The 72,089-nt window shown below is 43.7% G+C and overlaps 1 protein-coding gene and 2 long non-coding RNA genes across 5 annotated transcripts; 2 read left to right on the top strand and 1 right to left on the bottom strand.

Moving 5' to 3' along the window:
• Window positions 1–13,617: 13,617 nt before the first annotated feature.
• GATA6 (GATA binding protein 6) lies at window positions 13,618–45,846 on the bottom strand. Of its 2 annotated transcripts, XR_006293960.1 has the most exons (8): window positions 45,605–45,846; window positions 43,041–44,206; window positions 38,319–38,485; window positions 34,591–34,716; window positions 33,642–33,729; window positions 33,445–33,548; window positions 15,563–15,698; window positions 14,872–14,980 (listed from the first exon to the last, which is right to left on the bottom strand). XR_006293960.1 is itself a non-coding variant. In XM_043558443.1 (7 exons), exons 2-7 carry the CDS (start codon window positions 44,167–44,169, stop codon window positions 14,813–14,815), a joined length of 1,782 nt encoding a protein of 593 aa, XP_043414378.1. In that variant the 5' UTR covers window positions 44,170–44,206; window positions 45,605–45,846; the 3' UTR covers window positions 13,618–14,812. The 2 variants fall into 2 exon arrangements, 1 of the variants encoding a protein (XP_043414378.1); XM_043558443.1 differs by lacking the exon at window positions 15,563–15,698 and having other exon boundaries at window positions 13,618–14,980.
• Window positions 45,847–45,949: 103 nt separating this feature from the next.
• On the top strand, window positions 45,950–61,755 carry LOC122470634. Of its 2 annotated transcripts, none has more exons than XR_006293963.1 (3): window positions 45,950–46,722; window positions 60,841–61,019; window positions 61,318–61,755. It is a non-coding gene; the product is annotated as an uncharacterized LOC122470634 (long non-coding RNA). The 2 variants fall into 2 exon arrangements; XR_006293962.1 differs by having other exon boundaries at window positions 46,110–46,722; window positions 61,408–61,755.
• Window positions 47,117–52,382, top strand: LOC122470633. The gene is made up of 2 exons (XR_006293961.1): window positions 47,117–49,915; window positions 50,043–52,382. It is a non-coding gene; the product is annotated as an uncharacterized LOC122470633 (long non-coding RNA).
• Window positions 61,756–72,089: the final 10,334 nt, after the last annotated feature.

Genomic DNA, 72,089 nt, shown 5'->3' with positions numbered 1-72,089 from the left:
GGGAACAAGTGGCTGGCCATGTAGGCCAGCCCAAAGAAGCCATGAGCCTAAGGTCACACGGGACACTAATTCCCAACTGCAGCCATTTGGGGAATGTCAACTAAAATCACATTCATAATGTATTAAAATGACCCCCAGCCACAATTAGAGGAAAGAATAATTTAGAACCTATCTTCTTTGAAGAGCAGAACAATTGAAAGAAACTGGTTAATGGTAACTACCGGCAAGCTAGAGCTTGAATGAAACCAGGTGGAAATAGAGGGTGAGACATCTCAGTCCAGCACAAATGATGCTATAAAGAAAATGGTCAGACCCCTGTGCTCACAGGGTTGGCCTTGTGCTGACCAAGCCGGCCTTGGGCTCCAGATGCACTGTGCCTTCCCCATTTTTTGCAGATGGAAAAGAGGCTAATTTTTAGTTAGTTAGTTATCATTACTTACCATTATTCTTATAGCTGACGGTATTCTAAGTCTTTAGCTATAAAGTAGCATTAAAAAACCTTTTTTGTATTTCAAAGAATTTGAAGCCTTTTGTGGCCTTGGAGAGATCATATCAGGGATGAAAACCATGACAGGATTAAATAATTTGAAGATGTCAACTTCAATCCTGGGATGCCCATCTCCATCCAGACTTCTCCCAAAATTGTTCTCAACTGAAGTTTCTAGTTTTAATTACTTTCATTGCTAAGGTACTTGAGAAAAACAAAGCAAATCAAAACTATTTCCTGTAATGATTAATCACTTCTTCCTAGAATGGAAGAATTGCTAATTCCTACAGTACAGATTGTCTGCTTTACAAGTAAAGCAAAGCACTACTTGGCCTAACCTCCCCTTTCTCATCTGACACACCTAGATGGTAGCCACACCCTGATGTGGGATTTTGGTTTCTTTGTGTGGGGTTTTTTTGGGGGAGGGGGAGGCGTTTAAAGCAGATAAATTCTTTCACACCTCTGAAAGTAAGCCTCTTGCCTCAGACTTACTAATGGCACATAGGGCCCCAGAACTTCAGAAACAATCAAAGGGAAGAGAAAGGAGCTCATCTCTACTTCAAGTTCAGTCTGTGTCAAGTATTATGCTTGGCAGTGCACATACAGCATTTCATTTACTTTCACAACAACCCTAGAAGATACCCCATTACTCTCATTTTACAGATGAGTCAACTGAGGCTCAGGGAAGTTAAATAGCATGACCAACGTCGCACAGCTGGTAGGTGGAAAAGCCAGGGTTTAAGTCTCAATCTCAGTCCAAAGCCTTGCTTCTTCCCAATATACTATTCCCTACATGTCAAGAAAGCTAATACAGAGCATGAATCTACCTAGAGCTTGGCTGTGAACATGTCTTTTTTTTTTTTTAATGTTTATTTATTTTGGGGAGAGAAAGAGAGACAGAACATGAGTGGAGGGAGAGACAGAGAGAGTGGACACAGAATCCGAAGCAGGTTCCAGGCTCTGAACTGTCAGCACAGAGCCCAACGTGGGGCTCAAACCTACAAACTGCAAGATCATGACCTGAGCTGAGGTCGGATACTTAACCGACTGAGCCACCCAGGTGCCCCAACATGTCTTTTTTAATGAGACATATTTTTTAAAAATATTTTTTAACTTATGTTTTTAAGTTTATTTATTCATTTTGAGAGAGAGTGTGTGTGGGAGAGGTAGAAGAGAGAGAGAGAATCCCAAGTAGGCTCTGCACCATCAGTGTGGAGCCTGATGCGGGGCTCAAACTCACAAACCGTGAGATCATGACCTGAGCTGAAATCAAGAGTTGGCCACTTAACCAACTGAGCCACCCAGGTGCCCCTAAAAATATTTTTAAATCTAAAAACACCTCTCAGGGCACCTGGGTGGCTCAGTCGGTTAAGTGTCCAACTCTTAGTTTCAGCTCAGGTCACGATCTCATGGTTTGTGAGATTGAGCCCGAGACATGATCAGGGCTGACAGCACGGAGGCTGCTTAGGATTCTCTCTCTCCCTCTTTTCCTCTGTCCCTTCTCTGCTACCACTCTCTCTCTCTCTCAAAATAAATAAAAAAACTTCAAAAAATAAAATAAATAAATAAATAAATGTACCTCTCAAGTACTGATTAGATGAATGACATCATCACATCATAGTGATAGTGATAAAAAGACATCCCTTTTATGGTTAATAAACATGAGATGTCAATTTTTAATACTGACTGAAAACATGGAGCCATATCCAAAAAAAGTGAAGCAATCGCAAGCTGTGAATTCCTAACAAGTCTCTGCAAATCTTGTACCAACACAAGAGGAGCAGAGAAACTCAGTGTTAAAAAGGGAGAAGAAAACTTCAAGTACACCAAGGCTACATGTCCCCCTTTACAGACAAGTTAGCTGAAGCCCAGAAGAGCCCAGTGACTTGCCCAGAGTTGCACAGTAGACCATGGCAAGCTGAGTTCAGAACTCAGCAGATGAGTGTGGACAGCTCCTTCACTTCAGGATAGCACCCCTTCTACAAAACTTTCCCCACCCAGGAAGAAACCTAAGAGAGTTCCCAGGATCAATCTAGATGTTGCTCTGAAGGTATTTTTTAGATGTCGTTAACATATAAGCAGGAGATGCAGTAAAACAGATTACCTTCCCTAATGTGGGTGGGCCTGATCCAATCAAGGGAAGACCTTACAAGCAAATACGGAGGTTTTCCAAGGAAAAAACCTTCTTCAGGAATACAACATAGAAATGCCCGAGTTTCTAGATTACTGCCCTGCCAAATTGAGACTCAAGACTCCAACATCATCTCTTTTTCTTTTTATCATCATTCATTTCTCCCACCTCCCACTCCCTGCCTCTGGCAACCACCAATCTATTCTCTGTATCTATTAGGTTTTAGGGGAGGGCTTTGTTTTTGTTTTTGTTTTAGATTCCGTATATAAGAGAGATTATATAGTATTTGTCTTTCTCTGCCTAACTTATTCCACTTAGAATAAGGTCTTCAAGGTCCATCCATTCCATCCATGTTGTCACAAATGGCAAGACTTCCTTCTTTTTTATGGCTGAATATTCCATCATATATATGTGTGTGTGTGTATATGTATATATATATGTGTGTATATGTATGTATATATATATATATATATATATATATATATATGGATGGATGTATCTAGATGTATAGATATATCTTCTTAATCCATTCATCCCTCAATGGGACACATGTTGCCTCCATATCTTGGCTATTGTAAATAATGCTGCAATGAACATGGGATTGCATGTATCTTTTAATGTTTTTGTTTTCTCCAGATAAATACCCAGAAATGGAATTGCCAGATCACATAGTAGTTCTATTTTTTAATTTTTTGAGGAATCTCCATCCCGTTTTCCATATTGGCTGCACCAATTTACATTCCTACCAACACCATGCAAGGATTCCCTTTTCTTCACAGCCTTACCAACACTCGTTATTTCTTATCTTTTTGATAATAGCCATACTAACAGACGGGAGATGATATCTCATTGTGGTTTTGATTTGCATTTTACTCATGATTAGTGATGTTGAGCACCTTTTCATGTACATGTTGGCCATCTGTATATCTTCTTTAGAAAAATGTCTCTTTAGATCTGCCCAAATTTTAATTGGATTTTTTGTTTTATTGCTGCTGAGTTGTATGAGTTCTTTATATATTTTGGATATCAGCCCATATCATAAATACAATTAGCAAATATTTTCTCCCACTCAGTAAATTGCTTTTTCATTTTGTTTGATAGTTTCAGTTGCTATACAGAAGCTTCTTAGTTTGATGGATCTTTGCTTTAGTTGTCTGCTTTTGGTGTTTGATTCAAAAAAATTATCACCAAGACCTATGTTAAGGAGCTTATCACCTATGTTTTAGGAGTTTTATGGTTTCAGGTTTTACATTCAAGTCTTTAAATTCATTTCAATTTTAATTTTGAGTTAATTTGTGTGTATGGTGTCAGATAGTGGTCCAGTTTTCCCAATATCATTTATTGAAGAGACTGACCTTTTCCCATTATATGTTCTTGGATCCTCTGTTGTAAATTAATTGACAATTTATACATGGGCTTATTTCTGGGCTCTCTATTCTGTTCCATTGATCTATGTGTTTTTATGCCAATACCATACTGTTTTAATTGCTATAGCTTTGTTGAAATCAGAAAACATGATGCTTCCAACTTTGTCCTTCTTTCTCAAGATTGCTTTGGCTATCTGGGGTCTTTCCATGGTTCCATGCAATTTTTAGGATTGTATGTTTTATTTCTATGAAAATACCATTGGAATTTTGATGGAGATTGCATTGAATCTGTATATTGCTTTGGGTAGTATAGACATTGTAACAACATTGATTCTTCCACTCCATGAGTACAGAGTGTCTTTCATTTGTGTCTTTTTAAATTTCATTAATGTCTTGTAGTTTTCAATATACCTGTACAGGTCTTTCACCTCCTTGAGTAAATTTATTTCTAGGTATTTGATTCTTTTTGATGCAATTATAAATGAGATTGTTTTCCTAATTTCTATTCCTGATAGTTTCTTATTAGTGTATAAAAACACAACAGATTTTTATGTATTGATTTTTGTATCCTGCAACTTCATTGAATTCATTTATTAGTTTTTTTGATGGAGTCATTAGGGTTTTCTACATATATATGTATATATATATATATCATGTCATCTGCATATAGTGACAGTTTTACTTCTTCCTTTCCAATCTGGATGGTTTTTATTTCTTTTTCTTACATTATTGCTCTGGCTATGACTTCCAATACTATGGTGAATAAAAGTGGTAAGAGTGGGCATCTTTGTCTTGTTCCTGATCTTAGAGGAAAAGCTTTCAGCTTTCCACTATTGAGTATGATGTTAGCTGAGGGCTTGTCATACAAGGCCTTTAGTTTGTTGAGGTACATTCCTTCTATACCTCCTTTGTTGAGAGTTTTTATCATGAATGGGTGTTGATTCAACATCAACTCTTTTTTTTTTTTTAAGTTTATTTGAGAAAGAGATAAAGCATGTGTGCACATAAGTGGGGGAGGGGTAGAGAGAGAAGGAGAGAGAGAATCTCAAGCAGGCTCCACACCTTCAGCCACAGCCTCACACGGGGCTCCATCTCACGAACCAAAGTGTGAGATCATGACCTGATCTGAAATCTGAAATCAAGAGTCGGATGCTTAACCAACTGAACCACCCAGGTGTCCCAATCCCACATCAACTCTTAAACTGAGTTATCAAATTGCTGGTCTGCTGTATGGATTTCAGACTTGTTATCCCCCACAATCACTGCATGCCAATTTCTTAAAGAAAGAGTGAAGATATATACACACATAAATATATATATACATACACATACACATATACATACACATAACACGGTTCTGTTTCTTTGGAGAACCTTAATAGATGGAGAATGAATGAATGATGTTCTTCTAGGCTGCATATGGGAAATAAAAAGCAACTAAATTAGTTAGTGTCTATCTCATAACTACCACCATGCCCAGAGTTACAAAAGCTGCTCTTCCCTTCACAAAGCTGAAGCTGGTGAGGCTAAAGCTGATGAGAGGGCTATGAAGTGGTAATATTGCTCTCCTTTCTGAAAACTGAATACTGTAGCCTGGAGAGTTTAAGTAACTTGGTCAAGCCACAGAGTTGGTGTTTGTAGTCAGGATTCAAACCCATAATTGCATGACTCCAAAGTCCACAGTCTTTCTACTTCATTACACTCCTGATTTATTTATAACATCATGAAAAGTCAAAAGGGGAGGTCTCAGGAAAAATGGAGTAGGCCATGATGTCAAATGCTTCAAAGAGGTCAAGGAAGGAAGGTTGAACAGAAAAGCAGCTCCCTCCCCTGCCCCAATCCAAGATACAGCCACCAACCAAGGCTTTCTATGGTCAGTTCTAAAATAAAAGAATCTCTCACCCATTTGTAAAGGAAAGGAAGCACCTTCTGGAATTTCTTCTGGAAGGACTCAACTAGAAATTTCACCAATGAATCTAGAGGTATCAAAAAAATCAGAAATGTTTGTGTAGACTCAAGTATGAGACAAAATGTAAATGGAAGAATAGAATAAACAAAGAAGTCTTGGTAAAAGCATATAAGGAATAATACACGTGTAAGAAAGAGCAAAGGGATGATGAGTTATAGAAATGTTAAATATTATGTAATCTATGCCAGTGTGTTCCCCACAGACCAATTGGTATTCAGTATGGCTTTATAAATGATAGATAATATATAACTGGTGTTCCCAAGATGATTTTCCATGACTAGGACGGCTTGTGTTTTAAAAATACAGGGTGCTCTGAATTAAATATAGTGGGTTTACAAAGCTCATTTGACTGGAGTCATCACTCTCAGCCAGCCTAGCTACTGGTCATTGACCAGCTGATTGGAGTCAGAGATCTTCCCTTTGCCAGATTCAACAAGAAGGCAGCATAAAGAATGCAGTCTCTTATTTACAAGCTGTGAGGCCTACAAAAACTTTGCAGAGTGTATCTGTCCATTTGGTGATAAGTGATCTCCAGGGGCTAAGAAAGGGAAGCTGTTTGGGTTAGCAAGTGTAGGTGTTTGTCCTGATTTCCCGCTCTCACAATGCTTTCATTTATTCCAGCAAATGCAGCCTGATGATTCATTGGAGACCAGTGGTCATTTGTGCTATTCCCTGGAGGTAACTCAAAGTTGGTGTCTGGGGACATATGCAATCTTTGAAAAAACTTTACTGGCCTAAGTCTCAGTAGTTTGTTAATTCCTAAACTGATTAATGAAGCAATGCTCAGAGTAGTAGAAGTTACTAACCTCTGCCAAAAGTCAAACTTTTGCTCACAGTGTTTGGGTCTCGAGTTTCATTTAGTGACCTCTCAGCCTAGCCCAGCCAGAGCCAAGACCACTGAGTCAAGTCTGGAAACCCAGGGTCCACACTGGCGAGCAGGACTTAACCTCTTAAGATTCAATTTCCTCTACTGGACCTCAGCCAGGTCTCTTCCATCTCTAAAGTTAAATGAATCTACGGTTTAAGTGAAGAAGTACATTAGAAGGTATGTATTTCCTTATCCAAGTAATACCAAGAGCAGGGCTTCCCACCAACACCCAAGCCGCCAGCAATGCAAATAGAAACTGCATATCGCCCCAGAAGGCACAAGAGAATCAACCAAAAAAGATATGAAAATTCAGGATGATTCTTGGAAACAAGCTTAATATACACTTAGCAGATGTAACAACCAATTCGAAAAATTAGACTAACAGCAGAAAGTGTGAAACACCTGGGGATAAACTTAACTGGAAATATGCACAGGATCTAAATGAAAAGTTTAAAATGCGGAGGGACACAAAGAATATCTAAACAAATGAAAAGATACTTCATCTTGGACAGGAAGACTTAACAAAATTAAGATATTAATTCTCCCTAAATTAATTCAAAATTTTAATATTATTCCAATAGAAATACCAAAAGGATTTTTAAAAACTGAACAAGTCAATTCTAAAGTTTATATGGAAAATAAATAAGTGAAAATGTGATCAATTTCTCATTTCTTAAAAGATTAATGAGAAGGGGTTAGCCCTCTCTCTATATTGAATAGTCAAAGAAATTTGGTATCAAAGCATGAATAAACAGATCATTGGTACAAAATAGAAAAATCCAGAAATAGAGCCAAATATATATAAAAATTTATATTATATATATCCACATAAGAATTTATACAAGAATACATGTACATATGAGAATTTACATATTTTTTTAATTCCCATTTTGAATCAGTGGGAGGTAAATGGATTATTCGGGAAATGATGCTAGGACAATTTGGTTGCCATTTGGAAAAATATAAGGTTAAATATATACTCTACATGTTACAACCACCAAAAACAAAAATTCCAGATGGAAACAAAATGTAAACCTCAAAAGCAAAACCATGAAAGTACTAGAAGAAAACATAGGATTAAAAAAATAATCTTAACAGTGAGAAGGCTTTCCTAAATATTATACAAAATTCCAAAGCCATAAAAGAAAAGATTGATAAACTGAAATACCTTTACAAAAGAAAAGATCATCATAATTTTTTTAAAAGTATAAACAAAGTCAAATGAAAAACCAGGAATAAATATCTTTAAAGTATATTTCAGACAAAAGGCTAATGTCCTTCATATGCAAAGAGCTTCTCAAATCAATGAAACCAATAACCCAATAGAAAAAAAATAGGTAAAGAATATGAACAGAATCAGGCAGAGTTCACATAAATGGAACTACACAAGGCTCTTAATCATAGGAAAAGATGTTCAACCTCATTCACAACAAGATAAATGCAAAACAAAACTCAGATGCGAAAATGACAAAGATCAGAAGGATAACAAAATCATTTGGCTAAGGGAAAACACGCACTCTTGCACACTGCCTATGAGAGTGCAAATTGGACCAACCTCTGTAAGACCAATTTGGCAATATCTATCAAAATTAAAGGTAGAGATACCCCTTGACTCAGTAATACCACTTCTAGAAACTCACCTCATTGGTATATTTGCATATGAGTGTAATGACACAGATAAGGGATAATAATTGCAGCAGTACTCGAAAAGCAAAAGATTGGAAACAAATGTTCAATAGGGCATTGATTAAATAATGAACTACCCAGATATACTAAGTGCAAAAAGCAAAATGCAATGTGTGTAGTATGCTACCACATGTGTAAAAAACAAACAAAAAAACGAGTATATATATTTGCATATGCTTGTGTATGCACCGACAGTCAATATGTATAATCAATACAAGAAATAAGAAGTTACATCTGGGAGAAGAACAGAGTGGCCTGTTAGAGCAGGGGTTAGAAGGGCATTTTATAACTTTCAAATTTTGTACTATTCAAGAAATTTTAATTAATGCAAAGCCAAAAAAAAAAAAAAGCGTTTTTCAGCCTCACACAGAACCTGAAGAATCAGATTCTCTGGGGAAGGAGTCAAGGGCTCTGCAATTTTAACAAACACGATGCATGATTCTCAAGCAAACAGAAGTTTGAGAACCCCTGACAGAGAGCATCATTAGTAATGCACACTTATCAAAATAATAACAGCAACAATGACGTAAGCACCACGAACACTTATTTAAAAAGATAAAGCCTAAGACATCACCGCCAACATCTTGCACAAGTTTTTTTCCGAAAAAAATTCTTTGGCACAACCAAGCATAGAAAGATTTGACACCGCAATGAAGTATTCCTTGTTCTCTCATGTGCAGTTTCAACTACAATTAAGAATTTTGCCTTGTTATACTTTGCAAAATGGTTTACCTTAATCTTTCAAGCTAGGTAAGAGCATAAGAAGCCTCACCTGAAGTTCTGTGAAAAGAAGGCAAGCGAATTGCTCCTACACCGCACAACACCTCCAAACTCATGACATTACAGCTAACAACTACACACTACCTTCCACATTCTAAAGAAACCTGTAATAGGAACAAACAGACATTGACAAGGGGTCTTCCATCTAGGCTGGGCATACCTGTGCTGCGAATCACAACTATCTCTGAGATGCTAGGGGAGAGATGAAAAACCTAGCCTTAATTCTCAGGCAGTCCTGGCTTCCCTTCTGCATTCTTCAATTTCTTCTCCTTTAAATCAAGATGAAAAAACAATATGGCGGAGAGATTAAGAACATGTGCTCTGGAGCCGGACTGCCAGACTGCCGGGACTCAAATTCCAGTTGTGCCACCTTGTAACCTTAACGTCTCTGTGCCTCTGGAGACACTATCTGTAAAATGGGGACAGCACCACTTCATTCACCTGGTATGAGGATTACATAAATCGACATACGTGCAGCACTTTGTATAGAAACTGGTGCATCGCGCTAGATAAATATTTGCTATTACTGTTTTAGACTAGTCTTGGAGTGTTAAAGGAACTGAATTCACAAAAATAAGAGTAAAAGCCGGGGAAGGGGTGGAGAGACAGGGAGGAAAACTCCTAATGGCTAAAGAGAAGACACAGAAGGCAAACAACAATGAAAAGTTGGTTGTTTCCAAGAAATAAAAAACCAACTACAAGATATTGAAGCAATGGGCCAAGCAAAGCAAAGCTGTTTTTTCCTTGTTCTGTGGACTGCTCAGCTGCCAGACGTTTCCATTTTCCGGTCTGGGTCCGTATCGCTGTATAAGTTTTATATCAGGGGCCCCAGACCAAGCAGGTTTGGCATCGGGGGTGGGGCAGCACCTCTCACAAAGCCCCTAAGTTCACGAATACGACCAGGATTCTCCCCCTCTGCGGTCTGAGGCAACAGGAGGACGTGGCCTCCACAGATCAAGACTTGAGGTGGTGAGGGAACCAGAAGAGAGCTAGAAGGACATTCCAGGTCCACCAGCTTCCCACAAACCCACCATCACCCTTGCATGTAATCTACACAAGAGACCGTGGGCAGCGAATGCAGATGGAAGGAATCTGTGAGCAACCTTGCTGCCTGATTTCTCCATTTTATGGCTGATCCAGAGACTGAGGTCCAGAGAGAGGAAATGTCTTTGCCAAAGCGAACCGCTGATGACTGAAATATAAGCCTTTCCACTAATTAAACATTATTTCACCTTTAATTGCTATATTGTAGCCATTTTTTAAAAGTTGATTCTTTAAAAACAAGCAAAAACACAAAAAAAGGTTCCAAGCAAAATAAGTATCTCTTGAACTAAAAGAGTGACATCAGCTGTGGAACGCTCACTTCCCTGTGCCGACTACTGGGCAGGAAGAGCTGTGCAGACCCCCTCACCCACCAGTTCTCCAGGGCAGACGTGGGAGACGCCAGCGTCCTTGGTGGGGGCGTGGTCGCTTGCTCTAACGTCTAACTCAGAGGTTCGATGTGTATCTGCAACATCCTAACTTTTTCCTTTAGAAGCTATTTGTAAGTATCAACCATAATTTATCTTATCCAAAGTCCCTATGAATTTACTTAGGCTTTCAGCCTACTAATAGCTTACATTTGAACCAACTGAAGACACCATGTGATTCTTTTCCTCTGCAGGTCCTACAGGTGGCTACCACCTTCTCCCTGACCCCCCACCACCCCCCACCACCTCCAGGGACCACAGAAGAGTCTGCTTCAACTTCAGCTAAAGATTCAAGCAGCACAGGATCCATCTCGAAGCCTCAAGTGGCCAGAGCTGTAGGTACCAAATTTTTACCACAGACCCTGTTTTGAAAGATGTGGTCTAGCAAATTTATCAATATTTGTTTCTCATTTAAAATAATCAGATTCATACCTTACTGCCCATTAAAGCTTCCAAACAACAGAGGATAGATAAGGAGTCTTGCCAAGCTCACTTGACATTTCAGACCAGAAACAAAATGCATTTTAATCAGCAAGAGCTGCCTTACCCTGCGTGAATGTTTGATCCCTGCTCCCCCATCTTGCCTCGCTTATACACACACCTATTATCTCCTTCTCAGAGTCACAGGATCTGAAGACCCCATGGAAAATGCCAGTACATAGAACATAAGGCAGCAAAGCTACCACACTGCCCCCAATTAAAAGCAGCCTGGAATCTGGCATGGCCACCAGAGACATGCTGTATTGCCCTCCTAACAGTCAATTTATCTATGATCTGAAATTACATCAAATTTCCCAAGGACAGGGGAAAACACTCCCCATGAGCAACAAGTTAATTTATTTGCAGGGGGAAATGAATGGCTCCCTTTGCTTTCCTGACTCTCCCATAGGCACCAGGAAACAACACAAAGTGACCCCGAAGAGAGACCCCAGACAGAGCCTTCAGTTATGTAAGACGGACTAAAATCAGCCATGGTGACAGAGGACAGGAATTCTGCAACCCACAGAAATGTGTCTGAAGATTTTAAGCTGAAGTGCATCATCTATTTAAATGCACTCCCTTTTGAGGGGCCCCTGGGTGGCTCAGTCGGTTGAACGTCTGACCTCAGCTCGGGTCACGATCTCGTGGTTGGTGAGTTCCAGCCCCTCACCAGGCTCTGTGCTGACAGCTCAGAGCCTGGAGCCTGCTTCGGATTCTGTGTCTCCCTCTCTCTCTGCCCCTCTCCGACTCATGCTCTGTCTCTCAAAAATAAATAAAAATATTAAAAATTAAAAACAAAATTATCAAGCTTCTTTATGCAATCACAGGTGAGAAAGTTACGATTGAAAAGGCCCCAGATTAAGGGATTTTGTTGTGTTAGGACAAGAAGCCCCATTTCCCCTTGTTCTGACCCTTGTAATTTATTTCATGAAAGCCAGAACACAGAGGGGAAAGAATTATATTTAAAACAAAACAAAACAAAAAAACCAACAGAGCCTTAGGAACCCAATGTTGTCTTAGGTTTGGAAGGAGCAACATCTGAGACCACCCCCAGAAAAAAGATTATTTGGAAGCCCCAATAAGAAAAATTCATTTTCCAATCAGAGCATGTTAACTCTTAACAACTCCCAACCCACCAGAAAAGCACTCAAAGTAATGAGAACCGAGAACCATAAAAGGGAGGAGGGAAAAAAGGAGTCAGTCGGGATAATGATTTTCTTCTGCTGTCGCACCAACCCTGTTCTGTAAAAGCCAAACTGAGACTGGTGTCTCCCAAGGGTGCTCCCTCCCTCCATCTCTGCCATCCCTTGAGCTGGGGATCCCTCATTTCACTCACCCCAGCTTTTTTCAAGCAGTGCCAGTGAGCCAAGGGGCACCAGACCCTCACACACCATAAACGTTTAAATACCCCACAGGGAGTAAGACATTCAAAACCCTCATGTGGTAAGAGCTCCTGTCACTCCCCCTTCAAAGTCAACTCTTAGTGCTTACTACATGCCAGGCACTGCTCTAGGCACTTCACATGGACTATCCTAGGAGTTCTATGTTAATTGGCCCTATTTCACAGGTGAGGAAAATGAGAATGGGACAACTTGCTCAAGGCCACAGACCTCCTGTGTGCAGAGCAGGGACCTCAAGCCTAGTGGTCTGACTCCACACCAAGACCGTTGCTCTAGCCCGCTGTACAGTGTGTGTGGGCTTCAGGGACCTCCCCAGACACACACACACTCCCCAGCCTTGGGTCTCACTGGCAATACAACCCACCACAAAGCAAGACTTCCTCTCTCTTGAAAGACTCAGACGGGCTCCCGCAGAATAACTATAATCATACACGAAAAGAAGTAAGAAGTGCCCCCACACTTAAGGAGCCAAAATGAAATGCCACCATTGAGTTAGGAAACAGTCTCCCGGTTTTCTGAAGCCCAAGACTGTTCAGATCCTTTTCCCTCTTCTGCTGAGTGTTAAGGACTTCAACCTCAGGTGAATGTGGAGGCTTGGTGGCACTTTGCAAAAGCAGGAACTAGAAAGGAAAACCATTCTGTGGCTGGGTCTTAGAGTATATTTCATTCAGAGGGAAAGAAACTCTGGACTTTTTAAATGTTTTTAGGGATTAGTCCTAAATAGAATGCTTACAATCTCAGACAGCCATATAATACTGGGTCCTTTCCACTTATAAAAGTTGTCCCCAGTGCAAATTGAAGATGCTAACGGACTCCATGTGCCAACTTCAAATAAACCAAGGTATAAAGCAGCTCCAAAAGGACAATTCATTGAAAGGAAAGCCAACAGGCATTTGCAAACATCACATGCGCTTGTTTTATAGGCGTATCTCTAGCCACATACAGTATCAAAATGAAACTAAAAGGGAAGGAACTCACTGTACAGAAGACAAAACAATACCCTTTTTATTTTTAAAACTCTGGTGAAATAGGTTTCCATAGGACATCCCATTCTTAAAAAATTTAATGTAAACCAACCTGCCTGTGGGTCAGTCACACGATAGACTTCATCGTAGTGTGTACAGATGCCTAGAGTATTTACAAATGTTATCTGTTAGGTAGTAAAGTTTTGTTGAATTTTTTCCAGCACAAATTCCACAGTAAAATAAAGAGGGGATACTGGTGTTTTTGTATAAAAATTCTTAACAGATGGATAAAGGCAATTTTCCTGAGAGAAGATTTGTTCTTGAAATATTTCTCTTTAACAACTGGAAATATAGAAATGGGATGTAGTTGTAAAAGAAGCATAAGAATGTCTAAGTTAACATTTTTCTTTTAAATTATTTAAGTACCATTAAGTTAAAATGTTTACATTCATTATAAAAAATGTTGTTAAATCTTATGCAAATGATTTAACACTGATTGCTGCAACGCAAATTGCACTTTTTAAAAAAATTATTGTTTACATGGAAGAAAAATATCTTGTTTGCTACCCTGTTTACAAATCCCGACTGACCTCAGGTCAGTCCCACAATGTGAACTTTGAGACATCAGTCACAGTGTACGTTAAGTCATAATGCAGTCTTGCACACGGAGTAATATTTTTGACGAGAAACCTCACGAACTGACTCAGCCTCCAGAGGTGTGTACCAAATGGCCTCAAATGGTCTTCTCCATGAAAGCACGTGAAATTCAGGTGTGGAAAAGGTACGAAGAAATTCTGGAATAACCAAAACCGATCAGAAGAAGCACATGATTTGGGGCAATACACATAAAACCCTTTTTTAAAAAAAAAATCTCTCAATATTCCTTAGCAGGCAAGGCCCCGGTCCTAGTCCCAGTTTCTGGAAGTGGCACAGAGGACGTCAGATCCCCCGGCACACCCAGAGGCAGGCTGGCTGGAAGTGGCCGTGTCCAGGAGGAGGTGACGTGCTGTGGGCTGCACTGGCCCTTCCCTGGAAGCCCTCCATCTTCTCTCTGGCTCTTCAGAGTCAGGGGCAGGGTGGTAAGGCAGAGCAAGCCTCTTGGGAAATACATCTCTTTCGAAATAAAGGCACGGAAATCACGCGTCAGAGGAATGTTCTGTCAGCATACTCGCCCTGGTCTGGACGGCTTGACAAAATCCCCGCAGTGGGCTCAGGCCAGGGCGAGGGCGCACCAGGAATCCTGTCTCACCGAGGATGTGACTTCGGCCGGAGAGGCCAGGCTGACGCCTATGTACAACCCATCTTGACCTGAGTACTTGAGCTCGCTGTTCTCAGGATTAGTGCTCTCTCCCGCGCCAGACATCACTGAGGTGCCCGCCTGGCGGAAGAGAGGGATAGAGGGGGAAAGAGAAGGGGAGAGACAGTTATCGATCAATCTGTCAGGCGGCACCATCTTGCAAGCTAAGCACATGGAGACAAAGGAGATGGGCAGGGGGGCCCAGGCAAGAGCTGCCCACCATGTTGCATGGTGCCACTGACCTACCCCTGACCACGTAAACTCTTAGAAACATTCTCCTGTGAACTTGAGAACTCACAGCAGTAATTCCTGGCAAGATGCACAGCTGGACAAAGGTAGGAAAAAGGAACTGCAGGAGGCCTATTTGTAAAACGTACCAAACTCTCAGCTCTCTGGCAGTGAAACAAACCACACCGCCTAGGTAAGTAGGTCTTAATGACGCCCACACAATCTAATCATTTCAAAAGAGAAAATGCGGAGCCCCCACCACCACCACCCCCCACCCCGGCACACACACAGCACAGCTACAACCTTAGCAGTTATGCCAAAGTCTAATATGGAAAGCCACACAGCTCAGCGAGGCATGATAAATGAAATTTTTGAGCACTGACTTCATGGAAAATGAACCCACGTGTACACAGGTTTAGTATCTACCGCATTTACCTGAATTCTTTTCAAGGAGAACCGGCCATTTTGAAGGCAGACCACATTATAAAGAAAATGCTAACATCTTATATCTGTCATGGTGGTGGCAATCATTTGTTGAAACAAAAGATCACTCCTCTTGTTTCATTCATTCCTTCCATCCAAATGAGAAAGGCCAAATAGAAAACATGGTATAATTTAGTAGAATCAAACCAAAATAACTAAAATCATGTTTAGACTACAGTTTAAGAAAACAATTGCATTTGACTTTTTTAAAAAATTCTAAGCATGGGGCACCTGGGTGGCTCAGTCGGTTGAGCGTCTGACTCTTGACTTTGGCTTAGGTCATTTTCTTGGTTTGTGGTATCGAGCACCACATCGGGTTCTGTGCTGAGCATGGAGCCTGCTGGGGATTTTCTCTCTTCCTTCCTCCCTCTCTCTGCCCCTCCCCTCCCAAATAAATAAACACTTAAAAAAAAATCTAGCCATGACTAGCATGGTCCCCAGGCGTGGCTCCTGGGTGTGGCCTGGTGTGGCTCCGAGGACAGGGGTCAGTGACATCAACAACCCCCAGAAAGACAGTGCCCCGTCCACACACAGTGCCCCCAGAGGTTGAGAAGCCCCAACATGTCAACACAACATGTCTTCTTGCCTCATCCTTCACCACTCTGAGTTCTAGAACATGCCCCCTCTGGTGTCGGAACTCAGCCCACACACATGCATCAGCCACAACTTAGACCTGCAGAACATTCCACTGTCCCCTCCTGTGCCAGGTACAGGAAACACAGCTGTGTTTCCCTTGGGATTTGTATGCATGCTACACTTAGATAAGGACTTATAAGATCTATAAGGACACAAGGGAACACGCAGGGTTCCAGGGGAAAGAACAGGGTACAGTGACAGCTGGCATAGCTTAGAAGTCTGCACGAACCAGCCTTCCTTCCAACTGAATGCTAACCACCCCATCCACAGGGCCCTCATTTCCTCCCAAAGAGAAAAAGACAAGAGGAAAGACCACTACTCTCTCAAGCAAGCCCACACCTTTTTGGAGAAAGAATGTAAGCCACTGTGGCTACAGAGGGGCCACGGGCCAGCATCCCAGTGACAAGATGTGGCACCACCCCACTGAGAAGGGCAGTCACCTCTGTGGTCTTAGGCCTGATAGCCTGGAACTTGGCCTTACTGTCACACAATTGCTGAATGAGGCTCACTGAGAAAGTATCAGAGCCCAGAGCAAGCTCAGAAGAACTGCCTAAGGTGTCAGGTTTGAGAAGGACACCTAGGGGACAGGGCCTTGTGTCAGTTAATGGACCAATGCTGCTTCCACGGTCTGGATGAAAGCATCATGGAAACCCAAGGCTGGCATCTGGGGAAACTGAGCCAAGGGGTAGAATAGACCTCTGCATGACCTCTGTAACTTACTTAGAAGTGATTTTGTAAACCTAAAATCACTTCAAAGTAAAAAGTTTATTAAAAAATAAAGATAGAGGCTCCTGGGTGGCTCAGTCGGTTAAGCAGCCGACTTTGGCTCAGGTCATAATCTCGTGGCTCATAGGTTCGAGCCCCGCATCGAGCTCCAGCTCAGAGCCTGGAGCCTGCTACAGATTCTGTGTCTCCCTCACTCTCTGCCCCTCCCCTGCTTGCACTCTGCCTCTCTCTGTCTCTCAAAAAGTGAATAAAAACGCTAAAAAAAATAAAAAATAAAGATAAAATAACAAAAAATTAAAATGTAGCCATGATCCCATACTTAAATCATGGCTTTTTCCTTCTAGAAAGCTCTGAAGTTCATTATTTCTTCCTAGCTTTCAGGGTTTAATCCCACAAATCACTGGATATTTGTTTTTTTTGACACAGCTAGAATGTTTTGTGCTTTTCAAAACATCCATTTGTCTGGCTGAGCTGATGTTATATCTCCTTCAGAGAAACATGGGGCACCAGACACAGGCTGAACTGAATGAAAGGTATGCTGAGCCCCCTTGGCTCCACCTGGGGGCCTGGGAGTCAGAGTGGTTTTGCTCTTTCTGGAAAAAAAATCTTGTTTTTCTCTCCAATCTTCACAATAACCACATGAGGCTGGGAAGGAGGGTCTGGCCATGGGACTTCCTATCTGCCCATTTCCACTTCCTCCCAAATGGACAGACTAAAGCCAGCCCCTCACAGCTAACCAATCCATCCCTTTCCTGGCAAAAAGGTGGGTTTGTAAAAATGCAGCGACAACAGTACTTCCACACTCAAACTTCTTTTTAAATTAACACAAACTTAGGGGCACCTGGGTAGCTCAGTCGGTTAAGCAACTGACTTTGGCCCAGGTCATGATCTCACAGTTGGTGAGTTCGAGCCCTGCGTTGGGCTCATTGCTGTCAGTGCAGAGCCTGCTTTGGATCTTTTGTCCTCCTCTCTTTGTCCCACCCCCAACTCTTGCGTGCTCAAGCTCTCTCTCAAAAATAAATAAACATTTTTTAAAAATTGATCAATTAACATTTTAACATAAGACTTAAACTAAGGGCTTTGGGTACATAAGAAAGCAAACTTCACAAAGTCACTGAGATGTCAAAAACTTAGAATTTGAAATAGCTGAAATAATCCTGTCAAACACACCAACAAAACTATGGATTTGGTTACCCATATAAATAGGGTAAAGTAACTTTAGTCATTAATTCCAGAAACTCCACTATGAGCAAACCCATCACGGACCCAGATTTAATCCCCCCAAAAAATAAACAAAAGGGTGATACTCCATTACTCCGCATTTTAGAAAGGAGCCATCATACAACCAGCAGAGTGGGCGCACTTATAAGTGATGGGTCACACCCAATTCCATATTGATCTACCTATTCCCAGAAAAAAGCACATGTGCATTTCTCTGACTAAATCTGACTTCACCACAGCAAGCCTTTCTGAAAGAAAGAGGGTACCCACCCGGATCGGCCCAGGAAGCAGCCCGCCTCACATGGCCAGACATGCTGAGATAGCAGAGGGGTCGTCACCACCACAGGTCAGCAACAAGAAACATTAGCAAGATGTTTATGAGAGGCAGGCACTGGATCTATGAGCCCAAGGAGACAGACGCTCCCTGGGTGAGCTCCCAGGCCACATACATACTTGAAAGTAAGAATGGTCAACTGCCCATCACAGATGATAAATGAGTGGCTGAGACATTGGAAGGGAGCAGTAGGTCAAAAAAGGAACCACAGAGGGGAAAGGATTCCGGGGGTGGGCCACACACAGCCTGCAACGCTGGGGGCCAATATGGACGGACTTGCGAGCATTACCCTGCTTCAGCCGCCTACTGAGTGAGGTCACCTCTCCGAGCCTCCTCCTGGGGAAACTAGAAACGAGCCCTCACATCGCCCATCAAGTAGGGCTGTGACAATTCAATGTTTGCAAAAGCATCAGCATGGCGCCTTGCCATGGTAAGCATCAAGGGAAGCCATTATTACTGGTGAGGAAAGGGTATTCGGAAGGGGAGGCATGCAGGGCACATTCTCAAGCAAAGCCAGCTGAAACGGAAGGATTAAGCAAAAGGGGCAAGGGCACAATGTGGGAGAGGTAACCGAGAAGGCCTCATCTAAAACTCTCTATGCCTCAGGTTCCTCACCTTGAAAATGGAAGCTAAAAAAGACGCATCTGTATCCTGAGGTTATTGCAAGAACTCAATTCATTAAGATACATAAAGCCTTTACAACAGTATCTGACAACAGGAAAATGACAGAAGCAAACAGCACTATTAGTATTATTTTATTATTATTGTTAAGGAGCACAGACCTAATTTAATCTCCCCACCTTTGCCAGGTTGGGGAGACTTACCACCATCACTTGGTGGGAGCAAAGGTGGAACTCATTCAGAGCTAACTGAAAACCACCTCAACAATGACCATCTTTTTTTTTTTCAAATGCTTATTTTATTTTTGAGGAAGAACATGAGCCAAGGGGGCAGGTAGGGGGAGACAGAGGATCTGAAGCTGGCTCTGCACTGACAGCATCTAGCCTAATGCGGGGCTCAAACTCACGAACCATGAGGTCATGACCTGAGCCAAAGTTGGACACTCAACTGACTGAGCCACCCAGGTGCCCCAGCAACGACCTTCTTCTAATTGTTACTGACAACTCTTCAGAGAACAAAACAAAACAAGGTGCTTCTTTAGCCCTTCAAAAGGCTCATGGGCCTTCTTCAAATAAACCACATTAAAGAAATCCTAATACCTTGAACATTATTCTTAACACCTGAGCAATAATCCTAATAGCTACCAACTGAAATACCTATTGTCTTCTTTGATCAGTCAAAAATGACTCCTACGTCAAAGGACAGGCAAATCCCAAATTACATGAGTGATGAGTACCTGAAAAACATCAGCTCATTTGAAATCAAAAGTGACATCTGACTTTCTCAGAAAAAAAAATGTGCTTGTGCCCAACAACTGAGACCCTTATTTGTAGATGGGGATACACTATTTCAACATGAAATACTGCAGTGCACAGCTTTTTTTTTTGTATGTCAATCATACCTCAATAAAAAATAAAATGTTTATGGAGCACCTGGCTGGCTCAGTCGGTAATTTTTTTTTAATGTTCATTTATTTTTGAGAGGGAGAGAGAGAGAGAGAGAGAGCGTGAGCGGTGGAGGAGCAGAGAGAGAGAGAGAGAGAGAGGAAGACACAGAATCAGAAGCTGGCTCCAGGCCCCGAGCTGTCAGCACAGAGCCCAACGCGGGGCTCGAACTCACAAACTGAGAGATCATGACCTGAGCTGAAGTCAGACACTTAACCCACTGAACCATCCAGGTGCTCCTAGAGCATGAGACTCTTGATCTCAGGGTCATGGGTTCAAGCCCCACATTGGGAGTAGGGCTTACTTAAATAAAAAAATACAATAAAAATAAAATAAAAATTTTATGTAATGATACATAATGAGATCACATGATAAGATCTGATGAGACTCTGATAACCCCAGTCCCCTCATCCATGGCCAGTGCAGCTATATTCTGGTACATGCCTTAAGCAGAGCCATCAAGAACTTTATATCCTACTGAGCTCTGTAATTGCACTTCTGGAGATGTGTTTACAAGGAAAGAATTCAAAGGAAGGGAAAGGCTCCTCATGGGAAGACATTCATGGCACAGTTATTTACAATAGTGGGAATCACGTAAATAATCTAATACCGAATAATACGAGATGGTTTGGAAAAGCAAGGTCCATCCGCTCAGTGAACTATGATGCAATTATTAAAAATAAGATCATGTGGCAAAGTGGGAAAAATCCTATAATGCAATGTTAAATGAAAAACAGAAGGATATAACTATGTCATCAGTAAAATTTATGCACAAGCGAAAGTATTTCAGGGGAATCCAAGAGAGGTAGGGCCAGGGGACCATCTATCAGCCATCTATACCTTCCTTTGAATATTTTAACTGAAAGGAATAGTGCTGTCTAACTTTGGGGAAGGTTGAAGACATTAGCACCAGAAATATGATGCAAAAGCACTTGAGGGATGAGCCAGCCTGGAAAGAGTCATAAAGTAGCAGGGGAAAAAATAGGGAGGAACCAGAGAGGAGGAAGTAACAGAGAGAAAGGAGGGCCAGAAGGGCCATGTACCCCTGAAGTCACCTACCTCCATGCCACCTAGCATCGGTTGGAACCTAGCCAGCCATGTACACGTGAAACATGGTTGCATGTAAGTTAAAACACCAAACACTCAAAACCAGTATTCTAACCATATAAGAAATCTAGAATTGGCACAACTCTCCTTTAGAAACCTGGCTTGTCACATCATTGTTCGTCTTAAGTGTCTTTTCCTCTTTAGTATATTCAAGAGCTACCTATCAAGATCAGTACAATTTGGGGGGAAAATCAGAGAAAACTTAAGACCCTACACCCAAGGACATGCACACAAAATTACAAGCATAAACTTCAATTGGCTAATGTTTTCCCACATCTAGTTGAAACCTTGAAAGGACTTTAGTTCAGCAAAAGCAGGTATTTGACTCACCTACACCCATCTAACCCAGCCAGTGTTTCTGGACAGAGGCAGAGGGGAGCACCTCAGATTGCCCACAGCTGAACCATCCTTCCTCCTTCTGGTGGACAGTTCAGGCAGGCGGAGGTCCTGGCTCTTTCTCTGATCAAAGTACATTCTGAGGGTGGGGCCGAAATCTGTTCTGTGTTTCCATTCACAGCTTATCTGCCCTCCACCCTCCTACAGACAACTGAAAATGGAGGCACTTCCTGTTGAAAGAATGTGTTATCAGCACCAGACTCAGCCTGGGCTTAGCACTGAACCCAGGCCAGGCTAGGTAGGAGACCTGGCAGAGCAGCTGGGCTGGAAATCTCCCTCTTAAAGGAATAAATGACTTCAGGGACAACCAGGCTGCTGCAGCCAGGACACGGAAAATATCCACTAGTCTGTGAAGCAGACACAGCTCACCTGTAGGTCACATGGACGTTTTTCTTTTCCTGTGAGAATAATTTTCGGACATATATCTGAAAAGTCAAGGATTTCTGATCTGATAAACTCGTAGAGTCAGTGGCCAGCAGTGTCTGGCTCACAGTGGGCTCACCCACCCTGTCAGTTCTCTTTCTCGGCCTCTACTTCACACACACCCTTACAGGCAGGCCCAGAGACCCCTCCTAAGGCAGCGTCGGCTGGGCAACCCATCAGAGCTAAGGAAACCCTTACAGAACACAGCCACCCCACAGAAGAATAACACAGGTCCTCTAGCTTATGAATTATAAACATAAATTTCATTTTTGAGGAAGGAAACCAAAAAGGAGTCAACTGGGGTGTGTTTAGTCCTCCATGCCATAATCTCTCTCGATGGAGCCTTGATCTGAAGAAACAAAACACTGCACCCCAGGCAGGTTGAGGGTGAGTGTGTGATCATTCCCAGAGCATGAGACTTTGATGATGATCACACTGCCTCTTTAACTCGAATTCAGACTGTCGGCTTCCATGGCCTCTGATCTGTCCTTCCTACACATCTAAGTAAGCTTGTGGTTACGGCTTTTTCTTGTGTGAGGGGAAGCCAGCCATCCCTCACTGCCAACGCTCTCTTCTCTGCTTTTGTAACCTCTAGGTTAGGCTCTTGCAGTGCTTTATAGCGGCCTGCCTCAAGTTAAAAAAAAAAAAAAAAAAAAAAACTAATCCCAACAAAGGAGAAACACTTTCAGATAAATCTTAACTTCCACCCTAAAAACTACACTCATTGCAGTTTGGATGGAGGTCATAGGACCAGACACAAAAGTGACTCACTAATAGTTTAGGAAGTGGCACAAGATACAGAAACACAAGAGTTCTGTCTCCATCAGGACCCGTGAAACCCGTCTCCAGTAACAACTCAAAGCAAGAGAACATAGCGCCTTCTCTCACAAGCAGGGAGAGTCATGATCACTGCAGCCAATGACCTAACTCAGTTTTTAGCAAAATATTTTACTTATTTCCTTGTAATTTAACAAGCAAGTTCTTTAATGGAGAACTCACTGGCTGTCCCCTTGGGCCCTCACGCCCCTTCTGGGCCTGAGTAGCCCAGGTTATATCCAGACCCGAGGACGCTGCCCTTTCCAAGTAGGTAAAGACAATTCTATACAATCTAACCTGGGCAAAGGATCCCATTGTTTCATGCATCTATGCACCCATACCAGGTTTGTCACGGTGATGAAAGGCACGCCCAGTGTTTATGAGTGCCCTGGGACTATCAGTAAAATGTTAACATACAAACATAAATGACGGGGGCTGGGGTGCCCCACAACTTGAAGTCACCAGCATTCTAAAGAAAAAGTCTATCTTCTAAAATGAATCAAAATGGATGACTCTATTCTAGTTGTCAAATTAGGTGGCAAAGGATCCTGCGGAAAGATTTAAAACCTGGTAAATTATGATCTTTTATTAAAAAAAAAAAACAACAACAACTGGTTTTTCAGATTGGATGAGTATCCTCATCTCCCCATTTCAACCAGAAAAAGCAGACCATGGTCTGAGAACCAAGCAGCATTTACCAGAAAGCGTTATGAAAGTACTGTCACAAGGAATGAAAAATTGTGGCGATCAGAATAAAATTATTTAAAATGTAGTTACTTTGTTAACACAATAGCTCTAGATCTCTTAAAGGAAAGTAAGGATTTATTTCTAATGCCTTGGGATAAAAAAAAAAAATGCCATGCAAATAAAGCACATCACTATTAACTTCCAAGATTATATTTAAATAATACTGTTCTCCTTGAGCTTCAAAGAGGTCTGCAGGCATCTCCCACTTATGCTACACAATGCTCTTAAGGACCAGATGGTAGGAATTACTTTTCCCTTTTAGTAGGAGGAAAACAGAGGCTTTACAAAACCTTGGCAGCTTTACTACAGTCACACATAGGGCTGGAGCTAGTGCCTGGATGCCTGAATCGATTTCCTTCCAGCTGCTACTCCGTGAACCCCAGACTAAACTGCAGACCATACTAAGGCTACACCATGAATCAAGCAAATAAGCTTAATCAGAGCTTTAAATTAAAAGTGTCTGTGCTTAATAAGATAAAAATATGATTCTGGCACGTGTGCTCTGGTGAAACCAGGCCATGCTAACAACACCTAAAACTGCAGCACAGCAAGTAAACAGGCATTTGAACATCCTCAGATACTGACTTGAAACTCTTTACTCACAGGACTGCAACAGTACACTGAGATCAATACCTGTCGTTTATTTGTTCAAATCTTTCTTAAAATCTGAAGTCAATAAAATACTCTGTGCTCAGTCCCACAGATCCCAAGTGCTGGGTCTGGTGCGATAGGTAGCTGAATTATGAATTATCACGTATGCCAACGCCTGTCTTTGTAGATGCTTTTTAAAGTTATTAAAATTTCAGAAAAAATTAACAGGTAGATCTCAACATGAACAAAGCAAACAGACTGTATTCGGTTCATATCCATTAGATCTTCATATCGCTAGTAACCCTTTTGGCAGACGCCCATGAAACGCATAATAAATTACTTTTGTTCCAGTAAAGGAATTCATTTTCTTCGAAGATTCATTTAGCAATAACATTTCAGAGCATTCTAAGCCAGATTTCTTAAATTTGGGCATGTTTTCCCGTAACATTATTTCATGTTTTGTGACAATTTGTATATTCTTACAGAGGCCTGGGTTGGGGGGTGGGGGGGGGGCAACTGCAAATAATTTGTAATCTACAGAGAAACTCTGTGTTCTGAAATGAAGCCTTCTAACCTGAGGCTGTATGAGAAGGTGTGTGACATTCTCCCCACACTTATGCTCTACCTAGTATTCTGGCTTTCAGGTTGTGATGATGAGTCACTTATTCAATAAACCACAGTCCTGTGATAAATTGGGTGGACAAATATATCATAAACTATTTAAAGAACGATACAGTTGTGCTGTTTCCTAATATACAGATAAAGGCATTGGATATTAATGTAGCGCAATGCATTTTTAAGGACTCCTCACCATCCTCCCCATAACACACAGACCTGTGCGCATACACACACGTACACACAACACAGAAAGAGGGAAGTCTGGAAGAGGCCTTGAGATCAAAATGAAAGTATGTAAACCCCACACGCTTACGTGTTCCTTGCCAGCTTGGCGTGTGACTTTCACAGTGAAGGCCGGTGTGGTCAGACAGGAACGTGAGTTATTAGAAGGAACTGAAAGAAGAAAGGGAGCCTGGCACATAGGGAGCATGAAGATAAAATGCCAATAAAATATTTACGTTCATGGCTTGTAGCAAGAGGCAAGTGGGATGTTAATAACTGTGATGATTGGTCAGCTCCCTGGGAGTGGTAGCAGGCCGGAGACCTCGGTTCCAGTCCCAGCTTCCACACTGGCTGGTTTTGTGACCTTATGGAGTCACTGCGGATTCTGGTTTGTAAATGAGGCAATAATGACACCTAACTGCAAGACTCTCACAGACCCTTGTGGGAGATTAATGGCTTTTCAACTCTGTTTTTATTCATTTAGAAAAGAGTATCGTAGACTATAAACTCTGAGGGAAATGGACACTTGCCTATTAAATGCTTTTCAATGATTTCATAAAAACTAACTAAAGGCAGTTGGAACATTCTTAAAAGTTCCACCTAACTTGGCACTCACTGTGTATCAGATTGAAATCACACCCTTAGAAGGATGTTATTATTGCAACCTTGTGTTTGATACTTTTAAGAGAGCTTTTTATAATCACATTAGGGACATCAACCACAGTAAATTTCACTGCCTGTTATTCTTTTATTACCCAATTGACATAGTCTTAGTACCATAATATACTTTATTTAGAAGTATGATATTGACAAGAAGATTTGTATAATGTGCCTTATGTATTTGGTCGCAAGCAAATCACTTCTCTGGCACCGTTTTCCCATCCGTTTCGGCAGGATGATTTCTGACGCTCAAACTACTAATGAAAATTGGTCAGATTTCTTTAAGAAAATATTATTTTTTCTCTCTGAAGATTTCAATATTGCATAATATCACATATTAATCTAGTATGCCATAATGATAACACTGATGGCCAGACCCGGGTCCAAATCCAAGCCCTGCCTCTTAACATATACACAACCTTGGGCTTGTTACTTTGTTCCGAGTCTCACTCCCCCCTTCACAAACCGAAAATGGAGATAAAACAACATACGTAGAGTGATAATTATGAAAGAGAAAAGGTACCTAAAACACCTGACATGTACAAGTACTTAGAAACAGACTTCTGCTTTGCTATGTCCAGTATCTCATAAATGATGAAGAATGGAAAAAGGAGAGATTTCTCAGCAGCAAGAGTACAATGATAAAATGCAAGGCTAACACTAATACCCAACTCTCCTGCAACCTAAGGACACCTGTAAAATATTCAGCTTAAGAGATGAGCAGTAGGGGCACCTGGGTGGCTCAGTTGGTCAAGCGTCCAACTCGGGCTCAGGTCATGATCAGTTCAGGTGTTCGAGCCCTGTGTCCAGCTCTGTGCTGATAGCTCAGAGCCTGGAGCCTGCTTCAGATTCTGTGTCTCCCAATCTCTCTGCTCGTGCTCTCTCTCTCTCTCTCTCTCTCTCAAAAATAATTTAAAAAAAAAAAAAAAAAAGGCGAACAGTAATTTTTTGTCATGCTCCAGGAGCCTCCTGAACCAGAACTGCTCTGCAGAGTCCAATTCTTCTGAAGGAAAGCAACTCTTACCGTTTTTGTAAGTCCTTCACGAATGTACCTTTCAGCTACTTAACTATTGTAGGAATAGTTAATAATGCAGGATCTATTATTTTATGACCAATCCTAATGCCATAGTAAATCCAGTGTGAATAATTACTTGGACAAAAAGACAGTGGAGTATAAATTTGCTAATAAAGAAGCTGTGATTAAAGTGGTGTTTTCCGATTTGCAGCATAGGATGCGAATATCAATACACAAAATCTACAAAAAGATTTTTAAACATTAACCACTAACCTACAAAGTACATAACCTTTCTCCAGAATGCCTTAAAGATGTTAACTGTTGTCTTAAATTGTTCTTCAGAAGAACATCCAGATATCCTAACAAGTGTCAGTCCCTAAATCACTGCTGTAGCCACAAGCACTATGAGGGCACATTAACTCTTCCAAACCACTTGTAGCCCAACATTTAGCACCATGCAGCTCAGAAGTACTTCTGACAAGGTTGTTGAATAGAGTTATTACCAAGGAGTGACTGCAGTCGGGAAACAGGTCTAGCTAGGCACCTAGCATCCCAGAAGAATAAATGAGGCAGGAATGAAGACACCTATCTCACATCGAGAAAATGACCAAACACAAAGTAAGGCCCACCCTCAAAAACACAGAACCAGCCAGCATCAAATCTGAGATGAGGTCCTTGCCTCAGTCTAAGGAGGTGTGCCTCTCATCGTGGAAGCTGTCTACTACCAGCAACAAACCACAGAGGTGAGGAAACATTTCCTATCCCCAAGACACCATGCCTAACATGTCTCCATTCAGAGGAAGATTCACCCGGCAACCACCACAAACCGTCTTGCCCTGAGAAGCCCTGGAGACAGAAACTAAACCCCAGGCTTACATCGCATGCCATGAGACCAGAGCACATCACTAGCTCCAAGGGAGGGTTTTTCTAATTACGAAGGGAAACCCTGCTTGTAAAACGTACAAGCGGGAGCATGCTAGCATTTGTTTACATCAATTATCAAAATACGCCATTAAGAATGCTTTGTTGGACTCCAGCAGTCCAGTAAAAGAAACACATTTGTCACTAAAGTTGGGTGCTAGACCAAGTCCATCATTTAGAAATGAAGGTACTTGGTGTCCTACTATTGATTTGAGCCAGTTTTCAAAGTGTACTTGCACTCAATTCACCGGCCCCATCTCCTGCCTTTGGCTCCACACCCTACACTCTGTGACACTGGCCACTGAAACTATGTCCTTGAAATACCTCAGATACCATGCTCTTCCTTCTGGAAAGCTCCATCCCAGGGTTTCCCCTGCAAAAATCCTACCCAACTAATTCAAAAGTACTCTGTGAAGCCATTTCCAACTCTGAGGTTGAATCAACAGCTCCCTCCTTTCGACTCCTACATACTCTACTGTATCGTTCCTTTAACACACTTCCACATCTAACCAGAAGTGAGATCTGTCTACACCTGCTGCCCACCACTACCACCACATTCTAAACAATCTGAGGTCAGATACCTTATTTTACTCCATTGTGAACAGGGCCTCCCGTAGCACAATACTATTTAAATGGAGTAATGACCATAAAGCAAGGATTAGTGAGATATAGCTCATCTCCATTTATTCCAACATTATAGAATTTATGAGGACTTCAACATTTGCAGTTTTAATATAAACTTAAGTAAAAAGTTTTTTTTTTAATTTTTTTTTAACGTTTATTTATTTTTGGGACAGAGAGAGACAGAGCATGAACGGGGGAGGGGCAGAGAGAGAGGGAGACACAGAATTGGAAACAGGCTCCAGGCTCCGAGCCATCAGCCCAGAGCCTGACGCGGGGCTCGAACTCACGGACTGCGAGATCGTGACCTGGCTGAAGTCGGATGCTTAACCGACTGCGCCACCCAGGCGCCCCAAGTAAAAAGTTTTTAAAGTTTTAATATAAACTTAAGTAGTTTTTAATTTTTTTCAGTAATTAGTTACAGAACTACCTCTAGGCAGGCAAATATGTTCGGTGATTTCTTATTCCCAGACATTAAGTCTTATTGTTGATTTCAACCCCAAATTAACCCTTCCTGTACCAAAGGAAAGTAAGAGAAATACTTTTGACCTATAAAATTTGAGGATAAAGAGATAAAGCTTATATATGTACATAATAAATATATATTACATATATAATATATATACCTATTACACATACACATCATATAGGTTTTACATATACGTAAAGTGTTCTCTAGTTTTGCTAATTTTCAGCTACAAGTCTTAGAGGAATAAGAATATTTTATACTTATTAAATTTTACTTGGGAATTGCTAAAATAGAACATGTTCCCCTATTTCCCTCCTAAATAATAAAAAACAAAACTATAAAATGTAATTTAGTCAATAAATGGAATTCAATGAAAGATTTAAATATTCTCACAATCCAGAGAACGTATATATATATGCCAAAGAAAATCTGTTATCTATTTAAGTTAACTAAATACATATTTTTCAGTAAACCTACAGGTGTAAGAAAATTTTAGCATGAAAGACTTTTCTTGGAAAATGTATCTTTAAGTTCAAAGGGCACAAAAATCAAGTTAACACATTTCTTAACACAAGAATTCCAAAGGAACAAACAAGACAGGGGCTATTTTATTATTTTATTTTTTAAATATTTACTTTTGAGAAAGAGTGAGAGAGAGAGAGAGACAGAGCATGAGCGGTGGAAGGGAGACACAGAATCCAAAGCTGGCTCCAGGCTCCCAGCTGTCAGCACGAAGCCCCACGCGGGACTTGAACTTACACACTGGGAGATCATGATCTGAGCTGAAGTCAGACACTTAACCCACTGAGCCACCCAGGGGCCCTATACACCTCTAACATATAACCCACCTCTAACATATACACACCACACATACAAAACCTACAACAAAGAGAAACTGAGTCATAATAAGGTAGCTGGGTCAATGACCTGATGACCATCAGAAGGAATGTCTCCTTTTACAAGAGATCTAGTTAAAACACAAATTAGCAACAAGTATATAAAATGCTAAGACATTGCAGCTTTATGACAAATAAGGAAAGAAATGAGGCTTCAGAGCACCGCAAAAATGATTTCTGTGGCACTTAGACACTTATCAAGGAAGAATGCCAAATGCTGCGTGCTAGGAATCCTGCCCACTCCTTCACTGCTGTTGGGGAGGGAAACCTGGAGCTTTTGCTCACAGCAGCAGCTTCCCTCTCTCCAGAATATTCAGCTCCTGCTGGGCTAGCTCAGAAACCAGCCACAGACACCTGGTGTCCCCACATGAACATGCCCACATGCAGGACAGGGTAGGAACATCAGGGTTTAAGAGGAGCCTGTTAGGGGCGCCTGGGTGGCTCAGTTGGTTAAGTGTTCGGACTCTTGATTTCAGCTCAGGTCATGATCTCACACTTTGTGAGTTCAAGCCTTGCATTTGGCTCCTCTGCCCTGACAGCGAGAAGTCTGCATGGGATTCTCTCTCTCCCACCTCTCTCTGCCCCTCCCCTGCTTGTGCAAGCTCTCTCTCTCTCAAAATAAATAAGTAAACTTAAAAAAAAAAAAACACTTTAAAAAAATAAATAAAAGAAGCCTGCTGGGAATGCATACTGATCATGTCCTACACTTTCCTAGGGGGTAATTAAAAGGAACAGCAGGTTTGACGTGGATCTTTGCAACAAACATTCTGACTTCCTTGCTGTTACAATCATTAAGATGGACAAGCAGTTATGTCACCACTTACATCTCAGGTGGCCCCCAGTTCCTGCCTTCCACCGGGAGTATGCCTAAGATTGCCCTTTGTTTTGTAGCTCCGTTGTCCCAATTAAAGTGAAATAACCCTGAACTACTAACTTCCACCACTTGTGGGCCACAGGGGCCACTGGAGATCAGTGGGACGGACCCATCATCAAAGGAGCCCACCAGGGTGCCGTGTGCTAGTACCAGGCACAGCCCTGCTTTGCACACGTAACATTTCCCTCACCTGTGGCACTTCCCCAACTCCTAGAAGCATCCAGTCACGACACCGGCTCCCTCCAACATCACAAACTGTGACCAAAATGGGAAAAGGACACATCTTGTCAGCGCAGCCACCTTTCACAAATGCTTTGGCCAGCTGCTCACAGACGGCGCCCCCAGCGTGGTCCTCCTCACAGCTCTCCCAGCCCCTGGCCGGCCGCACACACCCAGGGAAGGCTCTGAAGGTTCTAAGGGGCCACTGAGTACACACAGCGGCACTCCTCGGCAGTAACCTGGCAAGACCATTCAGGTCTACCACAATTATTCCTGGAGAGGGACAGTTTCCAAAGGCAGCCAGCAGATTGCCTTCTGTGCGGTAGGCCTGGTTCCCCACAACAGCCACGTCAGGTAGGGGCTGCTGGAGACATCTGTGATGGACTAAACTTCGAGAGAACCCCGAAAGCCCGGGTGCCTGTGGAGCCCAGGCGGGGGAAGGGTGGGAGGTGAGTCCCTACAGAGGGAAGGGAGGAGGGCAAGCAAGCTGTAGCCCTGGCCGTGAGAAAAGGTGTCACAGAGGCTTTGAGGCTGCTTGGGCTCTGCAAGCTGCCCCCCCCCCCCCCCCCCCCCCCGTCAGGTCCGCAGCTCGCACGGCCTGGCTCCCGCGGAGGCTGCACAGGCTAAGGGAATGCTGGGGGCTTGCTGCACGAGACTTTGCACGGAACTGCTCTCAAACTCCACCAACCTCCACAATCCTTACTGCTCTGCCTCCTGGCCTCTAGCAGGGAATGGAGCGTTCCTCCAAAGGGCACTGACTGGCAAGCCACCTCCAGCATGCTGAGTCCCAGGTGAGAGATGCCCACTGAAGCACCCAGAGCTCAGCAGCAGAGCTCCCGAGGTCCCTCTTCCAGGCAGGCCAGAGCCCGTCACTGACTTCCCATGGCTCCTCCCCTGGAGGACAACTGATCAGACTTGCAAATGGTCCCTTCTGGTCAAAACCACGAGAGCAAAACAAACCCCACTCACTGTGGTTCCAAGCCCCCAAAGCCCGACGAGGGGCAAACACCTGTATTTCTGTGCCATTTACCACTCACATTTGGCTTTTTCCATGCTTAAGCTCACCTTAACAAACAAAAGTGACCCGAAGCTGGCAGGGAGCTTCATTTCAGCTGGGAGAGACTGACATCACACTGAAGCCGAAAACCTGGCTGCTACCCTAGTGCTTTCAAAAAACGGTTCATCGTTTTGCCCTATGTAGGTAGCTACTACTACATAAGTGTGGCCAAGGACTTAGGGTGTAATAAAGAACATTCTTAAATAATCTTTATCTTTCCATTTCCACACAGGTAAATGTTCTGTTTACCAGTTTGGACCCTTAAAATTACACCTAACCCTTCTGTTAAAGAAAAAAAAATCATACACCAGAGTCCACTTTCATAAAGGCTAGAAACGTTCTTTAACATCTATCTATAACAAACAAAAAACAATGGAAAGGCTTTTTGCCTTGTGAAACTCAACAGACTTCTTGTGCGATTAAAGCAAAAAGCAAAAGCCCAACAGAATTTGGGATGGAGGACGAGAAATATCAAATATAATTTTAAGCAGCCTAAAAAACTTCTTTCACGTTTCATTTTTGCTTATTAAACCATTCGAAATATGACGAAGAGAAAACAGCTCTATGGTTCCCAAACCCCGGTCAGAAGACACCTCGAGGGCAACAGTTTCAATTTCACCTGGGGCGCTCGCTCAAAAACACAACTTTCCAAGCCCCACCCCCAGAGACTCTGACTCAGAAAATCCAGGGTGGGGCCCAGGAATCTGTAGCATTTCAAAGGACCCCAAACAGGGCAAAGCTAAATGTGAAAAACAATTACTAAGTAAACAGGGATTTTAATGCTCGTGTTTTGACTTAAACTAGTCTCGGTGTAATCCTTAAAATCACCGAGGCACGCTCACTGCCACAGTCCTGCAGCCCAGACCTCACCCGCTGTGGTCTAGGGTGAGGCCTGGTCATTTTTAAAGAGCATTCTGGGTAAATGTGGGAAACACTCAGTAAATGTGGGAAACACTAGGTGCTCGGCAGTTGAAAAAAACGGAGTTTCCGGTCACAGCTTTACAGAAACTGTGATCTTCGCGAAGACCCTTGCATCTCTACCCTCAAGAGCAGTAATTACTCACAACCAGAATTGCTCCCTGGCTTGCAGCAAGGCTGAAATGAGCCTGGGTGCCATGAAGGTGAGTTAGAAGAAGGCAAGGCAGGAGGGCAGTGGATAAAGGAAGATCGGTGAATATAGCAGCACAGCACAAACTGTGATGAACTTTTCTTGGCGTAAATGATTTTATTAAAAAAGAAAAGCGGGGGGAGGAAGAGAAGAGAGAAGGGAAAAAAGATGGGAGTCTCTCTATGATAAGCAAAAGCAATTTAAGTGCCATGGGCACTGAGATCTATAAAACCTCTGACTCCTAGTTCTCCTGGTCTACGTTAGAAATACATATATATGGCAGCTCAGATAGAAACCTGCAACTAAAACTCTGGAAAGCACTTCAAAACTTCTTGCTTTTACTTGGGTTAATTTAACCATAAAAAATGATATAGATCTTAATTAAGAGGTTTGTAAAGTACTTACGTTTGTCATTCTGTTGACATTCAAATGTAATCTCCTCTAAAAACTATTCTTAGGTATCAGCTAACTAAACCGAACTGTTGGTTTAGATTATTGTACTACCAGATAAGATAAAATTTGAGATAATAGACTAGAGAGCAAGCGCAACCCCCTAGCTTAGAATGAGTCTACATACTGCTTTAACACTTACCCCTGAGGATGTCGGTTGTGTTGTAGGGGAAGTGTTTTTGCTGCAGTCATCTGAGTTAGAAGAGGTGGAAGTTGGAGTCATAGGAACAGAATTATTGCTACTACCTGCAAATCAAAATTAACCTCATAAACACACACATACTCTACTGTTCAAGTTAGCAGATGCTTTACAATCAAATAGCATTTTACTGTATTTACCAGAGCAAGCTTTTGACTTATTTATGTTCTTAGGTTTTCTTTTCCTGGTTTGAATTCCCTCTTTTTTCATAGCAAGCGGTCGAGGCACCTAAAAAAATGTTCATATAGGCCTTAGGTTTAACATTATATGGAAGGAAACACAACTTTTAACTAAAGACTCAACATCGGTACTGAAAGCCCTCATTTATAAAAGAAGCTGGCATGAATTTCAGTCCAATTTTGATACATGCGCAACAGATTCCAACCTGGACAAAGGCTACACTCTCCCGATCAAATGCAGATTCCCTCAGAGAGAATGGGGTTATTTGCCAGGGAAAATTTATTCCCTCAACTCACTGTTTATTGTTTTAAACAGCTTCAATTACAGAGTAAAACCAAGAAGTACATATTTTTATTTCAAAGAGATCATGTGTTCTCTCTCTCCTACACATACAAGGTTAATTTCCTTTTTAAGATTAATGTGTTTATAATATTTTGTGCTATGCTTAAAATGAGTAACAGAATGTTGCTAACTATAACTACCAAATATATTATTGTTCCTTTGCATAAAAGTACTTGCTGCATTCCCCAAATGTCAAAGATATAGTTATTGTGCATTTCTAGTTGGTTCCATGCCTTTTTTTCCTTTGAATATACAGTTTTTTAAAAAGGTTACTACCATGTTGTCGACTCTAAAATGCACATTTTTCACATTTTAGTATTTCTAAAATTGGGATGCCTTACAATGAATGTGTGTGACAGTTCAATTGGCAGTATTTTTTGTTTCTTACTAGTATATGAGATAATAGTTTATATTATAATTAATAACATCCTAAATTCAAAAACATGTACATAGGAAATCAGATTTTTCACTTTCATCCCCTCTCCTTGGCTGATTTTTTTCTTGACTAAAACCATGTACAAATAAGACCCTAAACACGTATACACATGAGCAGAATACGCGGCATACCCCATGGAGCTTCATGTAGAGTCCACAAGCATTGCACACAGGTTCGCCTTCAGCATTTCTGCGCCACAAAGTGGTGGTTGTGGTGTGGCAGTTGGCACAGGACAATCCAAGCCGCCGGGAGGAAGGCTAAAAAGTAGCACAAGACAGTAAGTGCACAGATATAAGTGATTTTATGTATATGCTATGTACATCCATGCAGCGTGTCCCTGTCATCAACAAGCATGTACTTTATTATAAATCAAAGGTCCCTTGGGAAAAGAATTTGAAGGGTAATTAGATTGACCTTTCTGGACCAAGAAACTGGAGTTTCAGGTGCAGTGCTCCATCCCACGTGTGTGTTTGGTTTGCTCCAGCATATTAGCATAGATGATATAATAACCAGAACGAAGTCACAATGTTGGCCAATAACTGTGCTCACTGTTGTCAGAGGTCTGAGATAGAAGTCATGAAATGCAATCACAAATCACAAATACCTGCCAGTGTTCTTAAGTGGCTTTGTGCAGTCTCCACTTCACCTGGAAACTAGAGATAACCACGTCTATTTCTCAGATAAATCCAGAGAAATAACCCAAAAACTTTAGAAGGGCCTATATATGTTATACTGATAGGAACGGATCTTGGAAAGTGTACAATATTTTTATAAAGAAATATATTTTAATACATGTCTTATAATTATCACGGTTGACTGCTGAGCTTTTATATTATTCATTTTACAAAGGATAAGCAAATTTGATGGCATTGTTTTAATGCTGGCATTACCTTACATACAGTGATAGGGATATATTTTCCTCACCCTATCGGTACAACACCCAACTTTTGTTCATACAAAGGATTAAGTGGTATTATCAGAAAGGGCACTGTCATTCTGATTTCCATGTTCCCTTTATGCCTATAATATCTTTAAAGGGAATTCATCTCGTCTAAATTATTATGTGTAAGTTATAAAGAGATTATTTAAGCTAGTAAAAGTTACTCTCCAAAATGCCAAAATCTAAATTTGTTATTGAATTACCTAGAGAGGCAACTAAAAAACAGTGCCGTGACTTCAGTAAACAAGCTGTGAGGACAAATCCAAGGACCAAAATAAGTTGAAAGTTAACAGAATTAGGGAAGTTAGCTACATAGATTAATTTCACAAAGGAATAGTTTTAAAGAATGTGTAACAAAAATATGAATTGAGGGTGTACTAAATATTCAGATGAAAGGACAGATTTTTCAAATCCTTTGCTGGCAAATTTAAAAGATAAAACTGAATTTTCCATTTACAATTCACATCCTATTGTATCACTTTCACATTATTCTTTATAGACAAGTCATAAAAACAGAGAGACACTGGTAGTAAGCCTCTTAGCGCTACAACATTTTTAAGAAGTCAATGCTAAGAAAAAATAGATTTGACTTTTGGTTGAAGTGAATATGCTTGGCTGACAGGCAAACTATTTGGGGAATTGCTTTGCTAAAACAATAAAAACACAGAAAATCTTACACATCGGGTTTTTTTTTTCTTTTTTCTTTTATGGTTAAAATAAAATAATTTCCTAGGAGAGCACTGCTTTCTCTGTGTAAATGTGAAATCATTAAACAAAGGACAAGAAGGTTCATTTTATAAACAGGTCATTTATGACAGTTTCCAGTGGAATTTGAAGCCAACGTGAAGTAAACTTGTTATCAGAATTTGCCATTATAACAAAGAACTTTATGACTGTCAACTGCAAATCATAAGTGAAGCCAGTCTCCATAAACATGTGAAATGAAGGTGAATGGGTTATAAAAGTTCCTTGTAACAAATGATCTCAGTTATATTCATCACTGACAAGGAATTCAAGTTACACCATAAATCTCTTATTTTGCAATATATTACAAGTTCAAATTCACAGTGATTGGTTCTGTACTGCTGGCTAAACAAACTTGGGTTCAACATTCTGAGAACTAAGCTAGATCCATCAAAACCATAAATAAGAAACTCACAAGAACTAATTGATGAACACGCCCTTCCATTGGTATCATTTATAACCCATTTACAAAGCACAATGGCTGACCTTGGTCACTGCCAAAACACCTGCCACACAGAAGGAAAACTAACAGATTCAGAGATGTTAAAAACTCTTTTCTGCTAACAGTTATTTTTACCAGTAAGTATGCAAAATGGCACAATCTAAATATGGATGTTACTATATCAAATTTAGACTGCAACTAGAACCCCAAAGGCTACTATTCTATCAGTATTTCCTTCAATCTCAAGAAAATGTCGTCTTGCTGAACTCAGCTAGTATTCAGCTCAGTGTGCCTTTCAAAAAAAAAAAATCAGTTTCACTGTTCATACACGCAAACAGGGAACTTCCCTGGAATATTTTCTGACCACTACTTTTTCTTTTTTGAATATGATGCGTAAGAAATGAAAACCATAGGGAGTCAGACGCTGAAGTTGAGGATGCCCTTTGAAGACGATTGTTAAGCTGCGGGAGGCTATATAACAAGTTTAAGGCACATACGCACGTTAAATTAACCTCAGCCACTTTATTTTAAATGCATTAAAAACAAAACAACCATAAAACTAATTGCTTCTCTTTAAGGTGTCAGACTTCCATTGTGATGCAATTTCACCCTAATCTATTTAACACAAACAACATGTGTAGCATTTGTTCCTGCTAATTAGAGTATAACAATTAAATAAATTACTTGGATACTTAAAGACGTCTGGCATCTCACTGTAAAATATTTTACTTTAAAAGGTATTAAGAGCCTGAGTGCTTGGTTAAACAAATGTTAGCCTTACAGTGGGGCCTGTGAACATTTTCATTTATTCTCTCTAATCACTACGGCAGTAAATGCCCTCTCCTAAAACCACACCTAACAATAAGGGATTTTTCCCTGAAGAAAATCAGAATTCCCATAATTTAAAACGTAGTTAAAAATGTGTTTGGATTGGTGAAAATCCCCAACTTGAGAAGAACATGACTGCATTTTTCTCTCAAGTTCTATGTAGTTTTCTGAACAGCCAGATTTCAAAATAACTAAGGTTAAATTTTCATCAAACTCAAAGACAATCCAAAAGAGGGATGGAAATGGGGGCTAAAATCTGTCTCACTCCCAGAAGAGGTAGAAGGGACCCAAAGGTATAAGGAACAAAATCAAAGGAACCCAGGACGAGGCTGTGGAGAGTAAGGGAATGTGGATTTGCAGTTGTCATGTTCTATGGAGGGTGAGGGGGTATAAACCAGCACAGTTTTCCATAATAAAATCCAAACCACACCAAAGAGTACACAGAGAAAAAGATCTTCATCTGACCTGGGTCGGTATACTCAAGAGGTTACAGTCATGACCAATTTCTTGTGTCTCCCTCCAAAATATTCTAGGGCATTTACAAGTACATCTAGATTTATATAAATATTGACTTTTGTATATTTTGAAAATGGTAGCTCCCTACACCTTCTCCCTCCCCCTTTTATAGACATCATTTCCTAGGTGTAAATGTGGGGAAAGGCTGTCTTCGTTCCCCAGACGCTGGTTTCGGGACGACCTCCACTCGGGCGCGCGCGGGCGAGCGCTCAAGTGGCCGAGGAAGGAAGGGGACAGCTGGGTTCCCGCGCTCCGGCAGACCCTGGTGGCCCCGGGCCGCGCCGCACCTGTTCCCGCGGGGGGCACCCGGGGCGAGCCGGAAGCGCCCGGGCTGCTGGAGGAGCGCCGCTCGGGGCCCGGCCGCAGGGGAGGGCGGCGCTCACACTCACCACGCGCTTCTGCGGCTTGATGAGGGGCCGACTGAGGCCGTTCATCTTGCTGTAGAGGCCGCAGGCGTTGCACAGGTAGTGGCCGGTACCGTCCCGCCGCCACAGCGGCGTCTGGATGGAGCCGCAGTTCACGCACTCACGGCTTTCAGGCAGGTCCTCCAGCAGGTCTGCGACGAGAGCGGGGACAAAAGGCTGGGTGAGGTCGCGCTGCTCCCTGCCCTCCCCGGGCCCCCCCGGAAGTCCCCCGGTACCCCTGGCCGCGTGATGGCGACGCGCTGCCCGCCTCCCCGCCCGCGCCCTTCCCCACGGATCTTTCTGCTCCGCAGCCAAGCCAGGAGCCGGCTGTGGTCACTATTGCTCTGGTTCAGCATTTGCCCAATACTTCTGCAGCCCTGGGAGTGACCAGTAAAACCCCAGGAAAGGAGCAGGAGGATATGGTGCTGAAGGCTGAGTCCCAATCATCCTCCTTCTGTCTCCAAGGACCTCGGAATTGAGATGAGCTGTGGGGAAGTCACTTTGGGTCCCCTGACCCCTCCTTTTGGGCTGTTCCCAAGCGTTTCAAAACTGAAATCTATCTTAATTACAGTGTGCCACTTATCAAAACTGAGCAAGCCATACAATATCAACACGGATCACTGACCCCTGCAGCAACCCACAAATATCCTGGGACAGAGTAGGGCCCAAGTAATTTTTTTATTTCTATAAATCCCAAGTCACTTTTATTTAAAGTATTTACTATATCTGCCCCCTTCCTTTTCTTAAAAAAAAAAAAATAGACAAGTGAAATGAGAAATACTGTTCTTGAGCACTTTATCGATTAGAAAGTGACTCAGGTCTCCTAAGGGGAAAAAAAGACACCAACATTAACACACAGAGATAAATGTTAAGTTTTATGTTCATGCCACAAGGACCGAACACTAAAACATTCTGACTTCCACATGGGTCTAACTGCTTCTATCTGCAAAATTTCTACAAATGATTGCTATTTTACTGATTCAAACATTATTAAAACCATTTCAGTGCTAAATAAAACTGTTTCCTATTTTCCTACACTAAAACTTCAATTCATCAATTCATGCAATCGATCTAAATTGTGTTTATGTCATTTTGCTATTTGGGTGGTTTCTGGTGTTTACAACTAACCTAAACCTGTTCATAACCAAAAAAAAAAAAAATCTTGAAAATAAATGGTTGTAACATTTATTATATCTGCTTAAATTGATTACCTATGAAAAAAATTGATTAACTATGAATGTATAAGTACTCTCTAAAATGAGATAGGTACAAAAGACAAATAAAATAAGATAGGTACTTATTAATTAAATAAGTACTTTTAAAATAGACTTCGTAAAAAATAAAAATATCCTTCTGTTTAGGGTTATTTATAGAGGATTTAAATGTCCGAATTTGGCTTTCTTTAAGAAGCATTTCTGAATCAATTTTTAAAATAAATTAACATTACATTTTAAAGTTTTATTTGAAGTTGTGTGCTAGCAAACCTTTCTATTCCTTCTCATTCCCAAGCAATTTACAGCTTGTTTCTACCACTCTACTTGTAAAGATATTTAAATGTGTCTTTGGCATGAATAGTTTTTAATTCCATTAATACTATTTACCCTACAAAACAAGTCTCCTTCCTCCTCAAGAAATAAGTTTAAAAGAAACTAGCATCCTACATAACTGGAGTTCAAAGTTGTCATGGGGATACAGCAACTTACAACACATCACAAAGATTTATTCTTCTCCGCCCTAAAAGCCACTATTGACTACGGTAATCAGTAAAATGCTCAGGACTTCAAGGACACTGAAGTTAAACAAGGTATTTGTCTTAGTTGTTGACTTTAAAATGTTACCTATCAGAGACCCTCTCGATAGAGGAGTGGGGCATTCCCTGGAGAACCCAGCCCTACGCCTGGCCTCCTTCCCCCAGGCTGGAAACAATAAAGACTCCCAGAAGACAGCGTGAACACTCCAGGTAAATCTCTTTAGTCATCTGAAAACCCAAAGACAAAACTTAAAGTCCACTTTGGATAAATAAAATTTCCAAAGTTTGTTTATTTTTAATTAAATCAAATCTACAGCTCCCATTTTCTCCCTACTGCTTACCCAGCAGCTACAATCCTTTGACTAAAATAAGAAAACTTTTTAACAATTACAAAATCTTGATTGGGCTAGACATTCATTCACCAGTTTCCCCATCTACCCTCACCCCCACAATTCATTATCGTCTCCCAATACGATGACTTGGGATCCCCGGGGGAGAAAAAGGCTGTGGGGAGAGGGGCACAGCCAGCGAATGCCGTCGCAGGACCCTGAAAATAATGGAACACAATTCGGGAGCTCAGGAGGGCGCTGGGCTCCAGGACTGTAGCGCTGTGAGGACTCCCCCCAGGACTCCCTACCACCTACCCACCATCAAAATCAGGGAGAGGTGTATGGAGCACGTTCCCAGAGGCCTCCACACTGTGTAGGTAGAGAGAGCTCAGCGCTAAGGTTTAGCCCTGCTGTCTGCCTAAATCTATTAAAGAGTGCCTTCAAAAATAGTCTGTTTAAAAAAAGAAAAAAATCGAAGCGGAGAGGCAGGGAATCTAGCTAGGAAGCTGGGAGGAGAGGTTTTGGAGGTCAAGGTTTCTCTAGCAAGAGAACACCTGTGAAGACAACCGAAATTAGAGGTCTTTTGCCTCCCCCAACCCCAGACTGGCTGATTCTCAGTAGCTTCCTGACTTAAAAGACTCTATGCAGAAGCTGGGTGTTCCCAAGCCCTTCCTAGTTTTGGGTTGTTGTTAGTGAAAGTTAGTGAAAGGATAAGCTAGGTTTAAAATGAAATTTGTAACTCGCCTACTATTGCACTTTACTGCCTCTGTCTGAAAAGCTTTTCTATACAAAATAAGTTTCTTTAAAACATCCGATGACTCCAATTATGACTTTTGGGCTACTTCTCTTTCTGTCCTGTGAAATGCTGGAAGACTAGGGGAAGAGGGGCATGGAGACTACACTAAGGTGTGTCAGGAGATAAGTAGAGCTGCAGGATCCAGCTCCCACTGCGTTGCCCCTACCCAACCCTACACACTCTTTTGGATTCCCCGCTGGATTCCCGACTGACAAAAGCCTCACCCTAACCACCAACCCCCTTCCCATGCTTTGAAGATTCCTCACCTCCCAGTCTCTCAGCTCCAGCCAGGGAGCCAGCCACGGGTTCCTGTGCCACAGAAAGGGTGACAGCGCTCTGTCTCAAGTCTATACTCAACAGGGCCCTCCCTACCCACTCTACACCGCAGTGAAGACAGTCTCCAGGGCCAGCTTCCCAGAGGAAAGCAGAGGGAATTTTGAGACCAGAGTCTTAGAAGAGGTAGAGAAAGAGAGGGAGGGCTTGTTACCAAATAACCCATTGCCCCCTCCCAGTGTTACCAGGAGGGCTTTTCAAGTCAGATCCTTCACTTTCAGGCCACTGCCATTTCCAGTGTGTCTTTTGAGTACAAGGTTGGCAATTCCTCAGTTGATCCTAACTAAGTAGGGGCCCCAGAAGACTTGTCCCAAAACCGAGCACTGAGGCTCCCAGGAAAAGCCCAGACCTAGGGTGTGAGGACACCAGTTAGGATAATTTAAGCTGACATGCCTCCTGCCTCTTTGCCACCTCAGTGACTCCCACACCTGGCCTCAAACAAACAACAGCCCCCCCACCCCAAAAAAAGTTTTGTCTTAGGAGTCTGTCAGTTTATCAAACGGGTTAAACACAAAGCGAGAGACCTGTAAAAGCACCACAAAGTACCCACAACACTGCAGCAGCTGAGAACAGAAGCCAGAGTGGTCAGGCCAGGTTAACACAGTTCATAACCTCCTCTGCTTGAGCAGAAAAAATGGGGTGTTTCCAGGTATTTTTACAACTGTGTTTTCCCAGTTCACCCAAAATTGTCCCCAGACATTGGAATGAAAGTATGGGTGGCATGGAAAACTGGTGAAAAATCGGTAGGCTGAACTCTGGATGAAAAACAGATGTGGGAGTGCCAGGATCCCTGGGTCCCAGCCTGGCAGGGGCAGACAGGGGCAGCAGCCCCAGACACCACGGCCCAGGTGATGTCCAACCAAAGGGCCTCTCCACCAGCTTTCCCTCGGGATAGTCAGAAGGCTGACCAGCCCAGGTATCCCCCTCTTTTCTCCCTCCCACTGAAGGGGAAGCCAACTTGGTCCTTAGGTCCTTTTCCACTGTGGGGCTCTTAAATACTCTCCTTGAGGAAAACACAATTCCTCCCCTCTGGAGAGCTGAACTGGGTGAGACTGTGTTTTAGGAGAGGGTGAATCAAGGGCCCAACACTCCCCTAAACTTACCCACCCCAGTAGAGTCTCATTCTCCCATTTAGGCAAATTAGGGTCTGTGACAGATCTCAGGCCCTGTCAGTTCCTTCCCTGGCTTTTTTTCTCCAGTTGCCCACCCCATTCACTGTTAAAGTCCCTCGAGCTTCTCCAAGGCACTGAGATGAATACGCGCACCTTGTCTCCTTCGTGGAAAGGAACTGAAACAATCCGCAAAATAGAAGCACTTCATCAACACTGCCAGACTCTGGGTGGCCCTGCCAAAGTTCTGCAAATCCGGCCTGGGGCCAGGCAGACCTCTAGGCACCCAGACAGAAGAGCTCTAAAAACAAGGCCCAAGTCAACCAGCTGCTCCACACCCTCCCACAGGCCCCAGCGCTTCAGGCCCCCGGGCTGCGGCGCGCCTCTTACCTGCACTGGGGCCCCGCGGGACCGGGAGCGGGGCTCCGGCACGGCTCTGCAGGCTGTGCAGGACTGGGGTCTCGAAAGGTCCTGCGGGCCAGGCGGGAGTCAGCGGCGCACCCACGTAGGGCGAGTAGGGGTTCGGGTGGTGGTGATGGTGATGGTGGTAGGTCCCGTTCAGCGGCCGCGCGGCCGACAGCGAGCTGTACTGGTGCTCGCGGCCGCCCATGGCCGCCAGGCTGCCGCCGCCGCCGCCGCCCACGCCGCCAGCGCCACCGCCACCCGCTGCCGCGTAGCCCCCGGGGTCCCGCGCCGCGCCGTTGGCCACGGGCGGGCTGGGCGAGTAGGGGAAGCGAGCAGAGACGTGCGCTGCTGCCGAGCCGGCGCTGCCGGGCCCTGCGGCCCCACCGCCGGCCGCGCCGCCCGCACTGCCGTACGGGGGGCTGTCGGCCGAGGCCTGAGGCCAGCCGGGGTGCGCGCCGGCGCCGCCCGCGTGGTTGGCGGGCCCGCTGCCCGCCCCCTGCAGGTACGGCAGGCCCGGTAGCATGGAGCCTACGCGGGTGGTGGGCACGTAGACTGGGGAGCTGGCCGCGGCCGCGGCCGCTGCAGCGGCGGCTGCCGAGTGCACGAAGCCGCCGGGCGCGCCGTCGTAAGCGGCCGGCCCCTGGCTGGAGAGGGCGGCGAGGGTCTGGTACATCTCCTCGGGCTGCTCGGGGGCGAAGGGGCTCAGCTTGGCGCCGCGGCTGGACCACAGCAGCTTGCTGGCTGTCGCGGCCTGGTCGAGGTCAGTGAAGAGCAGTAGGTCCTCCCAGCTCGACAGGGCGCTCCCGGGGCCTGCGACCCCGGGCGCCGAAGGTCCGTGGGGAGCCCCGAAGGGATGCGAGGCGTATGGGCTGAGCAGCAGCGAGCGGGCCGGGGGTCCCGCCGCTGCCTCCGTATCGAGCTGAGGCGTCCTGCAGTTGCTGGCGCCGCCGGGGCCACGCTCCCCACCCCGGGAGCAGCAGGAGGAGGAAGAAGAGGAGATGGGGGAAGGCGGCGTGGAGGGCTCCCGCGCTGGAAAGGCTCCGGAGTCGCTGGCGTCGGCAGCCGCGGCCCCGAAGCGCTTCGGCAGGCACCAGCCGCCGTCAGTCAAGGCCATCCACGGTCCGGCGCCTCTCCAAGCTAACTTCTAGTTCCTGAGGCGGGGTGAGGGGAGGCAGGGACGGGAGGAGAAATCAAAAAGGGTTACAAACGCGCAGGCCACACATCTCACTCCACTGCCTTTTCTAGCTAATGAGATTTCTCAAACATCCCGTTTCTGCCCTGGGCGCGGGGTTTGGGGAAGGAGAGGGGAACGGAGCCTGGGCAGTCTCCGCCGGGTCCTCCCAGGACCGGGATATCCGCCCTCCCTTGCCTGCACCACTTGGGTCCCCTCGTCCTCCCGCCCACCCTCTCCGCAGCATCCTTCATCTGCGGCGCGCTAGATCCCAGGGGTGACGAGAAGCCTGGCGGAGGTTTCCCTTCCGCCCCAAAGTGGTTCCCTCTCTGCCGAAGACACACAAAAGAACTTTTAAAGTAGTTGTGCTGGTCGGCGCTGCCTTGTCCCGCCTCGCTACACGTGCCCCTAGCCCGGAGTGCCTCAGTGTGAGGTCTACCCGCGTGAAAATCGTTAGCGTAAGGAAGGCAACCTGTCCCCGAAAACGAAACCGCCGCGTTCTCCCACACTGGCTTTCCCAGAGCTTCCCCGACTACGCTTGATGGGACGCAGTGCGAGCTCCAGAGAGAAGCGCAATTCAGCCCAGGGAAGGTGGGGCGCCGGGGCGGAGACGACAGTCTCTGACCTTCCGGGCCCAGGCACTGCTGGCTGCCCGCGGGGCCCGAGTCTCACGCCCAACACTAGTCCCCGTGGCGCCGCACACCTTAGACACGGCTCGAGTTTGCACCACCAGCGCGTGCGCTCACGCCGGCTGAGCCACCCCCTCCCACCCTGTGGTCATCCCCAACCGCGGAAAGGCCAGACCGTTCCGGAATCGGACGTAGCGGGGTGGAGCGGAGCACAGAGGAGGGGGAAATGCAGGGTTGGGGGGGGGGGGGTGCGTGTGAGACCGCCCCGGAGCCGAGGCCACCCCAAAGGGGAGAGCAGGAAGAAAGACGGGGAGACTCGGAGGGAGTGGGGAAGGGAGGCGAACTGCAGCCGGGAGGGCCTCCTCGGAGCTACTTTTCCAAATCGCTTCGTCTCATCGGAGATAACCATACTAAAATTAATGCCCACACACAGACCCGGGCCAGATAGCAGGAAAGAAGTCTCTCTGCTCGCCTGACTGCCGGCTCCCGCCCCTTTGCGCCAGATAACTCGGAGATAAGGCTGTGCGCAGATAAGCGCTTCAGGGAGAGGAAGAGACAGCAGAAGTTGGTCCGCGGTGTCCCAGGAACCTGGGAGCCGCTACAGTCGGCCGCGACAGGAGAAGGAAGACACCCTCAGAGCCGACCGCGGCCCGCAGAGGGCCGGAGAGTCCGGGGCTGAAGGGCCCGTGACGGGTGGGGGGTAGGGAGAGGAAAGAGGGGAGCCCGAGCAAGAGAGGAAGCAGCCGAACCTCGGGTGCGCGCTGCGCATGGAGAACCGCCACCGCGGAGACCGCTCTTGAGCGCGGAGAGAGGCTGAGGGCGCCGGCAGGCAAGCGCGAGTCCGGGGTCTGCCCGGCGCTGCTGGTGAATAAAAAGGAGAGAGGAGGCGCCTCTTACTGCTCTGCCGGAAAACTGCAGCCTGCGCTCCTGATTGGACTCACCGAGCCTTAAACAAACAGCGCTCGCCGAAGGGTGCCAGGCTGTGGGTCGGAACTGCGCTGCGCGAGCAGCTGGGCGCTGGAGGTGAAGAGGAGGAGGAGGAGGAGGAGGGAGTGAGGGGAGGAGAGAAAAGAGGGTGGGGAGGGGACCGCGGGCGGCGGGGGGAGGGGAACGCGCCACCAGGGCAGACAATGAGCGCCGCTCAGCCTGCGGTTGTGGGCCGAGCCCAGAGTACCTTCCCGGGAGTGGGGGCGAGCCCTTCGAGGGGGCGCAGAGCCCTGGGACGCCCGGGGAGGGGCGGAGGTGGAGGAACGCTTGACCTGGCTGGCGACCCACACCCATCCGGCGGCGCAGCACTTTCCTCCGCCCCCAGTTACACACGCACTCACGGGGGCGGGTGGGGGGAGCAGTGGCTGTGCAAAGCCCCGCGCTGCCACCGCGGCGGGAGGGATGCGCCAGCTTTCGGGTCAACGTGCCCCCCAGAATGAGGGGGAAAGTGCTTTGCTCTTCGGGCCTGCCCCGTTCTTCTGTCCACGTTAGAAGAGTTTTTGTTGTTCTGCAGCTGTATGGGACTGACCTTAAACTTTCCCCGACCTCTTCTCGAGACCCTGGGGTTCGGGTCGTAGTGGCCACCGGGGATCGAGGATCCAAATATATGGAAAAGAAGGAACTCCAGTGCCCAGCTTCTTATCTCTACCCTGCTTTTTAGAAACAGACTATAAATTCCCAGGAGGTTTCGGGAGTTCACGTCTGCACTCACCAGCTAACCTTTGGGAAAAACCTTTTCATTCGGGGTCCTGGTGTACTTAAAGGCTAGTCCCTGAAGGTGCGCGTGATGGAAAAAAGGGCTTCCACCCCAGTCGCGCCCCAAGATGCTCTCCAAGTTTTGGTGTCCCGTTTGCTCTGAGCTTATCCTGGAGAATTTCAGGTAAGTCTTGGATAAGTCATTGGAAAGGGGGAGGAGGGTCAACTTCCCTGGACCCAGCGGGAAGTACCGCTTCCCCACCCCCACCCTCACATACACACCCCTTCTTCTCTCCCTCCAAATGGTTATCACAACTGTGTACAAACTGATACGGTCCTGAGCCGGCAAAGGGACTGGAAATGAACGTCGCAGGGTTATCAGCGCCGATCTGTCAGCAGCGAGGCGCGCGGCCGCAGGTTGGTCCGCAGGAGCTGTGATATATGTCTCGCTCCCTTTAGCGCACAAAAACATTTCTTCCGACAGACGTGACCCCAGAAGGCCGCGGAGAGAGAATTTTAACTAGGGCAGGAGGAGTTGCTTTGTGAGAATGGATTTTACAATTTTTTTCCAGGTAAATCGAAGTAAATGATTTTCTAAAGGTCAGTCTCCCTGAAAGCATTTGGGCTCGCTCTCTCTCTCTCTCTCTCTCTCTCTCTCTCTCCTTTTTTAATACTGTGTTTTTCCAGTTGGAAAAGGAAGACAAGACTAAGAGAGTTGAACCGGGGTAGGTAGGGACATTGTAAAATATGGTTTAGAGAGGTCGTGAGACTGAGTCGCTGAAAGTATGTTTCCTCACTATAATAGTGAGCTGTGAACCTGTGTATTGTAGGGAGAGAAGGGGACAGACCCTGGCAATGAGGGGGAGGAGGTCGCCGAATCGAGGAAGTCGAAGAGAGTTCTTTTTTTAATTTTTTTTCCGTTCTTCGTTGTAAATTGCTGCTAAACACTTCTGACTTTTCAATTGCTACTAAGACGGTCCATAAACCGTTCTCATCCAATTTAGTCACTTTTATTACATTCCTCTTTGCTTCCCCCAATCACTGTGGCGGTTCCCAGTTTCAATGTGGCCACAATCGGAACCAGTGAAGGTAGAAAACTCTGGAACAGAGATCGGCGACCGGAGCAGGATTCAGGGGCTTTAAATTTTAACCTGAGTTCGATCGAATGGGACTGGCAGAAGAGCTGACCTGACGTCCGCCTGCCACTTAACTCCGACCAGGGTTGAAAGCTACTTTCTTTTGGGTTTTTCGTGAGTTTCCGACCAAGTTTTTAACAGACTCAGTTTTTTCAGAAGCTCATTTGTAAGCAGTTAGAGAAACGTTGTGGACATTTGATTTTCTTTGGGGCCAATTGTTGCCAAGTGCTTCTCAGTTTTACTCTTAAAAGCAAAGGTGTTGTTTTTGGTTTGTTTTTTTTTTTTTTTTTCATTTTTCTTAATTCATATCTCAGTGAGGTGATTTCCAATGCGGACGAGTTTTTAAAAATCCTCTGGCTAAGTTAGATTCCAGGATGTGAATGGCCTCCAAGCCTGAGCCCTGAGAAGACCCAGACCCGAACCTGATTCCTGTTGTGTGTGTTTCTTTATATTAGGAAGTATGAAGGTGTCTGAGTTTCCTTGGACAATAGCTAAGCCCCCAGGGACATGCTTTCCCCGCAGCTCCACAGCAGCTGTACGAGGGTGCACCGGCCCTGACACCGCTGGGACAGACCGTGACCGACCCCACAACGTGCGGTCTCAAATGGCTCGAGAAGGCGCCCGGGATTTTGCCTTCCAGATTCCCAATCTCTTTTTAACATTGCCTAAAACAAGGGTGGGCAGTTGCAATTTGCTCCTTTGCACGGTCACAATTTTTTTTAGACTGGTTTTCCAACTAAAGGAGACAAGGGGTAGTAAAATGGTTTTTCTTTTTTTTTCTTTTCAGTTCGCTTAAAAATAAAACAAAACCGTTTAACCCGTAGAGTTTATCCAGACAACAAGCTAAGGCTGCCTGACCCATCCAGTGTACCATTTCCCCAATGCATTGGATTTGGCCCTGGGGAAAACACTCCCGGAAGTAGTGGCACATTTTCAAAGCCACCCCTAAGGGACCCTGGGTCCCGCGCTTCCTTTGAGCACACCAGCTGGTCCAGAAAGGAGGGCGGAATAGGGATGCGGAGGGAAGAAGTGCACCCCAAACTAGGGAGGAACCCGAGAGCTGGAGAAGTCCCCCATAATTCCCCAGTGAATAGGCTGCTAGAAGTTCTATTCTCTTCGCGGTTTTTTCTTTATCTTTTTCCTTTCCTTTTCCTTCCGTCTGTCTCCTTTTTGAGGAGATTTACTAAACTGAAACGAAATTATTTCTCCCCGGACTATTTAGACTCGAGGAGGGGCCCCTCTGGAGTGAGCCTTCAGTCCTCAAGCCGCCCTCCTCGCCCTCGGAGAGGTGCTGGCTCCGAAATGCGACCTGTCCCCAAGGCTGATTTATTTGGGCTGCGCCACACTACTATTTGCGATTCGAATCCAGCCGGAATCCGGCAGCCAATTGGGCAGGGGGCGGAGGCTTTGCTGCCAAATGCGAAGGGGTGTTTGGGAACCCAGTGGTGCTCTGTTTCCAGAGGAGGGCGAGACCCGGGTGAGGACCGAGAAACGACACGCCTTTACCCGCCCCCCGAAACCTTAAGCTCAATAAGTTGTCAGTTCACAAAGCTCCCGGCTGCTCCAGCGAGGTTTCGGAAAGAAAGAATACAATTTCTGATTTAAAACGTAGTTTTAAATTGAGAGTTTTAAAAAAGATCTCTGGGGACTTCTTGCCGTTACCGTATCTCTTGCTGTCCCTGGGACGCTTTTGACGAAGGACACGGGTCGCCCCGGTGCCCCCACCCCAGCCAGCATCCTGCCCCAATAGTCGGGTTGGGGCGGCCTGTCCCCCGGACTCAGCGGCTGCCAATCCAATGCAAGCGCGTCCAGAGAGTCCAGGCGGTGTTTGGGGTGGGGGAGGGAGGGTTGTCTGTCTGTCTCTCTCTCTCTCTCTCTCTCTCTCTCTCTCTCTTTTCTTTAATTCTCGGTAGCCCAAAAACACTCTTTAGGAAAGTCAGGTGGTGGCGGCGGGAGCTCGAGAACTGCGCAGCCTAGAAAGCCAGGTCGCCCCCACCCCCCTCCGTCCGGCTCCCCGCCTTCTCGCCCCGCTGGTCACCAGGAGTTGGGAACTTGCCGCGCCAACGCCGGGCCAGGGCGGTCGGCACCGAGTCCCGGCGCGCGCGCGCGGCTGCTGCAGGCCCGGCCCGGCGGCCCCTCGCCCCGCAGCCCCGGGCCGCCAGCGCGGCGCGGAGAGGTCACCGCGGTGGCATTCCTCCCCGCGCGCTGTTTACGTGACTTAATGTACTTCATACGCCGCGGGTAAGTTAGGGCCGCGATAAGCGGGCGACCAGAGAAGGGTCGCTGTAAAAGCCCCACGCTGGGCGCCTCCTAGCCCTCCCCTCATCCATTAACCTTTTTACTTTCTTCTTCCCTCTCTCTTTTAAAGCTTGTTATCTAGGCCACCCATGACCGACGAAAGATCTTCCCTCCCGGCTTCTCCCAAGGCCGCTTTAACCCAAATAAATTTGGCTATTAAGGGCCAAGATGCCTGACAAAAGATCGAAAGGTGTCTATCCGTGATCGCTTAAAGAAGCGGAGGAAAAGCTTGTGGCTCTCTGATCCCGATAAAGACATTCCACCCGGCGCCGGCCTCCCTTCCCGCGGCCTGGCTGCGCCCTGACACCCTGAGATCGTGGCCTCACTGGCGCACACCTCCGCGGGCCCGGCGGGACTTGTGTCCGCTGCACCGGGAATGTGGAGGTCCCCAGGCTGCCTGGGTCCCGGGGTCCGTGGGACTCCAGGCCGGACGGAGCTGGGCTCCCAAAACAGACACCCTGCACTTGCCAGGAAAACTCAGCCGAGCTCACTGGGGCCTGAATTACCGTCCCGTTTTTTATTATTTTCTGATGTTGAATAATTCTACCTTCCCACCCCCCACTCCCTGGGGTTTTGCCGAGGGGCGATGTTATTCCATATCTCTGGTTGTCTGGAGCAGCCCTTCTTTGGAACCCCGGTCAGAACCGATGGGTGGAACTGGACAGCTGAATTAGACCGAGGCCAATGCGGCGGGTGTGGACTCGCAAATGAAGAGCGTGCAGGTGGGAGGCAGAGGTCCAATCCCTCCGTCATCCCCAGGTTGGGTTTGGTTATGAAATGCGGTGTTTATTATCATTATTAATTACTATTGGCATAACTACACAAAGCCTAGGGCTGCCAGCTGGGCAGAGGCCCTGCCCCTGGGGTGATCCTTTTCACTAAAGCGAGGCAGGACTATCCACTTTCCTGATCCAGGACTGAAGAGGGGGCTTGGGGAGTCAGGTGCCACGTTTTGGAGGTCTCCGCACTGAGCCATTTCTTCTTCCCTTAAGTAGATGTAGCATTCCCCCGGACTCTAGTCTCACCTAAGCCTTTTCTGCCACTTTGCAACATGGGTAGTTAAGAACCTTCAGGGTGGCAGGTTAGAGAGACAGCGCTGGCTTCCCTGCAACGGGGATTCATTCCTCTTAGATCTTGTGCTGTCCCCTTCTGTTCTGTGGTGAAGCTGGAGACAGGACTCTGAATTCCAAAGGCAATCTAACATCTTCGGTTTCTGTCTGTCACCTCATGCTGGGTCCCAGAAGTTAAAGATGACTCCCTTTTCTCATTGCCTTCCTCCAAATAAGGTGAACTCCAAAGCCATCCACCTCATCTAATCCTTCCCCCTCATCCAGCCACCCCTGGGGGGGGGGGGAGCGATAGGAAAAACCAGAGCATCAGAAGGAAAGAGATCATTTCTGCTCCCCCAAAGGTGAAAGAGACAGAAATTTCCAACACACTAGACATGAAAGACCTGAATTTTGCTGGTATCACTAGATGTGCAGATAATGCCAATTCTAGGGTCAGAGTCCAGATGCCACTGCCCCAGAGCTGTCTCAGCTCAGAGACCTTTCTGTTTCTCTTTTCTTGGTTGGGGGGGAGGGGGTAATGTTGCTAAGAGGGAGCAGAAAAGGAGGTGATAAGCTTTTGGAGATTTGCTAAGTAACTAATGCTCCTCCTTGAGTCAATTAAAGGGGAGAGAAATGCCCCCAAAATAAAAAATTACTGCATTTGCCACCCAGAACTATGACCTCTGCATTCAGTTATGTTGCAAATATGCAGAGAATCAGGACCGAGAGTTGTCTACCCATATGCAGCCCTCCAGTTTCCTGCGCTTGCCCAACAACACTACTGAGTATATATACTGCACAAAGAGAACTAGAAGAGTTAGCTCCTAGTTTTGAAGTGTTTACAGTCTAGAAGTTTGGGACTTCTGTGGAGCCGGTTAGGCAAAGTACCACAGACAGTTTCAAAGATGGAGGGAGGTGTTTGAGCCTTTCCCTAGAAGAGTTTACCCAGGCTCATATTGTCTTCTAGGCTTCACGGTGAGTTTGTAAAGAACCGAGTCACTCTGGCTCACAGACTAAGAGAGTTGCCTGGGTTGCAATCTTGATTCTGCCACTTTCTAACTGTGTGACCAGGACAAATTGCCTAACCTCTCTGTGCCTCAGTTTTCTCATCTGTAACATGAGGATGATAAAAGTAACTCCCTGATAGGATTGTTTAAGGGGATTAAAAGATTTCTTAAATGGAAAGTGCTAAGAGTACCTGGCACCTAGTAAGCACTATGTTAAGTGTGAACTATTATTACCAATATCTATATTGTAATAGACTCACATATACTACACCGAATTTCAATTTCTTGTGTGACCCAGCTGTTCCCTGGAGCAAATTAATTTCCAAGAAAGAACTTCTTTCAGCACCCATTCAACTTTGAGTCTTGCCATTCATTAGAGGCCTCAGGCTTTTTCTAGGTACCAGCACTGAGGATTTTATTGATTGCATTATGGTAGGAAAGTGTGGGCTGAGACAAACACAGTTCTTTACTTGCTTTTGGTTCCTTTGAAGAAGAAACGTTCCTTGTTGTTCTCCCTTGCAAATCCCAGCAGCAGACTCCAGCCTCTTCTCCAGGATGAAGATAGTAATCTTGAGGCTCATCCCTTGAGAAAAGTATCCTGGTCGGCAACAGCACACCCCCCTCTCCCCCCTTCTTTCTGGCAGCAGATAGGAGTGAGTTAACAGATGGGGCCATGAAGGAGGGGAACCTGTGGACTGGCATTAGATAAAAGGGTTGGGGGGACTAATTAAATTGACCTGGTCATCTGACTAGGTCACCTCACACTTTTCACCTTTAAGTTTGGTATCACTATTTATGCAGGACACTTATTTACAGTCGTATTTTGTTAAGGAATAGAATATTAAAGATCACTCATAAGCTATGGAACGAACACATTATTGATAGAGGAAAATCTAGGCCATTTCAGACATTTTTCAACTAATTTTCTTTCTGTTGTTGTTGGGGTTTTCCCCCCATATAGCACCCCATCTTCTAAAACAAGATCTAAACTTCAATAATGAAAACTTAAAGAGAGAAATCCATGGGACAAAACAAAGAGCACCGTTCTCTAGATAAAGTGACAGAGAAAGAGATTTGTTTTTCAGAAGGCACAGTCTGGAGGGAACATAAAAGTCTCCTCCTGCCTGCAGGTTTTCAGTGGCGTTTGTGCCCAGAGCCTGTTTTTCTCTTGTCTCTGACAGTCCTGATCTTCTCTATATTTGATTTACTGAGTGCTGTCATTTCTCTGCTCTTTACTTTCACAATCACACATTCAAACCTGATAAAGTTCAAGACCCTGAATACTTGCAGCTTTCCCAGATTTACAGTCCTCCTGCCCCCCACCCCGGCCAGCAGCCCTGAAGCTGATTGAATCCTCATGGACAGAAGCCTTGGGGGATCAGCAGAGAGCCAGCCAGTCCAAGAGGGCTGGGTCCATGGAGTCGATAGCCCCCATGCCAGCTCCGCTAGCCAAAGCAAACTTTAGTGGCTTCCTTCCTGGAGAAAATGATGGTCAACATTCTCTCGTGTTAGTTTCAACTTCCGGTTTGTAACCTGCCCACCGGCAGGTACAGGAACTGTAACTTGCAAAATTTTAAATTGGTGAGAATTGGATGCAAAATCATGGTGAGCTTGCATCAGTGCCTGATTTGCCTGGAACTACTAAACAGCTTTGTGATCAAGGGCAAGCCACTTAACCTCTCAGTGCCTCAGTTGCTCCATCCATAAAATGGTAGAAATATTACTTTCCACAAACATTAATCACAAACTAATGACTTGAGCCCTCCTCCCTGCATGTAGCTCTGTCAGGGCCCCAGGAAAGACTGCTAGCATATGGCTGATCTGGCTCTTTGGATTCTGTCAGGTTAAATACAAACCTACAAGTTAATCTAAATACTATACCAATGGGCTAAACAAAAGGAATGATTCATCTCCAAAGACTGAACAGTTAACTCAGGCTCAAGTTTGCAAACCACTGAAATGCCTGGATGGAAGATGCTATCTAAATAACCTATTCTTTGTCTATAAGTGTATAATAAGTAACTTTAAATCACAGGATACTGATGAAAAGCAACTACTGATGATGAATATTCTTATTTCCCATATGGTTACTGTATGGGGACTTCACATTTACTAAATAATTATTTGGACCTGATTTAATATTTTTAAATGTCTTGAACTCTCAGAATTTTCTGAGTAAGGTAAACATTTTAGGCAGCAGTGGTTTAAGTAGGTCTTTAAAAAAAAAATCACTGTTTCAAATCCATGAACTAAAAAAGGTGTGATTTTTTTTCCTTTTAAATTTCATATTCTAAAGAAAGCTAAACTGTCATACTATTTAAAGGGAAAATTGTGCTCACCTGTTAAGGAAGGAAGCAGAATTGTTCCTTACCTTCTTCAGAAGTCCCCCCCCCCCCCGCCCACCCCAATCTGTCAGGATACATCCATTAGAATATATTACAGTGTTGCTTTTTCTGGACCATAATAATATTCACCTCTACAGAGGTGAATAAAAATAGCAACTTGACTTAATGGATATCAAATAACTTTCTGGATACTCCTAAACCAGATTACTGCTCTGTTTATAATACCACAAATTAAAGGCACGCAATTATCCAACAAAAACAGTGTGAATATTACACCATTTTTAAAGGCTGACTACCACAGAGCCGGTGCCCAGCCGACTCCAGCCAAAAACCACAGTGTGGATCCACAAATAAAGCTGTCAACCTTTGCATTTCAAAGGCATCTTTCTGTAAAGAGCTCGGCCTGCTCTGAGCAGCAGTGAAAAAGCCTTGGTGAATAGGAAAGAGCCTACCCAGTGGCTGAGCTGGTGGGCAGCACAGAATATATCCTCACTTTAGCACTGTGGCCAGACCAAGCACACGTGGAGGTTGAGAGTGTGGAGCTCTGGGTTCAGATCCCAGCTCTGCAGCTTGCTCTCTGGTTGTGTGTCCTCAAGCAAGTTTTTAAATATCTCTACCTCGCATTTTTCTTATCTGTAAAAAGGGGGTGGTAGTAACAGTAGCCATCCCCAAAGAATTGTGAGTTGGCTAAGTAAGTTGATTTTTATAAAGAAGAGTGCCTGGCTCGACATGCAGATTTGAACTGTTTGATACATAAGTAAAAACACAGATTTCTACTTAAGGCCAGCTCTTAAGGGGAAAGGAGATGAGGAGGAAGAGAGGAGGTATTAAGCGCTCAAAAAATTAGGTAGGAAGGTGATCAAAGGCATAAAGAAAACTAAAGATATGGGAATATCCAACGTTTCCTTCTGCAGATTATTTAAGATCATAAACTCACCCTTTCTGTAAGTATAGCACCTTCCAATATGCTGTCTTCACAATGACAGATTTGCCAACAATTTGATCTATGAATGGAGTCATAGGCTTTTGCCCAGCATGGCATGTTTACATCAGAGGCAAAAGTGAAAGTTGCAGAGGCAATGAACCTCTTCCAGGGTACAAATGTTTGAATGTCTAACAAATGAAAAAGGTTCTTCTTTCTGGCAGAGTCAATAACCTTTCTCACTTGAGAAAGCACCGCATGATGGCTACAACTTGGCCTGGGGTTTCCGCACCTGTTCTGTCCTCATGAGCTCCCCATGTTGTGCCCACAGTCACAACTGACATGATTCTAGTGCCTGTAAAATCCATCCCCAAACCAGCAAAGAATGCCACAATGTGTCTCAAACACAGTGGCCCTCTTCTTTGTCCACCCACCCCCCTGCACTCCCCAAGATTATGGCTGCCCCCTTTCTGCATAGGCACTTTGTGGTCATTCTGACATATAGTAAATCACCGGTGGCTTGTCTTTACTGCATCCCTGTATTCCTCTAATCTGTGAGACCTGAGGGGCACAGATCATGCCTCATTCATTTTTATCTCCCCATTAACACATACAGTGTCTAGCACAAGGCACTCACTAAAAGCTTGTTGAATAAACTGTTGAGTGTGATAATATTGAAAATTTCAGATACAACGCTCCAAACTCAAAGCATAAAGTCCAGCATTATCGACACCACATCATTTCGCATTAAAAACAATGATATCTCACTCACTCACTCGCTATTTATTTATTTATTTAGAGCGAGTGTGAGAGAGAGAGAGCATGAGCAGGGGAGGGACAGAGAGAGAGGAAGAGAGAGAATCCCAAGCAGGCTCTGCCCTGTCAGCACAGAGCCCCACATGGGTCTCGATCCCATGAGCTTTGAGATTGTGACCTGAGCCAAAATCCAGAGTCAGATGCTTAGCCGACGGAGCCACCCAGGCATCCCAAAACAATGATCTCTTTATATGACTTCCTAAAATTCAATTTTTTTTCTACTCCTAAATAGAATCCTCAACCAGAATGTTTGAACAGCTACTTTCGCAGGGGATTTTATATTGGCTATAGCTGATTATCAAGTGATATGTACATGAGTCATTTTCAGATCCAAAAATCCTAATACAAACAAATTGTGACTACAGCTTGTGAGTTTGTGGAAATTTTCTACTCCTTAAAGAAGCTATCTTGGGACTATCATTGCAGCTGAGGCTTTCTCTTAGTTTTTATGGACTATTTCACAGTATTCTACTACCTTCCAACTTTAGAATACTTTCCACATTTTTCTTCCTAATTCAACCACTTAGAATATTATATTGCCTGTGTTCAGAATTCTATATTAGCCAATAATTTATTAAGCCAATTGGAAAGAGCACATTTTTTATTTTTTATAATTTATTTATAAATTATATATATATATATATATATATATAACATCCAAGTTAGTTAACATATAGTGCAATAATGATTCCAGTGATTCATCCCCTGTTTAACACCCAGTGCTCATCCCAACAAATGTCTTCCTTAATGCCCCTTGCGCATTTAGTCCATCCCCCCACCTACAACCCCTCCAGCAATCTTCAGTTTGTTCTCTGTATTTAAGAGTCTCTTGTGTTTTGTCCCCCTCCTTGTTTTTATATTATTTTTGCTTCCCTTCCCTTATGTTCATCTGTTTTGTATCTTGAATTTCACATATGATTGAAGTCATATGATATTTGTCTTTCTCTGACTGACTAATTTCGCTTAGCATAATACCCTCTGGTTCCATCCACATAGTTGCAATTGGTAAGATTTCATTCTTTTTGATTGCCAAGTAATACTCCATCATATGTATGTATGTGTGTGTGTGTGTGTGTGTGTATATATATATATATATATATATACCACATCTTTTTTATCCATTCATCCACTGATGGACATTTGGGCTGGAAGAGCACTTTAAAAGAATTAATGGCACAGGGCACGTGGGTGGCTCAGTCAGTTAAGCATGTAACTCTTGGTCTCAACTCAGGTCAAGATCGCAGGGTCGTGGGATCCAACCCCAAGTGGAGCTCTGCACTGACAGCATAGAGCCTGCTTGGGACTCTCTCTCCCTCTCTCTCTTCCTCTCCCCTGCTCATGCATGCTCTCTCTCTCTCTCTCCCTCAAAATAAATAAATAAACTTAAAGAATTAATGGCTGGGGCATCTGGGTAGTTCAGTCAATTAAGTTTCTGACTTGGCTCACAGTTTGTGAGTTGGAGCCCCATGTTGGGGAGCCTGGAGCCTGCTTCAGAATCTGTGTCTCCTTCTCTCTCTGCCCCTCCTCCACTCTCTCTCTCTCTCTCTCTCTCTCTCAAAAATAAACATTAAAAATTAGAAAAAAAAGAATTAATGGATAATTGTTCAAATCAGGAAGAATTCGTTGAACATTAATGTGGCATCTCCATTACCATGAATGTGAAGCAGAAATGCAACTTCCTTTTTCAAGTCTGGCCACACGCTCCTCTTTTGTTTCCATTGTGCCAATATTAAAGAACAGATTTCAGGGACATCTGCGTAGCTCAGTCAGTTAATCGTCCAACTTCAGCTCAGGTCATGATCTCATGGTTCATGAATTTAAGCCCCACGTCGGGCTCTGTGCTGACAGCTTAGAGCCTGGAGCCTGCTTCAGATTCTATGTCTCTCTCTCTCTCTCTGCCCCTCCCCTGCTTGTGCTCTGTCTCTCTCTCTCTCTTTCAAAAATAAATAAACATTGAAAAATAAAAAAAAATAAAGAACAGATTTCAGTCTCAAGAGCAATGCCTTTTGCCATCAGTTATAACATAAAAGAACAGATTTATGACTGGCACACACTAAGCTTTTGCTTAGAAATGCGAGCCTGTTTGGATATCTCAGGTTTCCATAAAGCTAACAAATCAAAAAATGAGTTTGCTGTGGGAAATAAGGTATTCTGTGCATAAATATTTAAAGGCAAGATGTGAGCAATATCCTAGAATTTCAAAAATGGTTAAAATAATGATGGCAAATCTTCAACTGCTGTGAAAACAAACAAGATACAGCTTGCTGACCAGGAAATGCACAATCCTCAAGTGCCATACTATTCAAGAATGCTGCCCTATTACAGGGTTTCACTTTTATTCACCTAAAATGAACTGGTAACAAAGAATCATAGAATGATAAAGCTAGAAGATACCTTAAACTTCCTCTGATGTGACATCATGGTGAGAAACCTGAGATCCAGAGGGTCCCCAAAAGTTCATTTGTAAGTTGCTTATTTGGAAGTTGAAGCAGATATTCCCATAGAAATAACATGATAGCTAATGGTTAGAACCCAAATCTGTCCTTCCCCCTCTTTTTATACAGTACTGTGTATACCTGAACAGTATTACCTTCTAGTGTTGTTCACTGCATGTGTTTTGAATCTACATTGTAGGTTAATATGAGCAATATGGTTCAGTTAGTAGAGTGTGCAACTCTTGACCTCAGGGTTGTAAGTTCAAGATCCACATTGGATGTAGAGATTAGTTAAAAATAAAATCTTAAAAAAAAAAAGAAGAAGAAGAAGAAGAAGGAAGACACAGCCCCTAGACATGGACCTTAATATGCTTAGGTAAATGATACCTCCACCCCTCTGTGAAGAGCTAGAATGTTTTTGGTTCTAAGACACAGACATCTTCTCTAAATGCATCGAACAGTGAGGATACTCATGTGTTCGTGTAACTGGAAGTTCAGAGTGGGGCAAGCTTCAGAATCATTTTAACCCAGGAGCTCCTGCTCCATTTTTCCACCACTTCCTTGTATGTGCTTGCCCCCTTTGTTGACTTCATCTTTAGGTCATTCTTGTCCGATGGCAAAAGGACTGCAATGGTTCCTGTACTTCCTGGAACAAGGAGAGAGAGAGAGAGCACCCCAGTCCTAGGATCTCAAGCAGGAATCTGAGATTCACCTTGATGGAACCTGTAGGTCAGATACCCTCACCTAAACCACTGGCCTTAGCTTGGAAGTGGAATGGGCTGATTGGAGTAAGCAAAGATCATCTTGCCTCAAAGTGCGTGGGTGATGGTGTCAACTAAAATGAAAATGTGGGTCCGTTGAGATAGGGATAGAGGAGAAATGGGCAGAATACCAACAATATCCACTAAACCATCTTTCCCTTTTCCCCCAGCCCCAGCCCCCCAAGGAAGGTATTATGGAGCTAAGAAAGCTAGATGAACAAGGGCAGGCATACACGTGTGGGGATCAGAGGATGGAAATGGATGTTTTTACTTCTGCTCACTTCACCCTAAAGTACAATCGACTTCCATCCTTTAGGATCCCCGAACCACAGATCCCCACTCTCTTTTCCAAATCCTGGCTACTTAAACCTTCACTCCAGCTTAGAACCTTTGGATCAACTACCGCCACTAGAAAGGAAAATGTCAATAGAAAAACATATCTTTTCTTGCATCATTTAAAAGTGGTCACACGTCTTTCACCTTCCATTCCCATTCCACTTCCTTGTTGAAGGGAAACATAAGGGCCCCAGAAATATGACTTATTCTTTGTCTCCTGAAAAAATAGCTTTGGCATCCATTGGCTTCCCAGCATGCTTTGGGACAAAACTATATTGGCTTTTAGTTCACTTTTGATGGTCTGTCTTTAGTCAATCATGCACTAAGATTACAAGGTTAACCATGAGAGACTGTCTAAAGAAATGTACAAAGAAAGGGGGGTCAACACTGCTTTCCCAACTACCCTCACATTAATAAAAGCACATTACCCCAACTCTCTACAGAGTATCCTCTTTTTGACTAATGGCGGTTACAGTGTTTATTCATGAGCCATCGAGCTGTAAAATGTAATAAATAGGCTTGTGATGGAAAAAGAAGCTGGAATGGGATTCATGGCAATCAGTGAAAACACAAAATAAAATAAAGGGTCAATCACTCAGGCTTCTCAGTAAAATTGTCCCACATAAAGATTGATTTCAGTCTCACTCCCACTGTATTCTAAAAATCCCACTTTCTAAAATGGTGGTTTCCCACCACACAACTGGCTCAGAGCCCAGAGCTCAATCTCTAGAGCTTTCCACAGAGTTCCAAGTATTGCAGCCTTTGCTTGACTGGACACCTGGAAATAGAATTGTCCTACCAAGGATTAAATTTTAAATAGTTAAGCTCTTCTTTTGCAATAATAATACTTTACATGTTTGTAATGGCTCACAGTCGTTTTGAATGCTGACTTAATAAAGAGATGCGTATGTCTGATATTTAGGAACTGAAGGATACCTTTAGGAACTGAGCAAAGTTTCCAGTCTGACACCTGATCTACCAGTCTTGGAGGTGGAATCAGCAGATGCAGAAAAAAACAAGGGCCAGAATAGAATTTTTGTTTATGATAGTGGCCAATTGTTTTTGGAAATTTTTGTGATATATTATTTTTGAAAATGAAGTTTTTGTTTCAGAGTGAAGCAAATCTGTTCCTCAGAAACAAATGCTAATATTTTTCATTTTTATTTATTATTTAAATGTTTATTTATTTATTTAGAGAGAGAGAGAGAGCATGTGTGTGCGTGCAGGTGTGCAAGCAAGAAAGGGACAGAGAGAGAGAGAGAGAGAGAGAGAGAGAGAGAGAATCCCAAGGAGGCTCCATCCGCACTGTCCACGAAGAACCCGACTCGGGGCTTAAACCTGCAAATCGTGAGATCATGACCTGAGCTGAAATCAAGGTAGGACACTTAACAGACTGAGCCACCCAGCACCCCTAATTTTTTTTATTCTAAATTTTTATTTATTTATTGAATGTTAATTGTTTTTTAAAGTACTCTCTCCTTTTGACTAGTTTCCAGCCCAGATATTTTTTTCCTTTTCACTAGCATGATTTTATCTTTTGTAAAATAATGTGGGGGCATGAATAAAGTGACCACAACCAACATAATAATATTAGTTGTTTTGTGTTATTAATCACTCTGGTTGGGGTACTATTGCTCTTTGCTGTATCCCAAAACTTTTTTTTTTTTTTTTAAGGGCTAATGCTCTCTCTTCACTTTACACTGAGGTTTCCAGGCGTGTTTTCCAAATTATCCACTCCCCTGTGATTTACCCTACCCTTCACAGGGGCCCAGAACTAAGCCTGCAGGAAAAGGCTAGCTCATTCTCATGACACGGAAGGCCGTTCAAAAGGAAAGGAGTAGTTTCGAAACCCTTGTTTCTCAACTGTCAGCATTGAAAATCTATGGAGCAAGTGGACTTCAACGGATATAATCTTTTCGGAAAGTAACTTGATAATCAGCTTTACTAGTTGGAGAACTTATTGTGTAACATCACAATGGTGGCAAATTGTACAGAATTTATATGACCCACAACAAGGAAATTATTAAATATAGCATATCCACACAATGGATCATTCTATTGCCATTAAAAAACATGTTTTTGAAGAATATTTAATAAATGGAAAAATGCTCATCTTTATGGTGTAATCATCTTTATGGCTGGCAAGATAAGGAAGGGCCTTTATTTCCTCTGTGTGTGTGTGTGTGTGTGTGTGTGTGTGTGAGTTTTTCTATTTTACAAGTTTCTATAATGAGCATGTATTATTTTTTTGAAATAAGAAAAAAAAAATCCCAGGAATTCAGGAAGGCCCAGGCTGGGCCCTCACCCTGGATGTGAATGAAGTCTGGCTGTCAGTGGGTCAGTAGATCAGTCAGCAAATATTTATCCAGTGCTTACTTTGTGCCAGGGACAAGGACAAACACCGGGGACACAAATGACTTAAAAATAAAACAAAACAACACTTACCAGGAGGGGTACCTGCTCTGAGGCACTGAGTTCACAGTGAGTCTTGATTGTGTGAGCAAATGCAGATGCTTGCTGTCCCATCGGTAAATGCTAATTACTGGTGCCGTAAAGAAAAGAAACTAGTTTAACAGACATATTAGTAACTTTTTAAAATCCAAGATACTGATCATCAGAAAGTCCACCTAATCTAAAATTTCTTTCTCCTACATGCTATTTTTAGGAAAGAAGATAAATCACAAGGAAATAAGATAACGTAGATATAAATTTTTTAATTAGCTTATTTCCTACCTCATGTTTTAATTGCACCATGCAATGAGAGTTGCTGTTCATACTAACATACGATACTGTCCAATTTTATTAATTTTTTTTTTAATTTTTTTTTTCAACGTTTATTTATTTTTGGGACAGAGAGAGACAGAGCATGAACGGGGGAGGGGCAGAGAGAGAGGGAGACACAGAATCGGAAACAGGCTCCAGGCTCCGAGCCATCAGCCCAGAGCCCGACGCGGGGCTCGAACTCACGGACCGTGAGATCGTGACCTGGCTGAAGTCGGACGCTTAACCGACTGCGCTACCCAGGCGCCCCGATACTGTCCAATTTTAAAGAATACTCTCCCTTCGGGGCACCTGGCTGGCTCTTGATCTCAGGGTTGTACGTTCGAGTCCCACGTTGAATATAGAGATCACTTAAAAAATTAAAAAAAAATTAAAAAAAAAAAAAAAAAGAATACCTTCCCTTCATCTTTATGCTTGGATTCTTTGAAGAATGGTGTTGTTGTTTTTTTTTTTAACTTTTTTTTTTTTTGAACGGGGGAGAGGCAGAGAGAGAGACAGAGCATGAACAGGGGAGAGGCAGAGAGAGAGGGACAGAGAGAGACAGAGCATGAACGGGGGAGAGGCAGAGAGAGAGGGAGACACAGAATCGGAAACAGGCTCCAGGCTCCGAGCCATCAGCCCAGAGCCTGATGCGGGGCTCGAACTCACGGACCACGAGATCGTGACCTGGCTGAAGTCAGAGGCTTAACCAACTGTGCCACCCAGGCGCCCCTGAAGAATGGTGTTTAAAGGGTAATGTTCAGTTAACCAGAACCTCTTAACCATTCTGGTTAAATGGAAGATTCCATATTTAGAATTTAATGAGGAATCATGAGGAATTCAGCTTGAGATGAAAACAGTCAATGAAATTTACATCTGTAAGAAGCTTATGTTTAAATATTATTATTATTATTATTATTTGCAAATAATAGAGTAGATTATAATGATGAATAGTGCAAAAAAAGCCAAGAGTGATAGTCTGATTGATAATAATTTTGTTCAAAACTACATCTTCTCTTGAAGACATATCATGTTATCCATATACAAATAGAAGTAATATACTTTTTAGACCATTCCTGATAGGAAGTAAAAAACCTCTAGGAACTGGAAACTAGTTCCAATTGTGCCGCTATCTGATCCAGGCAATGTATCTACCTCCTTGGGGTTCATTTTTCTCATCTGTAGAATTGAAGTGGCAATTGCTACTTCTTTATTATTTTACAGTAATGATTTAAGAGTAACTAATATATGAAAGGGCACCTGGGTGGCTCAGTTGGTTAAGCGTCCTACTTTTGCTTTTGGCTCAGGTCATGATCTCATGGCTCTTGGGATCGAGCCCCTCGTCAGGCTCTGTGCTGATAGCATGGAGCCTGCTTGGGATTCTCTCTCTCTCTCTCTCTCTCTCTCTCTCTCTCTCTCTCTCATTCTCTCTCTCTCTCTCAAAATACATAAATAAACAAATAAAGGGTAATGTATGAAAAAGTGGGTGTGGTTCCTTGGCAGAATGAGCTATAACTAGCCGAGGAAGATTCAGAAAATCAGGAGCCAGTGCAGATACATGAGGGTGCTCTGTCATCTCCAAGCCTTTGGCAGCCCCCTTGTGTCTTGATAACAGGAACAACACAGGCTGAGCACTAGATAAGTATTCTCTTCTTTTGCTCTAATGGAAGGATGACCTAGGGCTATATGGGTTACAGAAATCTATGAAACCTGTCCAAGGAAATTACAACTAGCAACAATAGAATGAATAACAAAAATAGTAAAATCATCACTTGGAAACAGTAATAATTGGTTCAGAGAAGTATCATCGACAAAAGCTAAAATTTGTCAGTGAAAGTATAATGAGAAACAAATCCCCACAATACTAAGAGAAAAATAGTAACTTTACAGTAACAGAATCTGACACCACCTTCACCAGGTGATTAAAGTGAACATTACTTGTAATGGGACAGAGTACATCATGTGCTTCCCACAGAGATGTTCCGAGAAGGACCCAACATCGATATGCTGCTATGAAAAGTCCATGAGGAGATGAGATACAGGACAACTCAGCTGGGGGTCATTCTATAAAATGATTGGCCAGTACTTCTCAAAAGTATCAAGGTGTGAAAGGCAAAGAAATATTGAGGAAGTTTTCTAGATTAATAAAGACTAAGGAGACACAAGGGTTAATGCAGCCTGTGATCCCTCATTGGATGTGGAACCAGAAAAAGGACACAGTGGAACAATTGGTGCGATCTGAATCAGGTCTATAGATTTGATAAGAGTATTGTATCCATGGTACTTTTCCAGTTCTGATCATTGTACTGTAGTTAGGTAAAATGTTATCTTTGAGGGAATCTGGATGAAAGGTATATAGAAATTCTTGGCACTAACTTTCTATTTTTTAATTTGGGGGGATACATTTAGAAAAAACACTGTCCAGGATAGGCAACTGGATAGAAATTTCTTAAAGAAGTGATACTCAGGAAATAAACAGAAATCTGACTTACTTAATGTAACATGTCAGGGTATCTCAAAAGACCCCTTCTTAAAAGGAATTAAAGATGGAGAAGATCATTTGAGAAGTGGTTTCCATTTCCCTTTGCCAAACAAAGAATCATAGAATCTCATTGCTGGAAGGAACCGCAAAGGGAATATTGATAAAGAAGAAACCAGCCACAACCTTAACATCCAACAACAGGGAATCATTTATTATGCTTCATACACTCCATGGACTGAAGCAACAATCTAAAGTTATCTTTGTGAGAAATCATGTAGCAAAACAGAAACATGCTTATACCATAATTGTATTCCTTTAAAAATCAGGATATGGGGTACCTAGGTAGCTCAGTCACTTAAGCATCCGACTCTTGATTTCAGCTCAGGTCATGATATCAGGGAAAAATAAAAATAAAAATCAGGATGCAAAATATATGTACACTCTCTATAGCCAACTACCTAAAATATGCATACATGAAGAAAGACAAAGGAAATGCATTGTGAATTCAATTAAGATGGTAGAATTGTGGGGGTGCCTAGCTGGCTTAGTCAGTAGAGCATGGGACTCTTGCTCTTTGGTCATGAGTTCGAGTTCCACATTGGATGCACAGATTACTTTAAAAAAAAAAAAAGTGGAATTGTGGGGAGATGTTTTTCCTTTTTCTATTTTACAAATTTCCTATGAAATTTTAAATTGCAAATGTTTTTATAGAGAAAAAGTGAAAGTTCTCTTCATTTTGAGTGAAAATTTATCCTTCTATATAATAAATCCTAAATCTGCTTTCACACAACTGCCTTGCATACACCCCCTCCTTAGCCATAGATACTAAAGACCTCACACACAATGATGTGGCCCAGCCCCTGGGCCACTGTGCCTGACTGCAACCAGCCTTCCTGGGCTCTTACCACTTTGTATTTGATGTAAGATCTTTCATGTTTGGGAGATAAGTTTTGGGAAAGCCCATGTGAGCAGCCTTAACTTCATAGCATTTGCCCAAAACTCATTAGACATTGTCTCTATTCACCTTTTTCATTTTCATTCCTCCCCTGGGGCTGAAGCTTCACTCCTTTGCTGGTTGTCACCCTTACATACTGTCTGGTTCTCACCAGTCCCACCCCCACTCCCAACTCTTGGGGGCTGAACTCTATTTCCAGGGGATGAGTTTGCCCAGGCTGCTGTAACAAAGCACAACAGACCAAGTGGCTTAAATAACAGAAATGTATTATCTCATAGTTGTGGAGGCCAGAAGTCCAAAATTTTTTTTTTAATATTTTTTTTTCAACGTTTATTTATTTTTGGGACAGAGAGAGACAGAGCATGAACAGGGGAGGGGCAGAGAGAGAGGGAGACACAGAATCGGAAACAGGCTCCAGGCTCTGAGCCATCAGCCCAGAGCCTGACGCGGGGCTGGAACTCACGGACCACGAGATCGTGACTTGGCTGAAGTCGGACGCTTAACCGACTGCGCCACCCAGGCGCCCCCAGAAGTCCAAAATTAAGATGTCAGCAAGATTGGTTCCTCCTGAGGGCTGACAGGGAAGTCTCTGTTCCAGGCCTTTCCCCTTGGATCTTTTTTGCATGTCTCTTCACATTGTCTCTTCTTTATGTGTCTCTATGTCCAAGCTTCCCTCTTCTTAAAAGGACTAGTCACTGGATTAGGGCCCACCCTTATCTTAACTTGATTATATCTGCAAAGACGTTATTTCCAAATAAGGTCACATTCTGAGGTACTGGGGTTAGGACTTCCACACTGGAATTTGTGGCAGGGGAGACACGATTCAACCTATAACACTCACATCCCGAGCTACTGATAGAGTATGGCTTCACATGCGATTAGATCACCTGAGAGCATCAACATGCCTCTGGCCTGACACTTTCTAGAGACTTCCACTGTTGAATTTTTTATCAGATCCCTTTGAACAGACTCATGATCCTTTGGCTACAGGGGGTTATTAACCTGGCTAGAGGGCTATCCCCATGGGTGAGTCGAGTGTATCTGCCCATCATAAAGAATCTATTTGCCTTATCATACAAGTTTCATTATTACATTTGTCAATGGAAAAAAAAGGAAGTACTGTTTGATTCTCTATAGTCCTATTGTGCATATTTAAATAGTTATGGATAGTACTATTGTGCATTTTTAAATAATTATAAAAACATTTTAATTTTTTTGTCACCCATTTATACGACAATTATTTTTTCTTGATAGAGATTATTGAGCATTTTAAGAGGTCATTTAAAAAAAAGTTTTTGTCAGGAACCACATGTGGCTGTTTCAAGCATAAAAATGGATATGAAAATCTTATGTTCATGAGATCAGGGTCAGATTTTTCATTAAAAATTGTGGAAGAATTTTGTTGAGATAGTTTATACAAATGTGCAATTTAGGGGTGCCTGGATGGCTCAGTTGGTTAACCATCCAACTCTTGATTTTGGCTCAGGTCGTGATCTCACAGTTCATGGGATTGAGTCCCACACTGGACTCTGCACTAATAGCATGAAGCCTGCTTGGGATTCTTTGTCTCTCCTGCTCTCTCTGCCCCTCCCCTGCCCTCTCTCTGTCTCTCTCTCAAAATAAATAAACATTAACAAAAATAAATCAAACATGTATAAAATTAAAAAAAAAAAAAAGACAAATGATGGGGTACCTGGATGGCTCAGTTGGTGAAGTGACTTTGGCTCAGGTCATGTTCTCACAGTTTGTGGGTTCGAGCCCCGTGTCCGGCTCCGTGCTGACAGCTCGGGGCCTGGGGCCTGCTTCCGATTCTGTGTCTCCCTCTCTCTCTGCCCCTCCCCCACTGGCGCTCTGTCTCTCTCACAAAAATAAACATTAAAAAAAAAAAAAGACAAATGTGAAATTTAATTTTTCCTCATTACCTTCTGGCCAAATGGTATATAGTAATGTTCTGATTCTCTCCTCCTAAATATTCATCTTTATGCTCTTCACTGGGCTTCTACTTAGTTCCCCTATAACACACATGAATCGCCTTCCCCACTTCATAGACATGCTTCCTTTGAAGAGGGCACAGGTTTGATTTCCTCACTATGTGTAAGTCTTAAGTCTCATCCACAAGGTTTCAATGAGAACTTTATGTTTACACCTGATGTTATAACAGTTACTTTGCTTGTTACCTATGCCTTGTGTGTTTGTACACAGACATCTAAGGCACCAACTATTGTTTCCGGCCTCCTTCCCAACTGTTTTCTCACGTGAATCACGAAACACCTCCCGCTCCCTTATTCTTTCCGTACTATGCCTATTACTCTTCAAAGTAACGGGATTCACAGGTTCACCTGGGTGCTTTCCTCCCTTCCCTTATTTATTCTCTTTTCAAGCTCCATCGGTAAATTATTATTTATCCAGTAAACACCTGGGCCCATTATTATTTCCCAATTTTGTGAGATGCCCTCCATCCCAAATCAGAAGTCCATAATTTTTATAACATAACTATCTAGAATTAAGATAAATCCAAATATAGTATAAATCCAAATATAGTAAAACAAAACCATCTTCATGACCTGCCACTCATGTCTCAGACCTTCTTGCTTTCAAACTCATAAATGGCAGTAAGATACAAAGGAAATGATGGACTGGGCTCCCAAGTCACTCATTTCCACAGGGGGCAGAGTGATCACTTTTCAAAATCCTGGGTATTATCTTCAAAAGCAGCCAATCTCCCTCACTCACTTCAGCCAATCCCAATATCCTGTCTGGATCTGCCCCATTTCTATGCCTACTGCATTGCCTTAATTGAAGCTCTCATTATATTCTGTTTGAAACATCGCAGTGGTCTCTTTTACAGGTTAGTCTCCACGCTGCCATCAGAATTATTGCCGGATGCTTCTCAAAAACTGTCCGTGGCTCTCATTACTACACAGTGAAATTTATTGCCTTTGACAATATGGCCCCAGGCCTCATCCTACTTTTTGTGCCAATAATCTTGTACAAAAAGAGAAACTTGCAGTTCTCTGAATGTATCATATACGTCCATGCTTTGGGGCCTTTTCCCATTCTCTAATTACCTAGCTATTACGCCATCTTTCAAAGCTGATTCAGAGACCCTTCTCTGGTCTGCCTGCTTCTCTGTACTTAGCCAAGGTTAATCATCCTTCCTCTAGCTCCTCTTTGAGCTCTCCCACTATATCTCTGTTGCCTGGCAGACAAAGATTGCATCAATATTTTTTTTCCATCTCCACCAGCACTTGACCCAGAGCCTGGCATATAAGAACTTGATTATTAAATTTCCAAGAATCTGTGAGCTAATTACTCTTACGTTGGTTGCTTGAAATTAGCCATTATGGAAGTATTTATACCATGGAAAACAGTACAATAAGAACTTTTTTGAGAGAGAGAAAGGGAGAGAGAGAGAGAGCTGCTTCTTAAACACTTACCAGCACACCACTGATTATACAAATGATACATGGGTGCAATAAAAATCAACAGTCCCATTTAATAGCCGCCATACGCGACCCCAATCTCTTTCCCAGAATTCATCACTCTGGTGTGTATCTTCCAGACCCCCTTTCACATGTTTTATGTATTATAACAGGTGCTGAGTTTAAGCCTGTGAGTTCATTGCCCCTTGTCCATGAAGCTTTCTCTGGCTGTTTCTGACATCACCTTTGCAACTCCTCTGACTTCCTTCAGCACCTACTGCATCATTTCCAACTTCTTTGTGCCTTATGTTAGTAAGACTTTAAGTTGTTTGGAGAGAGTGATCATGCCTGAATTATCTATGGAAAAGACCCTCATTCAGATGAGTAAGTTCAGGGGATCGAATGTACCTCATGGAGACTGTAGTTAACAGTACTGTGTTCTATACTTGAAAGTTGCTAAGAGAGTATCTTAAATGTTGTCACCACACACACACACACAAACGGTAGTTATTTGAGGTGATGGCCTTAGCTAACCTTATTGTGGGAATCACTTTGCAATATATACATATATCAAATCATCATGTTGTACACCTTAAATTTATATAATGTTATATGTCAGGTACGTCTCAATAAAGCTAGAAAAAAATCAAAATCAAATGAAAAGAACAGATCCTAAAAATGTCAGTTGTGTAGTTCTTTGATTCAAAACCTACTAGTGCAGTCTGAATATACCATTAGATTTGAAGGTATGCCAACAATAATAAAAATGATTGGAGTTTTTTCCTTGTTTCTTATATAAAAGGCAACTCTGATTTTCTCAGGGTATTGCAGTGTTTGGGGTGAGGGTTAAAAGACAAGGGAACAATCCTGTGTTTCTCTCTGTTAGCATGTCTTTAGGTAGTTAAGACTTTATCCCTCCTTGCTCCCCTCTGCCAGCCTGGAACCATCCAGTATAGGAGAGAACTTCCATGCTCTCAGAAAACAGAGATTCTATGCCTTGCAGTCTTTCTCTGTGGGTATGGAGCTACCATGTGACGGTAAATCTGCAGCTGTGCCCAGCAAGACCCTGTGTATAGCCTGAGGGCCAAAGTGAGACGCCCAGCTTGGGTAGCAGACCCAAATTTCAGAAGAGGTCATATCTAACGAGTCCAGTGCAGCTGAATTTCTTTATGACCTCCAAGAAGCAGAAAGAGGAGGGAGTCTTCCAGCAACCCCTGCCCCACTATCTACCACAGTCCCCCATAAAGTGAGATCACCACACCATCCTATCTGAAAGACACTAAGAAAAAGGCTGTAGTATAGATTAAGGCCAAGCGAGGCCAGGCCTTTCCACAATAACATGATGCAATTTGGATATCCATGGCGAGGTGATAGAGGTCACAGCTCACAGTTCTGATGAGTTGTTTTCTTAAGTGTTGAATGAAAAAGTTCAAGCGAATGTGAGTATACATGGGAGGACTTAGTCCTCTTAATTGCTATATGACAGAGGCAATTAAATCTTCCCCAGAGATGAGAAATTGCAGATATGGCTACCCTGTACCTGCAATCGCTTCAGAGCCATATGGAAAAACTAGGAGGTGGTGTTCTCCGTTGAAGGAGAAATGAGTCCTGCGTCTTTTTAAAAGTCTTCCTGACATTCCGAATGTCTTTTCTTCACTTCTTTTCAAGTAAGTAAAGAGGGTTCATTCCCTTTCATTCAAAACTTCGCTGTAACGATTTAGGGTAATTATACTATAAGGCTCACTTCTGGCAGATTCCAGGAAATGGGAAGCAAGTAATTGCTAGAGGGCAGAGGCCCCAAGAACTCACCAAGGCCAGGGGCCCCCAACATCTGCATTACCAATACCGGGGCTGACACAGCAGCAAAGCCAGTCTGGCAAATTCAGTGCCCTTGACTCACCAATAGACTCTTCAAGTGGGATCCCTGACAGCCAGCAGCCCTGCAGCCACTTTATTTTTCTTTCCCGAATGGGCATAGGCAATCGCCTCACTGATTTCAAAAAGCAATTTTAGCGTACAGCTCTGGTGTGGTCAGCGTCAATATCTCCCAGAGCTAGCTGTACATTGTAGATGTGTCTGGTGCGGGCACCTGGGCTTCCCTCTGCTCGGAATCTGCGGAAGAGGTGGGAGATATCACGGTGTTCGTTGCACTATCCTTTCAACTTTTATGTAGCCTTGAACGTTTCCAGGAAAAAAGGTTGAAGGAAAAAGATGAACTGAAAAAGGTCACTAAATTTCTGACTCACAGTACCTAGGATATTAAGTCTGATGAATTTGGTCCTTCCCAAAGCACAGCAGCAGCCCTACCAGGATCTAAAAGCCTTTTGAATGTAAAGGTGGTTCTGTCTGCCTGACTGAGCACCAGACGGGGCGGGAGGGATGGGCTGGAGCCACCAGGTGGGGACAGGACTACCAGAGTAAAAAATATCCCAACTTCCGTCAGGGGAGGGGGTCCCCCTGGAGCCTCGGGTCTGCCTAAGGAAAGCTTGAATAAGGACATTGTAAGTGGAGCAAAAATCTGAGCTGCAGAGCTGCACCCGCCCCGCCCCTAGGAGCAATGGTGTGCTACAATTGCTCACAGGTGCAGCCCCGCCCCTGGGAAGTGGCCTCCAAGGACATCAGCACCTCACCTGGTTCCACAGGGCACCACAGATCTCTACCGCAGGGATCACTTTCCCAGGTTCAGACCCCTCTGCTACCAGACTGCACCTACTGATCTGAGTGAGCCCAGACCTTCACCCCACTGCAGCCACATCTTTGACCTGGCCATGCGGCCACCATACCCCCCCCCCCCCCCACTTTGGAGACTGGGAGCAGTTGAATCGTT

This window comes from Prionailurus bengalensis, chromosome D3 (genome assembly GCF_016509475.1).
Source record: "Prionailurus bengalensis isolate Pbe53 chromosome D3, Fcat_Pben_1.1_paternal_pri, whole genome shotgun sequence".
In the NCBI taxonomy this organism is placed as follows: domain Eukaryota; kingdom Metazoa; phylum Chordata; class Mammalia; order Carnivora; family Felidae; genus Prionailurus; species Prionailurus bengalensis.
Note: the sequence above shows the minus strand (reverse complement) of the source record. Positions and strands in the feature narration are given on the sequence as shown.

Coding starts and splice junctions, on each gene's coding strand:
- GATA6 (XM_043558443.1), bottom strand. CDS start 44,169: ATGGCCTTGACTGACGGCGGCTGGTGCCTGCCGAAGCGCTTCGGGGCC. Junction 34,717..38,318: donor TCAAGCCGCAGAAGCGCGTG/GTGAGTGTGAGC, acceptor GCTACTTTTTAG/CCTTCCTCCCGGCGGCTTGG. Junction 33,730..34,590: donor TCTACATGAAGCTCCATGGG/GTATGCCGCGTA, acceptor ACATTTTTTTAG/GTGCCTCGACCGCTTGCTAT.